Below are 63,383 nucleotides of genomic sequence, written 5' to 3'. Positions count from 1 at the left end.
CATCGCCTTAGCTGGAACTATAATCTTCTTATCCTTGGCTTCCCAAGAAACACCTGCAGCAGCAACTAAGTCAGATACCAATGCTGGAAATGGAAAATTACCCCGGTCGTGAACTTGACTCATCGCTTACTTGACAAGAAGCGGAATATTCACCGGCTTCTCCGTGAGAACACACCAAACAAGCAAGGCGAGGTCTGCCGTGAGGGACGACTTGTGGGTGCTAGGTAGCACATAATGAGATAGGATCTGGGCCCAAGCTCTAGCTTCCACAGTGAGGAAGCGAGCGTCAATGGACTTTGGCCTCATCCGCAGTCGACCATGAATCCAAGATGCCTCTGGTTCAGCAATAACTCGGAGAATCGAGTCCCAATTGAATCCATACTTCTCTCACTGACGTAAGACTTCTTGGTAGCCATCCATATCACTTGGCATTGGTAGAACATTAAGCACTTGCTGAATAGCCTCTTCTGAAACTGAGACTTGCTTCCGGCGCATGTACACCGATTAAAGAGAGGGAAGATGGTAGTTGGTGTAGAATTCTTCCACCCAAGGAGGTTGATTTCCCTTGGTTTCCGTAAAAAAACTCCCATCCTCGCTATTCAATGCGGGGCAAAATATAAGGAGTGACCTTGTCCGGCGGAGCGAGTAGATGCTCAGGATGATAGTTCCTTACAGCTATGTAGGGAAACATAAGTTCACAGAAGCGGTTGGGAACCTTGAAGAATCTTTGCCGGTTTGCCCTTGTCATTCTCATCAAGAGGAGCGGGTGTCTTCCCTTTCTTAGAAAGGGGTTTGTCTCCTAATGAAGAGCGCGCCTTAGAGTTTGACTTTTGTGGTGCCCTTTTTGCGGCTGGTTTCCTTGGAGCTTTCTCCTTGCCTTTCTTGGTGGCCATCCTAAAAAGGAGGAGAAGGAAGGAAAACATTAAACCCAAGAATCAATTTAGCGAAAACATGCAAGTGACTTGTGGTGCCCATGGTGAATGTAAAAGCAAGGGTCATAACACTTGGCATGGGATGTAAGAGGAAGTAAAGCATGCAATGGCATGAGAAGAGTGGTCTCAAGCATCCATAATAAAGAGCAAGTCATGTTCAATTGATATCTAATTGGCAAGTATCAACTTTAAGCACACAAATTAGACTCAATGCATTTAAGAGAAAGCAAGTGAATGAGGAGGAAGAACCAATTGAAAAGTATATGGCCAAGTAGAGCCAAAATGGTATATGTGCATTTCCTCGAACACTTGGCGTGCAATAATTAAGCAATGAGCAATTATGAGATACTAAACCAATTCAAAGCCTAAAATAGAACATCAATCATCACATAAACATCACACAATGGCAAAGGTTAGAGAAAGAATGACAAAAGATCTATTAATGCAAATTAAGCTCAAATTCAACATCCATCGAGAAATAAGGAAAAAGGAAAAATAAGCAAATAAAGAGCAAGAAACATCATCATGCAAGTAATAGAGAAACTAAGTAAAGAATAAGGAGCATCTAATTAGAAGAAACAATGCAAGAAAAATGGAAGTAAAGAAATGGAAGAAGCAAAACCTTGATGAGTATGAAGGAACAAGGTTGAATCTTCTTTTGTGAAGATGAGAGAGAAAATAGGAGAAGTGTAGTGCTACCGGAAAAGAGTGGTTGTCACCGGTGAGTGGCCGGAGACAGTGATGGTGGATTGTGGAGGAAGAAGAAGAGAAGGGAAGTGATGGATGAAAGAAAAAGAAACTAAGGAAGAGAAAGGGTTGAGAGAAAGAAAAACAGGGCAGGGCGCGAAGGTATTAAACTGACTCGCGCAACCGGCGCGCGCGCAAGGTGCGCTGGCGGGTCGGTTAGGGTGCTAGCAGACGGCGCGTGTACGTCAGTGGCGCGTGCGAGAGAGGTTATGCCTCAGGCACAAAAGTGGCACAAAGTTGGCTCAAGTCTCTGGTTTTTGTACCAAAGTGAATCAGTGAAGCAGGCGCGCGAACGCGCACTTGCGCGGACGCGTGCTTGAGGTGTTTCGCAACTGACGCGGACGCGTATTACGCGCGGATGCATGGGTTTTGGCACAAGGTTGGCCCAATTATGGCACAACTCTCTGGTTTTGTACCAGAGAGTCCACATATCTCCATCGGCGCGTGCGTGCACCGTGCACTGGCGCGTCAATGGTTGAATTGCCAGGGTGTGCGCAGGTGGCCTGTACGCGGACGCGTGGGTGCCTGGCGCGAGTTGGGCATGAAGTGGGCATAACTCTCGGTTTTTGGCCCAAAAGTGGAATTTCGCTACCGGCGCGCGCGTACTGTGCGCTGGCGCGTCGGTGCTCTTCTTCAAAGAAAAATTTTGTTTTCTTTATCCTTTTCACATCCTAACTACATGAACATCCTATCTATCCAACAAAAGTAACAAAGCTAGCATTCCTATGCACTCTATCAATCATCAAAAGATCACAAAATTCATAAGAAACTAAGAATACAAATAAGATGGTGTAAACAAGGAAGATCTTACCACGGTGGGGTGCCTCCCACGAAGCACTTTTCTTTAACGTCCTTAAGTTGGATGGTCCTTTTCTTAAGCTTCCTCTCTCCTTGGTGCATCCTCCAATATGTACACCTCTGGCTCTCTTGGGGGCTTGCAACCATGATACTTCTTCACTCTATGTCCATTCACCTTGAAAGTTGCTTCACTCTTGGGATCAAACAATTCCATCACTCCGTAGGGCTTCATCTCCTTCACCTTGAAAGGTCCTTCCCATCTAGAGCGGAGCTTTCCAGGCATAAATCGGAGCCTTGAGTTGCAGAGGAGGACCTCATCACCTTCTTGAAAGTCCTTCTTCCGGATGTGATGGTCATGGAATGCTTTGGTCTTTTCCTTGTAGATTCGGGCATTCTCATATGACTCGTTCCTCAAACATTCAAGCTCCTCTAGTTATAGCTTCCTAGCTTCACCCGCCTTGACTAGATCCATGTTGCACTGCTTTACCGCCCAATAGGCTCGATGCTCAATCTCCACTGGAAGGTGGCATGCCTTACCATAGACGATCCAGAAAGGACTCATCCCTATCGGAGTCTTGTAGGCCGTTATATACACCCATAATGCATCTCCTAACTGGAGGCTCCAATCCTTTCTTTGCAGATTGACCACTTTCTCCAAGATTCTCTTGATTTCCCGGTTGGACACTTCCGCTTGTCCATTTGTTTGCAGATGATAAGCAGTGGCAACCTTATGCGACACTCCATAGCGCTTGAGCAATACTTCTACCTTCCTGTTACAAAAGTGGGATCCTTGGTTGCTTACGATTGCTCGTGGCGACCCATAACGGCATACAATGTGATTCCTTATGAAAGAAACAATGGCATTGGCGTCATCAAGGCGGGTAGGTATGGCCTCTACCCACTTTGACACGTAGTCAAGCACTAACAGAATATACAGATACCCACTAGAGTTGGAAAACGGTCCCATAAAGTCAATGGCCCATACATCAAATATCTCACAGAACAACATAGGTTGCTGAGGCATTTCATCCCTTTGGATGCGTTTTCTGACTTCTGACACTGATGGCAAGACACACATAACTGGTTAGCATCCTTGAATAAGGTTGGCCACCAGAATCCACAATCCAACACTTTTTTAGCGGTCCTTTGTGGGCCAAAGTGGCCACCACATTCGGACGAATGACAAGCTTCAAGAATTGGTTGGAATTCGGATTTCGGGACGCATCTTCAAATTACTTGGTCCATGCCCCTCTTCCACAAGTGAGGGTCATCCCAAATATAGTATTTGGAATCACTCCTCAACTTGTCCCTTTGGTTTTTCGAAAAGTTGGGAGGGAAGATTCTTGCAACCAAGTAGTTCGCCATTGGGGCAAACTAAGGAAAGCTATCCGACACAGCATGCAAACTATTCAATGGGAATGAGTCATTGATCGGAAATGGATCAGTTTTTGAATTCTCAATGCGGCTTAAATGATCCGCAACCATGTTTTGAGATCCACTCCGGTCCCTAATCTCAATGTCAAATTCTTGCAAAAGCAAGATCCAACGTATGAGTATAGGTTTTGACTCATTCTTTGTCAATAAGTACTTTAAAGCTGCATGATCCGTGTATACCACTATCTTTGAACCTAGCAAATAAGATCTGAACTTATCTAAAGCATGAACAATAGCTAGAAGTTCTTTTTCAGTAGTGGTATAGTTGGATTGTGCTGCATCTAGTGTCTTAGAAGAGTAAGCAATGACATAAGGGAGTTTACCATCGCGCTGTGCAAGCGCGGCACCCACAACATGGTTTGACGCATCGCACATTATCTCAAATGGCAACGTCCAGTTGGGCCTCGCACACTTGGTACCGTGGTAAGAACTCTCCTTAGCTCTTCAAAAGCTTTTACACATTCACTGTCAAACTCAAAATCCACATCTTTTTGGAGTAGGCGCGACAATGGCAAAGCAATCTTGCTGAAGTCCTTGATAAAGCGCCTATAGAATCCTGCATGTCCCAAAAACGAGCGGACCTCCCTCACGGATGAGGGGTGAGGCAAAGTAGTAATAACATCGACCTTGGCCGGGTCCACAGAAATGCCTTCATGAGATACTACATGTCCTAACACTATACCTTGTTGTACCATAAAGTGACATTTTTCAAAATTTAAGACAAGGTTAGTGTCAACACATCTAGCTAGGACCTTGGCCAAGCTCTCTAAACAAAAATCAAATGAAGTACCATAAACGCTGAAGTCGTCCATAAAAACTTCCAGGCAATTCTCCATTAGATCGGAGAAGACACTCGTCATGCATCGCTGAAAAGTGGCGGGTGCGTTACATAGTCCAAATGGCATCCTTTTATAGGCAAAGGTGCCAAATGGATAAGTAAACGTGGTCTTCTCCTGATCTTCAGGAGCAATATGTATCTGAAAATAGCCAGTAAATCCATCAAGAAAACAGTAGTGAGATTTACCTGCCAAGCGGTCTAGCATCTGATCGATGAAGGGTAAGGGGTAATGGTCTTTTTGTGTGGCGGCGTTCAATCTTCTGTAGTCAATACATACTCGCCACGCATTTTGGACTCTTTTAGTGACCAATTCACCGTCGTCCTTCTTGACCGTTGTGATGCCCGACTTCTTGGGAACAACTTGAACCGGGCTCACCCAGTCACTGTCGGAAATTATGTATATGATATCCGCATCCAGTAATCGGGTGATCTCTTTCTTCACTACATCAAGGATGGTTGGGTTGAGCCTCCTTTGCGGTTGCCTAACCGGCTTGGCTCCATCTTGGAGAAATATCCTATGCATGCACTTGCGGGGGTCAATTCCCACAATATCCGCTAGGCTCCATCCTATTGCTTTCTTGTACTTTTTTAGAACATCTAGGAGCTTTCCCTCTTCTTCACTTGAGAGCTCACTAGCAATAATGACCGGAAACCTTTGGTTGTCCTCTAAGAAAGCATATTTCAAATGGGATGGAAGGGGCTTCAGTTCACTTTTTATCTCAAGATGAGGTTCCTTTTCATCAAGCTCATGGGATTCATTCTTGACAACTTCCTCATGTTCATCTTCTTGATCATCTGTCTCCTCAACAATGGGGTAGCACAACTTGTCATGGTCTTCTTCTTGCACTTCTGCTACCACTTCATCAATTACATCACATCGGAGCATGGAATATTTTTCGGGAGGATGTTTCATGGCTTCCTCTAAATTGAACTTGATAGTCTTGTCCCCAACCCCAAAAGAATATACACCGGTGAAGGCATCTAACTTGAATTTGGAGGTTTTGAGGAAGGGTCTACCAAGTAGGATGTAGGATGAGCTTCTACTTTCTGCTGGAGGCATTTCAAGGATGTAAAAGTCAACCAGAAAAACCAAATCCTTAATTGCCACGAGTACATCTTCCGCTATCCCCATCACTGTGATCACACTTTTATCAGCTAAGGCAAACCTCGCCGCCGACTTCTTCAATGGAGCTAAATTCAACCGCACATAAATAGAAAGCGGCATGATGCTAACACAGGCTCCCAAGTCACACATACAATCATGAAAGGTGTATCCGCCAATACAACGAGACACTAAGCATGGTCCAGGATCACCACATTTTCTTGGAATAGGTTCCATCAAGGAAGAAATTGAACTACCCAAGGATAATGTCTCCAATTCTCCTATCCTATCCTTGTGTGTACACAAGTCTTTCAAAAATTTTGCATACTTTGGAATTTGTTGAATAGCATCAAGGAGTGGTATGGTTACCTCAACCTTTTTGAACACTTGAAGCATGTTCAAATCAAACTCCGATGTTTTCTTTGCCTTCTTCACCATGGAAGGAAATGGAATAGGAACGGACTCATCCACTATGGCTTTCCTCTTGGGTTCCTTGAGGTTTACTCCTTCTTCCTCATGCCTTTTGTCTACCACCTCTTCTTCATGTGGAGCTTCAACAACTACCTCTTCCTCATGAATTTCTCCCATGACCCTTGGAGGTATCTCTTCTAATGTAGTCCCCGACCATAGAGTGATGGCGTTGAGACCGCCTCTTGGATTTGGTTGGGGTTGGGATGGAAGGTTAGAAGAACTTGAGGGTTGGTCAGTGTTGTTATTGGGGTTTAGTAGTTGGTTTGACATATTCATCGTTGAAAGCAAGTTGGTGAGGTTAGCCAATTGGGTACTCAAGGCATCAAATTGAGCCTTGTTGCTCTCATCTCGTTTTTCCATAGCGGCTCTAAGCTCTTCAACTTGATTGTTGGAAGATGAAAGAGTTTGGTTTTGGTTTTGTTGTCTATGGTGTGGTGCTTGGTACTTGGTGTAGTTGTTTTGGTTTTGGTTGGAGTGGCTTTGGTTGGCTTGGTAGTTGGTGTTATTGTGGTGGTATTGGAATGAAGATTGGTTGTTGTTGTGATGAGAAGGAGAGTTGTTCCATCTTTAGTTTTGATTGCTTCCTTGTGCATTATCCCTCCACCCTTGATGTTGATTACCACCTTGATGGTAATTATTTTGACCTTGAGAAGGGTAGGGTGGACGGTTGTTGTAATTCACATTGGCTACCACAAGGGCATGTTCCTCTTGAATTTGATGGCATTGGTCGGTGTAATGTGTGGTGCTTGAGCACAAACCACAAATTCTAGGAGGGCCTTCAAGTTGAGCAACCGGAGGTGGGGCTTGGACGGCTTTGATGGAGTAGTATTCCTTTTGATCCCTTTGGATTTGTGTAAGGATGGTGGTCATATCCCCAAGTGCTTTGGTTAGACTTGATTCAGAAGGGGATGGTTCTACTACACCCTTGAGAGGATTACTTCTCACTCTTGTGTGTTGTGTAGATTCGGCAACATCCTTTATCAAATTCCAAGCTTCTCCCTCCGTCTTGTTTTTTGAAAAGGAACTACCACTAGAAGCGGTGAGCAATTTTCTATCCTCCGTACAAAGACCTCCGGTAAAGTAGCTAATGAGAAAGTTAGTGGGCATTCCGTGGTGTGGACATGACTCCAATAACCTCTTAAACCGAGACCAATACTCGTACAAACTCTCTTGGTCTCTTTGCATTATGCCCGAAATCTCTTTCCGGATGTAGTCGGTCTTCTCCGATGGAAAAAATTTATCAAGAAACTCTCTTCTCAAGAAATCCCAATTAGTCACAATCTCATCCGATAGCGAATAGAACCATGTTTTTGCTTGCGCTTCAAGAGAGAATGGGAAGGCAAAAACTATGATAGCTACCTCATCGGCTCCATACCTTCGAGCCGTAGAACAAGCAACTTGAAAATCCTTTAAATGTCGGATGGGGTCTTGACCCGGCAACCCATGATACTTAGGAAGTAGATGTATCAAGCTACTCTTCAACTCAAAGTTCGGATCAAGGTTAGGATACCTTGCTTGCAACGGTTGAAGTATGATATCCGGAGCTCCTTGCTCATGCAAAGTGATCGAGCGTTGCTCCGCCATGTGTGGCTCACCTGTAGGATGCAAAGATGTATTAGTAGTGCCAACAGAAGAATAGGAAGTAACGGACTCTAAGTCACTCTCGGTAACGTCTAGTGATTCGGTATTTTCCTCAAGAGAGACCGAAGTACTAGGTGTGTAATTCAACCGCCGTCTAGCTTGCCGAGTGTGTAACAAAGTTCTTTTGATCTCGGGATCAAAATTGGCTAAGCTAGAGTTCGGTTGAGACCGAGTCATCAAACTTGAAAGTCATAGCACAAATGTAAAAGAAATCTAAACTATGGCTAAGTATTGAAAGAAGTAAACTATCTACAATATTAACATATTCACATAACCAATATCAAGGCATATGTTGCAACCATTCCCCGGCAACGGCGCCAAAAATTTGACACGAGCCCCAAGGGTGTATTGGTAAAGATTTTTTTCCAATAAGGTCGCGTTGCAAGTATAGCTCTACCAACAACAATCCTCGGGGTCAAATTTAGAAGAGGGATCTGGTTGTCACAAGTTCAACCCCAATAGAAATAACCGAAGTATTCAAACCTCGGGTCATCTTACAAGGAATGGGCAAACATGTGCTTCAACATTGGTTAGAAATCCAGGGTTGTGAGTTATGAGCATGAAAATAAATGGGAATCTTAACAAGCAAGTAATCTTAAAATGCAACAACTAGTTCAATTAACTAAGCAAAACATGAGCAACTTCAATGAATAAACAACATTCTACTTAATTCTATTATAACCCAAACAAGTAACTACAACTAAAGCAATTGGTTGAGGAAATTGAATTTCAAATATGAATAATAAAAGCAACTCTTGGCTAGGCTTGGGAATTGGGGCCACCATCCTTGTCTAACAATTATATCTTGACAATTATGAGGAACCAAGCTCATTAAGTCTACTCTCAAAGTCTTAAGTATGTGATATCTACTCCTAGACTTGAAGTACGTCAAATGGCTTTGATCACATCAACCCTACCTACTAATTAGATTAGTAGTGGGTTGGCGTCAATGAGTATCAAATTGACCACCTAGGGCTCCCAAATCATCAAATCCATTAGACCCAATGACTCAAGTTTACCCAATTTCCTTGACCTAGGCCAAGAGTAAAGAAGATTACTCCATAATCAAAGTAAATAATTCATCAAACACTTGGTAAGCATTAACAAAAGACATGTTCAAAATAGCAATTAAATTGAAATCTACAAGTACCCACTAACAATTATCAACACATGATCATCCAAACAACAAAGCTAAACATAGAAATCATCAATGTAACATCAACAAGTCAAGATTCACAACATTCATAAAATGAGTATAAAATGACAATTGACAAGAATTCATAAACTATCACAAGATATAAGCAAAATTGTAACAAGGAATTCAAATTGAACAATTAAAACTAGTAATTAACAAGATCCAATTCACAAATCAACAAGGGAAGATCAAATTAAAATTAGATCTAGAGAGGAACAAGGGTTTCTCCCTCTAGAATAACACAAGAACCAAAAACTAACTAAAAAATATGTCCTAGTGTAAAATGAGTGATCCCCCCCTTTCTCCCTAGCATCATTGGGTCTTTTCCATGCAGAAACAACTTGAAATTGGGCTTAATGAGCCTCAGAAATCGCTAGGCACGATTTCCTTTAATGAGGTCACGTGCAGCTTTCCACGCGTGCGCGTAGTGCGTGCGTGCGCGCCGATTGCTTTTGTGATCCACGCGTGTGCGCCAAGTGCACGTGCGCGTCGATAGAGATTTTCTGATCTGCGCGGATGCGTCCATTCTTGCGCGCCGCTTCCAGCCAATCCCATCCACGCGTGCGCATGGAGTGCGCGAGCGCGCCGATGCTGCTTTTCCCAAGATTTCAATTCTTCATGTTCCTCCCTTTTTGTACATGCTTTCTCCCTCTCTTCTAAGTCATTCCTACCCTATAATTCCTGAAATTACTCAACAAATACATCACGGCATCGAATGGCAATAGAAGAGAATTAAAATATGGCAATTTTAAGGCAAAATAAGCATGTTTTCCATCATGGAGCAATATTGAAAAGTGAACACAAAATCATGCATTTCTTGTGAATAAGTGTGAGAAATGTTGATAAAATCTCCCAAAATAAGCACAAGATAAACCACAAAATCGGGGTTTATCACTATGCTTTAGAAACAGCAGCATATTTTCTAAATAAAGTACCCACTAAAGCAGTTTCTTCAACACCATATGAGATATGGAAAGGACGAAAACCAAATCTCAAGCACATTAGAGTTTGGGGATGTCCAGCATATGTTAAGAAATTGCAAAGTAATAAACTTGATGTTAGGTCCGATAAATGTAGATTCATTGGTTACCCTAAAGAAACAATAGGTTATTATTTCTATCACCCTTCTTATCACAAAGTGTTTGTGGCAAGTGGTGGAACCTTTTTAGAAAAGAAATTTCTTTCTGAAGGAAGACAAGGTGAAGAAATACAACTTGATGAAGTTCAAGAAACCAATGAAATAGTACAAGCTCAAGAATATGAAATTCAAGTTGAGCAACCAACTTTGGATGTACTCAAACTAACACCAAATTTATCATCTTCAAGAGTTGAGGATAACGAACTAATAGTAGTTCAAAGAGAGATTAATGAACCAATCCTTGAACTACCTTTGGAACCGGTTCAGCAACCTCCAAATTTGGTACAAGAACTACCTCTTCGACGGTCCACAAGAGAACATCGTCCACCACTAAGGTTAAACCTAATGGTGCAAGATGATGTGGAAAATGGGATCGATTATGATGATAATGATCCTAAGACTTATGAAGAGGCAATGCAAAGTTCCGAAAGTCTAAAATGGCAGAGTGCCATGGAATCCGAAATAGAGTCTATGAGGATCAACAATGTTTGGACTTTGGTTGAACCCTCAAAAGACATAAAACCTATTGGTTGCAAATGGGTTTACAAGAAAAAGATTGGAGCAGATGGTAAGGTAGAGACCTATAAAGCCCGTCTAGTTGCCAAGGGATACCGTCAAAAGGAGGGAATAGATTATGAAGAAACATTTTCTCCTGTGGCAATGCTCAAATCTATTCGGATTCTACTTGCTATAGCAGCATACTATGATTATGAAATATGGCAAATGGATGTGAAAATAGCTTTTCTTAATGGAGAACTCAAAGAGGAAGTGTACGTGACACAACCTGAAGGTTTCACACTTCAGACTGATCATAGTAAAGTTTGTAAGCTGCAACGCGTCATTTATGGGCTAAAGCAAGCTTCTAGAAGTTGGAACATTTGCTTTAATAAGACAATCGAAAAGTTTGATTTTATCCGGTGTGAAGAGGATCCTTGCATATACAAAAAGTTTAGTGGGAGTACAATCATTTTCTTAGTACTCTATGTTGATGACATATTACTAATAGGAAATAATGTACCAACATTACAAAATACCAAAACTTGGCTATCTCAACAATTCTCCATGAAGGATTTGGGAGAAGTAGCCTATATTCTAGGAATAAAGATCTATAGAGATAGATCTAAAAGGTTGCTCGGACTCTCACAATCTATGTACATTGATACCATATTGAAAATGTATAACATGAAAAACTCCAAAAAGGGCTATTTACCAATAGGCACTGGAATTACTCTCAGTAGAAAGGATTGTCCTAAAAATTATGAAGAGAGAGTACGCATGAGTAGAATACCATATGCTAGTGCAGTGGGAGCTATCATGTATACCATGACATGTACACGTCCTGATGTCGCATATGCGCTAGGAGTAGCCAGTCGATATCAGGCAAATCCTGGTAAGGAACATTGGAAGGTGGTTAAATCCATTCTTAAAGATTTAAGAAGAACCAAAGACCAATTCCTTATCTATGGAGATTCTGAACTTATACCAAAAGGGTTCATTGACGCAAGTTTTGCCTCAGACAAAGATGATAGCAAATCTACTTCAGGTTATGTTTTCACCTTAAACGGTGGTGCAGTAAGTTGGAAAAGTTCCAAACAAGCTACTGTAGCTGATTCAACAATTGAAGCTGAGTACATAGCAGCAAGTGAGGCTGCTAAAGAAGCTGTGTGGATGAAGAAGTTCATAAACGAGCTTGGTGTGGTGCCTTCAATTAAAGAACCACTTCCATTACTGTGCGACAATAATGGAGCCATTGCACAAGCAAAAGCGACAAGATCACATAAAAAATCTAAGCATATCTTGAGAAGGTATCATTTGATAAAAGAGATCGTTGAACGTGAAGACATTGAAATTCAAAAGGTTGCTGGGAAGGATAATGCAGCAGACCCATTCACTAAGGCACTTGGATCAAAAGAGTTTGATAAGCACATGTGGGAATTGGGATTGAAATATATGACTGATTGGCTCTAGTCCAAGTGGGAGATTTTGTTGGAAATACATGTATGCCCTAGATCCAATCTGTCATTGGCTCTAGTGCAAGTGGGAGATTATTGGAGATAAGTGTGTATGTCCAACAAAATACTATCGTGAATTATTATTATTATTATTATTCCTTTTTATAAGAATAAACTTTTATAATTTATGATAGTGTCCTTAATTAAAATTAGAAACGAATAATTACGATAGGGATCGTAATAATGAGATATACGTTTTTTGAGTACTTTTAATTTAAATTGTTCTTAATCGTAGAATCACTAAAAATGGGACATTAGTGATTCGGATAGATTAATATATATATATATATATATATATATATAATAGTCTTCATTGGATGAAGATTAATAGATCTCATTTATTAAATTATATATTTAAATGGTATATATAGAGATATAACCATTGAACTGACTCACTCTAAGAATTCTTAATGGTTATAGTTACCGTATATTTGTCAATAGGATATTTCTTATGATGAACATAATATTAGAATTTTCCTTTGACCTGCGACTATCATAGTAATTGACAATGTATTTGTTATACTTTGATTCCGGACACTTAACACCCTACGGGTATTAGTTGAATGGACATTGGGTATGATTTAAATACTTGTAGAATTAATGATTAGTCAAAATGGAATGCATCAACTATGGTAATGAGTTTGAGCTCTACGATTATAATGAATGAAATAAACAATGCCTTGGCCAAGGGGTTTGAATGAATTAAGAAATGGGTTTCTTAAGTCATTCATAATTCATTATAATAATGGTAACAAGTTAGAGTTTGACAATCAAACTGTACTCTAAAAGGTAGCCAAGAGTTGAAAAGATGGAAGGAGTTGTATTTTTTGTTCATCTTGAGTTCTTAGTAAAAATATTATTACTTCATACTATCGGGTCGTCAAGGAGCGTTGCTAGACGCCAACCTTGATTAGTAAATTTAGTATGACTAATTTACTACCCGCTTAGTATTGAACCTATGGGGTCACACACTAACGAGTGTTCTAATCCTTGGTAAATAATCATTTAATTATTATTTTGATTAGATCAAATAAATAATTATATTAATTCAAATAGAATATTATTATATTCTTTGCTAGCACCATAAATATAATAATATGATAATTGAGAATATTAAATAATTAATTATTTATTCTATGATGAGTTTTAAATATGGATAAGATCCCAACTGATTCTGTTTCAAATTAAGTTGTAATTTGATTCACAAATCAGTCATCAATCTCATACTATATATATGTGTATATGATAAAAGAAAGAACACACAAGTTTTTCTTTTACCTCCACATACACAAATATTCCAATTCTTAGTGAAGAATTGCTGGTGCAAGGAGTTGCAAGAAATTTCTTAGTTAAATCCATTAGTCAAAGAGTTGACAACAAGGATCAATCTCGGTGTAGATACGTATAGTACCTTCGTACTATCGAAGGAGAAAGTTTTCTTTCACTAGGGTACTCAGGTATTGGCATCTAACCCATCTTATTTCAACAAATATTTTAAGCACAAAATAGATCAATAGAATTACTTTATTACTTTCGCTGCGTGTTATGAACACTTGTAATCCTCCAGTAGTATATATTGAGAAGAAAGAAAAACCAGTAAAAATGAGTAAAAAGATAATTTAGAAAAAGAATTGTGAATGAATGAGTTTGTTTATTTGGTGCGATTGATAAATTGTAAATTCCTAAATTAGGTTGTATACTTGATATGCTTTAACTATTTGTTTTTTCTAGTTGTGTATTACTCGAGTCTTGTGTATACTAGTATGTGTGTAAAATGGTGTCTACATTGCATATCGTGTTTTTTTGTTATTTTTTAAAGCTTTAAATTTTGAGTCGCATTCAGTAAAAATATATTATATACACATAGTTACATATTATGTGTTCCAAATCATAGATATACATTTAAAAATAATCCCTTTAATGATTATTTAAAAGACACACTCTTTTAAGAAAAGAAAGAGCAATAGTGAAATTCATAACTGATAACTGAGAATGATGCGAAATTCTTAAATTATCATAATAAAAAAATATAATTAGATTGTGAGGAAGTATATATTGCACTGCAAGAAACAACAAATTAAAGGTTAATAGCTTGATATGATATATATAATGATATTCATCACTTTAATTATATGAAATAAATAGAAAAGATAAAAAGAAATATGTATCGTAGAATCTGGTATTTTAGTGGCTATTTTAGTGGCTATGATAAAAAGAAGTAGTTTATGCTTATCTAAGTAAGTAACGGCCTCCTCGAATCTCTCCAACTATCTCTATCTTCTCTGAAAGATAGATCCTAACAAACTCCCAAGATAAAGGAAATGGTTATTTATTAATAAAAATAGAACTACTCTAACAAAGATAGTTATCTACTCTACTATAAATACACTGACACCCCTCAGGTATAACACATGTTCTAATCTACTAAAAACCTGCCTAAAGCCCTTGCTAACTTAAGCATCGGAGTCTCTTGCAGGTACCACCCCCCACCTTCTCACGAAGAATTCGGACAGGCGGCACCTCGGCACTAACAAGTCAGATGCTTCCATCCAAAGGAGTTTGGACCTCACGTTCAGGCCAAAATCAATGTTTCAGGTAACCCTCAGAATATTGGCACCGTTGCCAAGGACTTGGAATTCACCTTCTGATAATGGTAGACCACCAGTATGAAGACGGTCACACGGCATCTGAATCTGAAGCTAAGCCCCAACCAGAGGGCAACGCCATTATACTACCTTCACTACACTAGATGCATGGTCCTAATGGGGAAGGGCCATCAGCAAACCCCCAGCCAAGGCGGATTCATTCGAAAATTCGTCACCGTGAAGAGGAAGAGTCCCCACAAATGGCCGAGATACTGGGCCTATTTCATGGCCGGTGAGAACAGCTGGAGTATGAGGCTGAGCGACAACGAGAAATGGAACGAGAGCTGCGGAGAGAGGTAAGACGACGAAAGGAGCTAGAAGAAAAGCTCATGAAGTTAGAAGCCGACCTTCGCAATTGAAGTAACCGAACAGATTGGGAAGACAGCTCCTTAGGTGAGGAAGACCCGTTCATATAAGAGATCATGCGAGCTAAAGTTTCCAGAAACTTCAAAACACCCGACATGAATCTCTATGACGGGACGATCGACCCAAGGCACCATCTCAGCATCTTCAAAACCAGGATGTACCTGGCTGACACCTCTGACGCTACCCATTGCCAAGCCTTCCCAACAACCCTGAGCAAAGTGGCAATGAAGTGGTTTGATAACTTGTCTCCCAGGTTGGTAACTACCTTTGACGACTTGGTAAGGAAGTTTCTAACCAGATTCTCCATCCAGAAGGATAAAACAAAGCACGCCCCGAGCCTGCTAGGAGTCAAGCAAGAGGTCAAGAAAACTGTTCGAGTCTACATGGAAAGGTTCAACAAGGCATGTTTGGAGATTCAGAATCTTCCTACTGAAGCTGTAATCATGGGATTGGTCAATGGCCTTAGAGAAGGGCCATTTTCCCAGTCAATATCTAAACGACATCCATCTTCTCTGAATGAAGTCCAAGAAAGGGCAGAGAAATGCATTAACATGGAAGAGAATTTCTAACTAAGGGAACCTTTTCCACGACCTAGCCTGCCCTATCCAACTGGGGAAAAAGAAAAAGAATCCAAAAACAAAGAAGACAAAAACTCAGAAAAGCCCCGAAAGTATCACAACTACACCCCTCTAAGAGTTTCTCAAGTAGATGTTTACAGAGAGATATATCACACAGAGAAGCTCCCACCTCATCGCCCAATTAAACACAAGAAGGCAGGAAGTTGGATTGAACACTGTGAGTAACATAAGCTCTATGGAAATTCCACCAACGAATGCTACGATTTGAAGAATGTCATAGAAAAGTTGGTCAGCGAAGGCCAACTAGATGGATACCTGGTAGACAGATCGGGCAACCCGAGAAAGAGAAGGAGGGATGAAGAGGAAGGACGACAAGAGCGTCCACCTCATACCCCCAGAATGACACATACATATGATCAATGGGGGGTTTTTAGGAGGAGGAATGTCAAAATCATCACGGAAAAAGAATCTAAAAGAGGTCTACTAAGTCGAGAAGGAAACTAGAATACCCGACTTACCTACCATCTTGTTCACTAAAGAAGACGCCCAAGGGATAACATCTGGACATGACGATCCCGTGGTGATAACAATAATCCTTGCAAACGCCCACCTCCATAGGACTCTGATAGATCAGGGAAGATCGACGGACATCCTATTCAAACCCACTTTCGACAAGCTCAGGTTGGAAGAAAAGGACTTAAAGGCCTACCCAGACAACCTATTCGGACTGGGGGACATGCCAATCTGACCGCTGGGGTACATCTTCTTATACACCACTTTTGGAAAGGGTGTAAGGTCGAAAATGCTAAGTATTGATTACATAGTGGTTGATGTAAATTCGGCGTACAATGCCTTAATAGGTTGGATGACCTTGAACTGACTTGCGGCTGTCGTCTCAACACCTTACCTCTGTATGAAGTTCTCTATAGTGGAAGGGATTGCCACTATTAAGGGAGATTAAGTTAGCATGAAAATACTACAATGAAAGCCTTACTTTAAAAGGCAGTCCTGGGAGCAAAGAGGTCAATACGATTGAACTGGGTGGAGTCCGAACTCGAGAAAAATTACGCCTCCAACCTGGGGGCAAGGTAGAGGAAGTACAAATCGGAGATTACCCCAACAAAACAACGAATGTCGGAGCTAACCTGGAGGAAAGTCTAAAGGAACAGATCGTCGCACTACTGAGAAAAAACTCCGACCTCTTCGCCTGGAAGGCCTCCAATACGCTTGGCATAGATCCCGACCTAATGTCCCATAAACTCGCAGTGTATCCGGGCTCCCAACCTGTTCAACAAAAGCGTCGGAAGCTTGGACCAGAAAGGACACAGGTCATGGAGGAACAAGTGCAAGCCTTGTTAGAGGCAGGATTCATAAGGGAAGTAAAATACCTATTATGGCTAGCTAACGTGATTTTGGTAAAGAAACAAAATGGAAAGTGGAGAATGTGTGTCGATTACACCAACCTCAATAAAGCTTGTTCCAAAGATCCTTATTCTCTCCTAAGCATCAACGCCCTAGTCGACTCAGCATCAGGATATCGATACCTATCTTTTATGGACGCCTACTTGGGGTACAACCAAATCTCGATGTACAAGCAAGATCAAGAGAAGACCTTATTCATAACTCCAAAAGCTAACTATTGCTACATAGTAATGCCTTTTGGATTAAAGAACACAGGAGCTACATACCAACTTCTAATGAACAAAGTTTTTTCCTCTCACTTGGGAAAACTAATGGACATGTACGTAGATGACATGCTCATCAAAATCAAAGAAAATACAACCTTGTTGTCCGATCTCTCCGAGGTGTTCTCCATAATAAGAAAGCATGAAATGAGGTTAAACCCCTCAAAATGCACCTTTGTCGTAGAAGCTGGAAAGTTCTTAGGGTTCATGGTAACCCAAAGAGGTATAGAAGCCAACCCAGACAAGTGCCAGGCTATACTCAATATGAAGAGCACGACTTGTGTCAAAGAGGTTCAACAATTAAATGGAAGGTTAGCAGCCCTCTCCAGATTCCTAGCCGGATCAGCTCTGAAATCACTTCCCTTATATTCAATCCTAAGAAAAGGGAAGCAATTCGAGTGGACCCCCAAAATACGAACGAACCTTTTAGGACTTCAAAGCATTTCTGGGCAGCCCCAATACTTACCCGACCTATCAAAGGGGAAGAACTCATGCTATACATGGCAGTAGGAAGCCGAGCTATAGCTTCAGTCCTGATCCGAGAAAATGAACAGGGGAAGCAACCTATCTATTTTGTCAGCAAAGCCCTACAAGGGACAGAATTGAACTATCAAAAGATAGAAAAGTTTGCTTATGCCCTTATCCTCACATCTTGAAGACTCTGACCTTACTTTCAGGCTCACACTATCAAAGTTCGTACTAATTAGCCAATGAAGCACATTTTAGAAAAGTCGGACTTGGCAGGACGGATGCTACAATGGGTCATGAAACTGTCCGGGTTTGACCTAAAGTATGAAGCTCAAACAGTAATTAAGTCACAATACCTTGCTGACTTTGTCGCTGAGTACACGGAAAGGCCAGGAGACCTAACTACATGGAGCTTATACATAGATGGGTCATCAAACAAAGCCGGAAGTGGGGCAGGTGTCATTTTAGAAAGCGACGAAGGAACCCGGATAGATCTCTCCTTAAGATTCGAGTTCCTTGCTTCCAATAACCAAGAAGAATATGAGGCATTACTCGCTGGCTTAAAACTGGCTAAACAAGTGAGGGCTAAGAAATTTGTAGTGTTAAGTGATTCGCAAGTAATAACTTTGCAAACCAACGACACTTATCAAGCCAAAGACCCTACTATGAAGAAGTACTTGGATGAAGCCCAAGAATAACTGACACAGTTTTTTGAAGGAAAAGTTCGACATATAGCCCGAGAATCAAATGCCCGAGGGGAGAATGATGAGTGGATATTTTATACCCATTTTAGTATCATTTTCTTAGTATTTTTAGCTACATTTTATAAAGTTTTAGTAGGTTTTAGTGCAAAATTCACCTTTTGGATGCTACTTTGAGTTTTTGTGTTTTTATTATGATTTCAGGTGATTTTTGGGTGAAAATGGCAAGTTTTAGCAAAGTCTGATTCAAAGGCAAAGAAAGGATAGCAGATGTTGTCAAATCCTAACCTCCGTGCATTCCAACGAGCATATCTTGAGCTACAAAGGTCCAATTGACGCGCTCTCAACGGCGTTGGAAAGCTAACTTCCAGAGCTTTCTAGAAATATAAATAGTCTATACATTTCTTTTGGAATCACTCCCCAAAATGGGCATTGAACGCCCACCTCTGGAGTTCAACGCCCAAGAAGGACCAGCCTCCAAGTTGAATGCCCAAGACTGGAGTTCAACGCCCAAAGAGGAGCAAGCCCAGTGTTGAACACCCAAAACTAGAGTTCAATGCCACCCAGGGAGCAAGGAAACAACACGCTCACCCCCTAATGGGCGTTCAACGCCCAGAAGCCCAAGTTGAACGCCAGGCATACGAAGCACATGACCAAAGCGGGCCCAAAGTGGATTTTAGCACTTCTTAGCTTGTTCTATTTTCTTTTTGTAATTTTTAATTAAAAATAATATCTTTTATGTTTAGTCTTAGAGTTTTTATTATAAATAAGTGACTTCCTTTCTCCTGACGGTTATGGCTCCCAAGAGGGGAGAAGCACATACACATTATATTGCACCTTCTTAAAGCATGAGCAACTAACCTCCTGAGTTAAGGATAGGAGCTCTGCTCATTACTATGGATTAATATCATTACTTTTCTACTTTAATACATGTTTGATTCTATATGATGTATTTTCGTTCTTTATCTTTATGAATCTGGGGTGGAACAAGAGTATGACCCCTTATTCTACATAAGCTCTTGCGAAGCCTTAGTCGGATAGTATTGAGCTACAGTTTGAGAGTACATGGTGCACGAAATTGTGATCATCAACAATGGCACCAAAGACTTGGAGCTCTCAAACGTGAATCACACTTTGTCACAATTCCGCACAACTAACCAGCAAGTGCACTGGGTCGTCCAAGTAATAAACCTTACGTGAGTAAGGGTCGATCCCACGGAGATTGTTGGCTTGAAGCAAGCTATGGTCATCTTGTAAATCTCAGTCAGGCGGATTCAAATAGTTATGGAGTTTAAGGTGATGAAAATAAACATAAAATAAAGATAGAGATACTTATGTAATTCATTGGTGGATTTCAGATAAGCGTATGAAGATGCTTTGTTCCCCTTGAACCTCTGCTTTCCTATTGCCTTCTTCCAATCATTCATACTCCTTTCCATGGCAAGCTTTATGTTGGGCATCACCGTTGTCAATGGCTACATCCCATCCTCTCAGTGAAAATGGTCCTGATGCTCTGTCACAACATCGGCTAATCAGCTGTCGGTTCTCGATCATGTCAGAATAGGATCCATTGATCCTTTTGCGTCTGTCACACGCCCCACAATCGCGAGTTTGAAGCTCGTCACAGTCATCCCTTCCCAGATCCTACTCAGAATACCACAGACAAGGTTTAGACGTTCCGGATCTCAGGAATGGCTGCCATTAATTCTAGCCTATACCACGAAGGTTCCAATCTTAGATTAGAAACCCAAGAGATACGTATTCAAGCCATTGCAAGTAGAACAGAAGTGGTTGTTAGGCACATGTTCATAGGTGAGAATGATGATGAGTGTCACGGATCATCACATTCATCAAGTTGAAGAATGAATGAATATCTTGGAGAAGAAATAGACTTGAGTTGAATAGAAAAACAATAGTACTTTGTATTAATTCATGAAGAACAGCAGAGCTCCACACCTTAATCTATGGTGTGTAGAAACTCCACCGTTGAGAATACATAAGAACAAGGGTCAGGCATGGCCGTGAGGCCAGCCTCCCAAACATGAAAAGAACTATGAAAGTATGAGTAAAGATCTGAAAAGTGTATAAAGTGTAATAGCAAAAGGTGCTATTTATAGAGAACTAGTAGCCTAGGGTTGCAGAAATCAGTAATTAATGCAGAAATCTTCTTCTGAGCCCACTTGGTGTGTGCTTGGGCTGAGCATTGAAGCATTTTTGTGTAGAGACTTTTTTTGGAGTTAAACGCCAGCTTTTATGCCAATTTGGGCGTTTAACTCCAGCTTTTGTGCCAGTTTTGGAGTTAAACGCCAGAATTCTTGAGCTGTCTTGGAACGCCTGTTTGGGCCATCATATCTTGGGAAAAGTATGGACTATTATACATTGATGGAAAGCCCAAGATGTCTACTTTCCAACGCAATTGAAAGCGCGCCAATTGGGTTTTTGTAGCTCCAGAAAATCTACTTTGAGTGCAGGGAGGTCAGAATCCAACAGCATCTGCAGTCCTTTTTCAGCCTCTGAATCAGATTTTTGCTCAGGTCCCTCAATTTCAGCCAGAAAATACCTAAAATCATAGAAAAACATATGAACTCATAGTAAAGTCTAGAAGAGTCATTTTTATTTAAAAACTAATAAAAACATAATAAAAACTAACAAAAAAAATACTAAAAACATACTAAAAATAATGCCAAAAAGCGTATAAATTATCCGCTCATCACAACACCAAACTTAAATTGTTGCTTGTCCCCAGGCAACTGAAAATCAAATAGGATAAAAAGAAGAGAATATACAATGAATTCCAAAAATATCTATGAAGATCAGTATTAATTAGATGGGCGGGGCTTTTAGCTTTTTGCTTCTGAACTGTTTTGGCATCTCACTTTATCCCTTGAAGTTCAGAATGATTGGCATCTATAGGAACTCAGAATCCAGATAGTGTTATTGATTCTCCTATTTAAGTATGTTGATTCTTGAACACAGCTACTTTATGTGTCTTGGCCGTGGCCCTAAGCACTTTGTTTTCCAGTATTACCACCGGATACATAAATGCCACAGACACATAACTGGGTGAACCTTTTCAGATTGTGACTCAGCTTTGCTAGAGTCCCCAATTAGAGGTGTCCAGGGTTCTTAAGCACACTTTTCTTTTTGCTTTGGACCTCGACTTTAACCGCTCAGTCTCAAGTTTTCACTTGACACCTTCACGCCACAAGCACATGGTTAGGGACAGCTTGGTTTAGCCGCTTAGGCCAGGATTTTATTCCTATGGGCCCTCCTATCCACTGATGCTCAAAGCCTTGGATTCTTTTTATCACCCTTGCCTTTTGGTTTAAAGGGGTATTGGCTTTTTTTGCTTGCTTTTCTTTTTCTTTCTTTTTTTTTTGCAAGCTTTTCACTGCTTTTTCTTGCTTCAAGAATCAATTTTATGATTTTTCAGATCATCAGATAACATTTCTCCTTTTCCTTTCATTCTTTCAGGAGCCAATAATTTTAACATTCATAAACAATCAAATTCAAAAATATGCACTGTTCAAGCATTCATTCAGAAAAACAATAGTATTGCCACCACATCAAAATAATTAAACTGTTTTAAAATTTGAAATTCATGCACTTCTTTTTCTTTTTCAATTAAAAACATTTTTCATTTAAGAAAGGTGATGGATTCATTTTCATAGCTTTAAGGCATAGACACTAGGACACTAATGATCATGTAATAAAGACACAAACATAAATAACATAAGCATAAAAATTCGAAAAACAGGAAAATAAAGAACAAGAAAATTAAAGAACGGGTCCACCTTAATGATGGCGGCTTGTTCTTCCTCTTGAAGATCTTATGGAGTGCTTGAGCTCCTCAATGTCTCTTCCTTGCCTTTGTTGCTCCTCTCTCATGGTTCTTTGGTCTTCTCTAATTTCAGGGAGGAGGATGGAATGCTCTTGGTGCTCCACCCTTAGTTGTCCCATGTTGGAACTTAATTCTCCTAGGGAGTTGTTGATTTGCTCCCAATAGTTTTGTGGAGGAAGATGCACCCCTTGAGGCATCTCATGGATTTCATGATGAGGAATTTCCTCATGCTCTTGATGAGGTTCTCTTGTTTTCTCCATCCTTTTCTTAGTGATGGGTTTGTCCTCATCAATGAGAATGTCTCCCTTTATGTCAATTCCAACCGAATTGCAAAGGTGACAAATGAGATGAGGGAAGGCTAACCTTGCCAAAGGAGAGGACTTGTCCGCCACCTTGTAGAGTTCTTGGGATATATCCTCATGAACTTCCACTTTCTCTCCAATCATGATGCTATATATCATGATAGCCCGGTCTATAGTAGCTTCGGACCGGTTGCTAGTGGGAATAATTGAGCGTTGGATGAACTCCAACCATCCCCTAGCCACGGGCTTGAGGTCATGCCTTCTTAGTTGAACCGGCTTCCCTTTTGAATCTCTCTTCCATTGAGCGCCCTCTTCACATATGTCCATGAGGACTTGGTTCAACCTTTGATCAAAGTTGACCCTTCTAGTGTAGGGGTGTGCATCTCCTTGCATTATGGGCAAGTTGAATGCCAACCTTACATTTTCCGGACTAAAATCCAAGTATTTCCCTCGGACCATTGTAAGCCAATTCTTGGGGTCCAGGTTCACACTTTGATCATGGTTCTTGGTGATCCATGCATTGGCATAGAACTCTTGAACCATTAAGATCCAGACTTGTTGAATGGGGTTGGTGAGAACTTTCCAACCTCTTCTTCGGATCTCATGTCAGATCTCCGGATACTCATTCTTTTTGAGTTTGAAAGGGACCTCGGGGATCACTTTCTTCTTGTCCACAACTTCATAAAAGTGGTCTTGATGCACCCTTGAGAGGAATCTCTCCATCTCCCATGACTCGGAGGTGGAAGCTTTTGCCTTCCCTTTCCTCTTTCTAGAGGTTTCTCCGGCCTTTGGTGCCATAAATGGTTATGGAAAAACAAAAAGTTTTAGCTTTTACCACACCAAACTTAGAAGGTTGCTCGTCCTCGAGCAAAAGAAGAAAGAAGAGAGTAGAAGAAGAAGAAATAGAGGAGATGGAGTGGGCTTTGTGTTTTGGCCAAGGGGGAGAAGTGGTGTTTAGGTTGTGTGAAAATAAAGGAGTGAAGATGGGTTTATATAGAGGTGAGAGGGGGGAGAGTGGTTCGGCTATAGAGGGTGAGTTTGGGTGGGAAAGTGGTTTGAATTTGAATGGTGAGGTAGGTGGGGTTTTATGAAGGATGGATGTGAGTGGTGAAGAGAATGGTAGGATTTGATAGGTGAGGGATTTTTGGGGAAGAGGTATTGAGGTGATTGGTGAATGGGTGAAGAAGAGAGAGAGTGGTGGGGTAGGTGGGGATCCTGTGGGGTCCACAGATCCTGAGGTGTCATGGATATCTCATCCCTGCACCAAGTGGCGTGCAAAACGCCCCTTGCTGCCAATCCTGGCGTTAAACGCCAGGCTGCTGCCCATTTCTGGCGTTTAACGCCAGCTTCTTGCCTTTCTGGCGTTAAACGCCAGTCTGGTGCCCTTTTCTGGCGTTAAACGCCCAGAATGGTGCCAGACTGGGCGTTTAACGCCCATTCTGCTACCTTTACTGGCGTTTAAACGGTAGTAACTGTCTCCTCCAGGGTGTTCTATTTTTCATTCTATTTTTCACTTTGTTTTTTGCTTTTTGAATTGTTTTTGTGACTTCACATGATCATCAACCTATAGAAAACATAAAATAACAAAAGAAAATAGAAATTTAACGTAGATAAAAAAATTAGGTTGCCTCCCAACAAGCGCTTCTTTAATGGCAATAGCTTGACAGTGGCTCTCATGGAGCCTCACAGATGTTCAGAGCAATGTTGGAACCTCCCAACAACAAACTTAGAGTTTGAATGTGGGGGTTCAACACCAAACTTAGAGTTTGGTTGTGGCCTCCCAACACCAAACTTAGAGTTTGACTGTGGGGGCTCTGTTTGACTCTGTATTGAGAGAAGCTCTTCGTGCTTCCTCTCCATGGTGACAGAGGGATATCCTTGAGTTTTAAACACAAGGGAGTCTCCATTCACTTGAATGATCAATTCTCCTCTGTCAACATCAATCACAGCTTTTGCTGTGGCTAGGAAGGGTCTGCCAAGGATGATGGATTCATCCATACACTTCCCAGTCTCTAGGACTATGAAATCAGCAGGGATGTAATAGTCTTCAACCTTTACCAAGACATCCTCTACAAGTCCATAAGCTTGTTTCTTTGAATTGTCTGCCATCTCCAGTGAGATTCTTGCAGCTTGTACCTCAATAATCCCTAGCTTCTCCATTACAGAGAGAGGCATAAGGTTTATGCTTGACCCTAGGTCACATAGAGCCTTCTCAAAGGTCATGGTGCCTATGGTACAAGGGATTGAGAACTTTCCAGGGTCCTGTCTCTTTTGAGGTAATCTCTGCCTAGTCAAGTCATCCAGTTCTTTGATGAGCAATGGAGGTTCATTCTCCCAAGTCTCATTACCAAATAACTTGGAATTTAGCTTCATGATTGCTCCAAGGTACTTAGCAACTTGCTCTTCAGTAACATCTTCATCCTCTTCAGAGGAAGAATACTCATCAGAGCTCATGAATGGCAAAAGTAAATTTAATGGAATCTCTATGGTCTCAGTGTGAGCCTCAGATTCCCATGGTTCATCATTAGGGAACTCCATGGAGGTCAGTGGGCGTCCATTGAGGTCTTCCTCAGTGAGAATCACTGCCTCTTCCTCCTCTCCATGTTCGGCCATGTGAGACATGTTTATGGCCTTGCACTCTCTCTTTGGATTCTCTTTTGTATTGCTTGGGAGAGTGCTAGGAAGGAGTTCAGTAATTTTCTTACTCAGCTGACCCAATTGCGCCTCCAAATTTCTAATGGAGGACCTTGTTTCATTCATGAAACTTTGAGTGGTTTTGATTAAATCAGAGACAATGGTTGCTAAGTCAGAGTGGATCTGCTTAGAGTTCTCTGTTTGTTGCTGAGAAGATGAAGAAAAAGGCTTGCCATTGCTAAACCTATTTCTTCCACCATTATTGTTGTTGAAACCTTGTTGAGGTCTCTGTTGATCCTTCCATGAGAGATTTGGATGATTTCTCCATGAAGGATTATAGGTGTTTCCATAGGGTTCTCCCATGTAATTCACCTCTTTCATTGCTGGGTTCTCAGGATCATAAGCTTCTTCTTCAGAGGAAGCTTCCTTAGTACTGCATGTTGCTGCTTGCATTTCAGACAGACTCTGAGAAATCATATTGACTTGTTGGGTCAATATTTTATTCTGAGCCAATATGGCATTCAGAGTATCAATCTCAAGGACTCTTTTCTTCTGAGTTGTCCCATTATTCACAGGATTCCTTTCAGAGGTGTACATGAATTGGTTATTTGCAACCATTTCAATAAGTTCTTGAGCTTCTGCAGGCATCTTCTTCAGATGAAGAGATCCTCCAGCAGAGCTATCCAATGACATCTTGGATAGTTCAGACAGACCATCATAGAAGATTCCTATGATGCTCCATTCTGAAAGCATGTCAGAAGGGCACCTTCTGATCAATTGCTTGTATCTCTCCTAAGCTTCATAGAGGGATTCTCCATCCTTCTGTCTAAAGGTTTGGACTTCCACTCTAAGCTTGCTCAATTTTTGAGGTGGAAAGAACTTTGCCAAGAAAGGATTGACTAGCTTTTCCCAAGAGTTCAGGATTTTCTTAGGTTGTGAATCCAACCATGTTCTAGCTCTGTCTCTTACAGCAAAAGGAAAGAGCATGAGTCTGTAGACTTCAGGGTCAACCCCATTGGTCTTGACAGTGTCACAGATTTGCAAGAACTTAGCTAAGAACTGATGAGGATCTTCCAATGGAAGTCTATGAAACTTGCAATTCTGTTGCATTAGAGAAACTAATTGAGGCTTAAGCTTAAAGTTGTTTGCTCCAATGGCAGGGATAGAGATGCTTCTTCCATAGAAATCAGGAGTAGGTGCAGTAAAGTCACCAAGCACATTCCTTACATTGTTGGCATTGTTGTTGTTCTCGGCTGCCATGGTTTCTTCTTCTTTGAAGAGTTCTGTTAGGTTCTCTAAAGAGAATTGTTCTTTAACTTCTCTTAGCTTTCTCTTCAAGGTCCTTTCAGGTTCAGGATCAGCTTGAACAAGTATGCCTTTATCTTTGTTCCTGCTCATATGAAAGAGAAGAGAACAAGAAAGTAGAGAATCCTCTATGTCACAATATAGAGATTCCTTGAGGTGTCAGAGGAAAAGAAGAATAGAAGGAGGAGGTGGAGAAGAGGGAATTCGAACTTATTAAGAGGGATAGAGTTCGAATTGCACCTTGATGAGGAGTCTTAGTCCTTTAAATAGAAGGATGTGAAAAGAGGGGAAGAATTTTCGAAAATTAATTAAAAGATTTTAAAAAGAAATTTGAAAATTTGATTGAGATTTTCGAAAACTAAGATTGGGAAAGAAATAAAGTGATTTTTTGAAAAAGATTTTGAAATTAGAAAAAGATATGATTGAAAAAAAATTAGTTTTGAAAAAGATGTGATTGAAAAGATATGTTTGAAAAGATATGATTGAAAATCAATTTAGAAAAAGAAAGTTTTTAAAATTAAAGTTGATTACTTGACTAACAAGAAATTAAAAGATATGATTCTAAAATTCAAAATTTGATCCTTTCTTAATAGGCAAGTAATAACTTGAAAATTTTGAAGCAAATCTTTAATTATAGCAAGGATTTTTGAAAATAGTAAAAATAAATATAAAATGGAAAGAAATTAATTTTGAAAGAGATATGATTGAAAAGATATGATTTGAAAAAGATTTGATTTTGAAGAAATATGAAAACTTGAAAAAATTGTGAATTAAAAACAAAATCTTCCCTCTAGTGTCATCCTGGTGTTAAATGCCCAGAATGGTGCCCATTCTGGCATTTAACGCCCAAATCTCTACCTTTTTGGGCGTTAAACGCCCAGCCAGGGTACCTGGCTGGTGTTTAAACGCCAGTTTTTCTTCTTCACTGGGCGTTTTGAACGCCCAGCTTTTTCTGTTTGATTCCTCTGCTGAATGTTCTGAATCTTCAATTCTCTGCATTATTGACTTGAGAAGACATAGTTTAAAAATATTTTTTTGAATTTTTGATGATGAGAAATAATAAAAAATGCAACTAAGATCAAATAAACAATGCATGCAAGACACCAAACTTAAAAGTTTGTATACTAAGGACTATGACAATGTAAAAATGTATATGAAAAACAACAAAACACACTAAACAAGAGAATTTAAAGATCAGAGCAAGAAAATCATCAAGAACAACTTGAAGATTAATGAAGACACATGCATGTAATTTTCGAAAAATGCAAGAAAAATAGAAACATGCAATTGACACCAAACTTAAAAATTGATACTAGACTCAAATAAGAACATAAAATATTTTTTATTTTTATGGTTTTATAAAATTTTTTGGTGATTTTCGAAACTTGAGTGGAAAAGAAAATAGAAGGGATTCAAAATTTTTAATAAGAATTCCAGGAATCATTGCAATGCTAGTCTAAGACTCCGGTCCAGGAATCAGACATGGCTTACTAGCCAGCCAAGCTTTCAATGAAAGCTCCGGTCCAAAACACTAGACATGGCCAATGGCCAGCCAAGCTTTAGCAGATCATTGCTAACAACAGCAAAATTGATAGAAATCAACAAGCTCTTGTGATGATAAGTTGAAACCTTGGTCCAAAAGATTAGACATGGCTTCTCAGCCAGCCAGACTTCAACAAATCATCATGAAACTCTAGAATTCATTCTTAAAAATTCTGAAAAGCACCTAATCTAAGCAACAAGATGAACCGTCAGTTGTCCAAACTCGAACAATCCCCGGCAACGGCGCCAAAAACTTGGTGTTGTTGCCGGAAATAAATGCGAAATTATTGTTCGTTCATTCGTTACTTCCCCGGCAACGGCGCCAAAAACTTGGTGCACGAAATTGTGATCATCAGCAATGGCGCCAAAGACTTGGAGCTCTCAAACGTGAGTCACACTTTGTCACAATTCCGCACAACTAACCAGCAAGTGCACTTGGTCATCCAAGTAATAAACCTTACGTGAGTAAGGGTCGATCCCACGGAGATTGTCGGCTTGAAGCCAGCTATGGTCATCTTGTAAATCTCAGTCAGGCGGATTCAAATGGTTATGGAGTTTAAGGTGATGAAAATAAACATAAAATAAAGATAGAGATACTTATGTAATTCATTGGTGGATTTCAGATAAACGTATGAAGATGCTTTGTTCCCCTTGAACCTCTGCTTTCCTATTGCCTTCTTCCAATCATTCATACTCCTTTCCATGGCAAGATTTATGTTGGGCATCACCGTTGTCAATGGCTACATCCCGTCCTCTCAGTGAAAATGGTCCTGATGCTCTGTCACAACATCGGCTAATCAGCTGTCGGTTCTCGATCATGTCGGAATAGGATCCATTGATCCTTTTGCGTCTGTCACACGCCCCACAATCGCGAGTTTGAAGCTCGTCACAGTCATCCCTTCCCAGATCCTACTCAGAATACCACAGACAAGGTTTAGACGTTCCGGATCTCAGGAATGGCTGCCATTAATTCTAGCCTATACCACGAAGGTTCCAATCTTAGATTAGAAACCCAAGAGATATGCATTCAAGCCATTGCTAGTAAAACAGAAGTGGTTGTCAGGCACATGTTCATAGGTGAGAATGATGATGAGTGTCACGGATCATCACATTCATCAAGTTGAAGAATGAATGAATATCTTGGAGAAGAAATAGACTTGAGTTGAATAGAAAAACAATAGTACTTTGTATTAATTCATGAAGAACAGCAGAGCTCCACACCTTAATCTATGGTGTGTAGAAACTCCACCGTTGAGAATACATAAGAACAAGGGTCAGGCATGGCCGTGAGGCCAGCCTCCCAAACGTGAAAAGAACTATGAAAGTATGAGTAAAGATCTGAAAAGTGTATAAAGTGTAATAGCAAAAGGTGCTATTTATAGAGAACTAGTAGCCTAGGGTTGCAGAAATCAGTAATTAATGCAGAAATCTTCTTCCGGGCCCACTTGGTGTGTGCTTGGGCTGATCATTGAAACATTTTTGTGTAGAGACTTTTCTTGGAGTTAAACGCCAGCTTTTGTGCTAGTTTGGGCGTTTAACTCCAGCTTTTGTGCCAGTTTTGGAGTTAAACGCCAGAATTCTTGAGCTGTCTTGGAACGCCTGTTTGGGCCATCAAATATCGAGCAAAGTATATACTATTATATATTGCTGGAAAGACCAGGATGTCTACTTTCCAACGCAATTGAGAGCGCGCCAATTAGGTTTCTGTAGCTCCAGAAAATCCACTTTGAGTGCAGGGAGGTCAGAATCCAACAGCATCTGCAGTCCTTTTTCAGCCTCTGAATCAGATTTTTGCTCAGGTCCCTCAATTTCAGCTAGAAAATACCTGAAATTATAGAAAAATATACAAACTCATAGTAAAGTCCAGAAGTGTGATTTTTATTTAAAAACTAATAAAAACATAATAAAAACTAACAAAAAAATACTAAAAACATACTAAAAACAATGCCAAAAGGCGTATAAATTATCCGCTCATCAGTACATCACAGGTTCCAAGAGAGTATCTGGGCTAATTGGGATACGTGACATAAAATCTTGTTAGTCATGGGTAATTGAGGCCTCTGTGGCGTTAAGGCTAGAATTCAGAGCATCAGTCTCCGATCCGGAAGATCTGACCTTGTCTATGGCGTTTTGAGTAGGATCACTAGAGACTGAATTGCGTAAGCTTCACCCTCGTTCAGATTGGATGACTATTAGCACCGGCATTTGATCTGGATCAGAGGATACTAATGATCACTAGCCCCGGCTTTAATCACTTACAGCCTTGCCATTGAATGAATCACTCATTTTTAAAGTAGTCAGTAAGAAGTATTAATCCAGAAGAACAAGCATCTCTAAGGCCTTAACTGATTTTCCATCATTGTTTCTATATCCGTTCTTTATTATTTTCTTTATTGTTTTGTTTATGCGCCTACAACAACAATAATTATCTTTCTATTCGTCTGACTAAGTTCTGCAAGATAACAACAGCTTGCTCAATCCAACAATCCTCGTGGGATCGACCCTCTCTCACTGAGGTATTACTTGGACGACCCGGTGCACTTGCCGGTTCAGTTGTGTGAGTTCTAATTTTGCGCACCAAATTTTTGGCACCGTTGCTGGGGATTGTTCGTGATTGACAAACTATCGGTTGTCTTGCTCCTTAGATCAGGTACTTTTTATTAGTTTTCTTTTGTTTGTGTTTCTTGTTAAAATTTTCAAACTTGTTTTGTTTCTTTTCGAAAAATTTCTTTTTTCAAAATCTTTAGCCATATTTTTCTTTTGTTTAAGTCTTGGTAAAATTTTAAGTTTGGTGTCCTTTTGATTTTTGTTGATTTTTCTTTTCTTGATTTTTCGAAAATTGTTCTTGGTTTCCTTCCTTTTTGTTCGAAATTTTTGTGTTATTGTCTTTTATTTGTTTTCAAAATTTTTAAGTTTGGTGTCTTGTAGTGTTTTTCTCTCTCCACTTTTTGAAATTAGTGCTAGTTTGATTTCAAAATTTTTAAAATTTGGTGTCTTTTGGTGTTTTTCTTTTAAAATTTAATTTTGTTTATCTTTCTCTTTTTAATTTTCGAATCTTCTTGTTATCTTATTTTGATTTAATTTTAAATTTTAAGTTTGGTGTCTTCTTTTTCTTTTTCTTCTTAAATTCAAAACTTTTTAAAACTTTTTCTTTTTAAATTTTGAATTTGTAGATTAATTTTTGCATCTTTATCTTATTTCGATTTAATTTCAAATTTTAAAAGTTTGGTGTTATCTTTTTTTTTCTTTTTGAATTTCAAAAATTTAAAACTCTTTCCTTTGAATTTTCGAAAATTTCTTAATCTTTATCTTATCTTGATTCAAAATTTTAAGTTTGGTGTCCAGTCAATAATCTTTTTGTTTAATTTAATTTTCTTCAAATCTTATTTTGATTATCTCTCCTAATTTTTGTATCTTTCTCTTTGATTTTAAAATCTTTATATCTTATTTTATCTTTCTTTTAATTTCAAATTTTAAAAGTTTAGTATTTTGTTAGTATCTCTTTCTTTCAAATTTAAATTTCAAAATATTGTTTTGACTTTTTCTTCTTTAATTTTTGGAAACTTCATTTTTAGTTTCAAATCTTTTTAATTGGTTGTTTGTTTTATCTTGTTTCAATTTTAAAATTTGGTGTTTCTTTAGTCTTTCTTTCTTTCAAAAATTAAATTTTAAAATCTCTTCTTATCTTATCTTGTTTCTTTCTCTTGATTCTTTCTTTCTAATTTGAATTTCAAAATCTCCATTTGACCTTTTCTTTCTAATTTTCGAAAATTTTCAAATCAAATCTTCCATCTTTATTTTCAAATATTCTTAGTTAATTGGTTGCTTTATCTTGTTTTATTTTTAAGTTTGGTGTCTCTTTAATTTTTTTTTTGAATTTTGAAAAATTCTAAACCCCTTTCTTTCTAATTTTTTTAAATTTTTTCTCGAAATTGTTAATTATTTTTTTATTTATTTTTGAATTAGTATTTTTTATTTATTTATTTTCAAAATTTAATTAAAAAATATATATTTTTGTTTTTGCTCTTTCTTCCTTGTTCTTTTCTATTTAACACCTGGTGCATTTAATTTTGTTTGGTGTTTTGTGCTAAGGAAGAATCATGGAAAAGGATCACATGGGTTACTACTCACACTCAAAGAGTGATTCAACTTACTATGGACGGAGGAATTATCCGGATTTTTGTTGGCAAGATCAAGAGCAAAGAGATGTCAATGTTCTATATTCCATCTATCAAGAACCTCCATCTCTTTATCCTTCATCTTCTTGTTCATATCAAGAACCATCATCTTTTGATCTTGCCTGTCAAGAACTGGAGCAATTAATAGAGAAAATTTTGCAAAAATTTCTATCCTCATCCCCTACTTACGCATACCAAGAACCATGCTCTTCCTACTCATATCAAGAGCCATAATCTCATTGTTCATATCAAGAATCATCATCTCTTTATCAAGAACTATCAACTTTAGAGCTTACCATAAAAGAATTAGAGGAGGCCGCTCAAATTTGCATACATGATATGAGAATGAATGTCAAGAATGTAGAGGGGCATGTAGGGGTGATTACTAAGTATTGGGAAGAGGAACAAGAAAACTCCCTCACAAAAAAAGCAACGCAAATTCCTACAAAAGAATGTGAGGGAATCATTTAAAGGAGTCCATACCCCAGTGAAATAGAGAACTCTCCACCCTTACACAAGAAAAAAGTAGAAGATGTACGAACAAAGGAGGTTGTAAGGGAGGAAAACAATTATGGGAATATACACTCCAATGAAGCAAAGAGCTACATAGAGGGTGAGTTCCTTGAACCACTAATTCAAGAGGTTCTTAATGTAGGGTGCACTCCATCCATCACACAACACCCAAATCCTGAATCCAGAGTGGTAGAGATAATTAAGGAATGCACCGAAAAGGGGATTGTGACCAAGGAACAACAAAGGATATCCATGAAAAGGAAAGGGTCAGCAAGAAGGAATCCAACCCCGACTTTAATCACTTATAGCATTGCCATTGAATGAATCGCTCATTGTTAAAGTAGTCAGTAAGAAGTATTAATCCAGAAGAACAAGCATCTCCAAGGCCTTAACTGATTTCCCATCATTGTTTATATATCAGTTCTTTATTATTTTCTTTATTGTTTTGTTTATGCGCCTACAACAATAACAATTATCTTTCTATTCACCTGACTGAGTTCTGCAAGATAACCACAGCTTGCTCAATCCAACAATCCTCGTGGGATTGACCCTCACTCACCTGAGGTATTACTTGGATGACCCAGTGCACTTGTCAGTTCAGTTGTGCGAGTTCTAATTTCGCGCACCAAGTTTTTGGCACCATTACCCGGAATTGTTCGTGATTGACAAACTACCGATTATTTTGCTCCTTAGATCAGGTTCTTTTTATTAGAGGTATTAACCATATCCAACCAAAATTTAGGATGGATGGCTTCTATAGTCAACCACCTCAGGTTTGATGTCCTCCCCGAAAATGAAAAAGAAGCTAAAAATCTTATTAAAGAAGCACAAAACTACACATTGGTCCACAATATTCTATACAAAAGAGGGATCTCAACACCCCTCTTAAAGTGTGTCCCGACCTCCAATACAAAGGAAGTCTTAGAGGACGTACACAGTGGCATATGTGAAAATCACTTGGGAGCTCGGTCACTAGCGAAAAAGGTGATTCGGGCTGGCTTTTTCTAGCCGACCTTACAAAGGAAAGCAACCGAGTTTGTTAAGAAATGCTTACCTTGTCAGAAGCATGCCAACTTCCATGTTGCACTACCCGAAGAGCTCATCAGTATTACCTCGCCATGGCCATTTGCTAAATGGGGCCTCGATCTGCTCGGACCATTTTTGCAAGCTCCAGGACAAGTCAAATACCTTATAGCAGGGAATGCCTATTTCACCAAATGGATCAAGGCAGAACCCTTACCAACCATCACCGCCCAGAGAAGTTGAAAATTCTTATATAAGAACATTGTCACAAGGTTTGGAGTTCCACATTCCATCACCACGGACAATGGGACTCAATTCACTGACTCAACCTCTAGGAACCTGGTGGTCGACCTAAAAATAAAACACCAGTTCACATCGGCAGAGCATCCCCAAGCCAATGGATAGGTTGAAGCCATCAATAAAATCATGCTAGCCGAGTTAAAGCACCAACTACAAGACGCAAAAGGAGCTTGGGCCGATGAGCTCTCTCAACTCTTGTGGGCATATCGGAGCACCCCGCACTCAACAACGGGGGAGTCACCTTTCCGACTTGCTTACGGAATGGAAGCAAAGATCTCCATAAAGATAGCTGAAGAATCACATTGAGAGAGCTAACATCCAGGCAGAGAAAGAAGAGCTCGACCTCCTCCCCAAAGTTTGAGAAAGAGCTCGGATTAGGGAGGAAGCTCTAAAGCAAAGGATGGGACTAAGATACAACCAAAAGCTGATCAAAATGAGCTTCGCCACCAACGACCTCATCCTGATCCGAAATGACATCGGAGTACAAAATTCAGGAGAAGGAAAGCTGGCTGCTAATTGGAAGGGACCTTATAAAATAGTTGAGGTCCTCGGCAAAGGTTACTATAAAGTGTCTGACCTCCAAGGGCAGGAACTCCCGAGGTCTTGGCACGCTTGTAACCTAAAGAAGTACTACAGCTAAGTAGCAAACTTCGCATATTAGTGTACTTTTTTTCCCGACTATAAGGGTGTTTTAACGAGGCATTATCACGAGGACTGGGGTACCCAAGCCTCTAGTACGCAGATTTGTAAAGGAATTTCTTAATCATTAATAAAAAATTCCTATTTCTTTCTTCAAAAGTTTTCTATTCAGAACATAATAATTTAAGCTCAACAAATCGTAAAAATCATTGTCCAGCCTCAAATAGGTCGGTAAGATGAAGTGATGAGGTACAAGTTAATGCAAGAAGTTATATAAACAACGCGTACAAAGCGACCTCAATGAGATTGGATAAAAAACGAGTTGTAAAAATATCTTAATAAAGGCCGACTACTCGAAGTCGGAACTATGGAAGGAAACTAATAACTCATAACAAAGTTGTTGAGACCTAAACGTCAAGCAAGCTATATTCAACTACAGTGAAAATAAAATAGAAGGCTTCTTCGAAACATAAAAGAATAGCTTTGAACATTACTTCATGAAAAATTGTGGAAACAACTAAAATAAAAGGTAAAAGTGTTCAGAAAAACTACCAACTTTTACAAAAATCAAATGTCAACCCACAGATCGGGTCATTCCATACATCAAAAAACAAAAAGGAACCTAAGGCTTTTCGCCAAAAAGGGGGATTGAGCTCTTTGCCTGTGGCAGCATCTTTCCCCGAGATAGGAGGACTCGAGGGGAGCATAGAAACAGGCACGGCCAAGATAACGACAAAAAGAGAAGGAGAGGCCTCCACTTTGACGACCTCGGGCGAAACCTCGGCCTGAACCTTAGGAGCAGGGGAAACTTGACCAGTCTAAACCTTTAGATCAGGTACAGGTCCCTTGTTTTCATCCTCAGGAGCAGGCACGATCTTCCTGTCAACAACCACGTTATCTGTGCTAAAGAAGGACAGATCTAGGTCAGGGGTGAGGACTTGAACTTGAGCTTTCAAATTTTCAAACATCTCGTTCATCCCCCCGACCACATGCTCCTGAAGGTCGGCATGCTCCTCAGGGGCAGTCTTCAACTCCTCCCGGGTATCAATCAACTCTCCGTAAGTCCGAGAATAACTCTCTTTGGCCTTCTTCTTTATTTCCTCTGCCAATAACGTTACGGCCTCAGCTTTCACCACCCGAGAATGGGCCTCCTCCAATGCAGTCTTCAACATGGCATACCCCTCCTCCAACTCTGACTTTAACCTATTCACTCTCTCTACCTCAGGTCGGATAGAGTCAAGGAATGCCTGAGTAGCGTGAACAGCGGTCTTTTTCAGCACCTTAGCCAGAGCAGTATTCAACCCCACCATACGGATACAGTTATGAGTCATATGGTGAAGGTGATTTTAGATAGCCACATCGTCCAGGGATATCTGACTATGGGGTAGGACGTTCCTTTCACTCTAAGCAAACCCGTCAAAATCATTGTCGTTTTGGCTCCCCCAAGGCCTTCTGTTTCTTGGGGGGAGGTCCTCGAGGCGACAGTGTACCCGAACTCTCCAAAGTCAGGTCGGGAGTAACCAGGCAAATAGCCGGAGTGGGAATAACCTTCCTCAGAGTAGCAGCACTAGAACCCGTCTTCTTAGGAGAAGGTCGGGAGGAGGCGCCCTCGGTCTCCTGACTCTGAAGGCTCCGAGCTACCATTGTCTTCTTTGTTTGACAAAGATACCTCATAGACGAAGTCTTGGAAGACACAGTCTCTACAAAAGAAGAAAACTCGTTAGAATAGCAAAATATAGCTTGAGAAACTATAAAAAGTTAGAGGTCGGGAAAATAACCTAACTCGGACCGAAGCTGACCAAGATCCTTTAAAAACCTCTTTGTGTCCAAGTGAGGAGCTCGGCCCCATCACTCTTACAACATGTCCACGAAGGCCTTTTCAACCTCATCTAAACTATCCTTGGAATATTTAGTTATTATGGGGTGTTCTTGCGAGAAAAGGGGAAAGGAAGGCTCGTCACTCTCATCCAAAAAGAAAGGTCGGGCCCCCTCCATGGCCCAAACTTTAAAGAAATGGTTTTTGAAGTTGTGAAAGGACTCATTAAAGATAGAGAACTCTTTCCTACCCTGGACGGCGTAAAAAGAAAGCCAAGAGGCTTTCCTCTTCAACGTCCCGGGTTTGGTCAAAACAAACAAATAGAGGAAGAGCTCAGTAGAAGGTTGGACACCCAGTTCCCGACATGGGAGCTGAAATTTTTTTAGAAAGGCTCAAGAGTTTGGATGAAGCTGGGAAGGGGCTACATTGCAAGACCAGAGAATATCTATCTTAAAGTTGGTAAAGGGAAGACATATGCCTAGCTTAGTAAAAAAGCAGTCTTAAGCATAAAAGAAAGGGCGCTCCGATCTGTCTAAAGGAGGAAAACAAACTCTCTCCTCAGGGTCGAGCGCTATCAACTCATAATTTCTCTCATCCTTCCTATTCTCACAAATCCTACGATATCTACGATAGGCCTCACAATACTCTCTATCTACTACGGGAACACAAGACAGGACGTTGGTATCTACCCAGGTTAAGAGATTAGAAGGAACCTTAGTCGACATTTTCAAAACTACAGCATGAGATATAAAGGCTACACCTACAGATGCAAGGTAAAAAGATCGTTACTAAGAGAAGTCGGACCTCATCCAAAAGAAGTCGGGCAACACCAGTGAAATCAAAGAAAGCCATTTTTAAAATGTTTTCAAAAAAGAAACCAAAAGGTGTCCCTCCTATGCAAACATCGTCACATCGCAGCGACACCATTGAGGACAAGACAGATACAAATAGGCAACAAAATGGTACCACAAAAATAAGAAAATCCAAAAATTAAAACAAGTAAAGGAGTAATATAAATAAGCCATCAAAGGGAGTCCTTTAGACCCAAGCACTCTACACCAGCCTTAAAAAGAAAACAAAAAGACTTTTTTTTCTGCAAAAGAAACAAAACAACAGTTAGAGCAACTCTAAGAGTCAACAAACACAAGCACATCAACATCAACACCATTATTCATAGCAGGCTCATGGAAACAGAATGCAAGATTATCAAGGAAAAGGTAAAAGAAACAACCTTGATGAAGGTTTCAAAAAAAAGGAAGGGCACGTCAAACAGCAGTGAAAACGTGAACGTTCCTCTCCGCACCAGCAAGGCAAGACCTTCAGAAAACCCAAGATGGAGAAATCTTGGAAGTAGGAGTAATCGAAAGCAGGAAAGGAAGAGGAACGTTCTTCGCAAAGAAATGAGGAAATGGAAAGGTTTTTCAGAAATGTGAAAAGGAAAAGAAGAATGCAAAGGCTTTTATAAGAGACAAAGGGCAAACAGCCCCTTAACTCCTCTTTAAAACGTGCGCGGATCCTAAAGAGAAACTACCGCGCAACATTTGCTCCCCATTAAAAAGGAAACGTTTAAAATTTTCAAAACACGTCGAGTACATGACCTCTAGAAAGGCGGGACACCCGAAGTCTAAGCAGAAGCCATGAAATTGGTTGAGCCCGACCTACAGAAAGCTCAGGACTCAAACAGGGACACTGTTCATACCCTGACCCAAAACACAAAAGCCAGGCCCAATAAGGATGAAAGGCACACCTAAGAGGGTGGCCTCTACCGCATATCCAACCTCTTTAAAGTGGTCGGACATGATGAAAAGGGGCAGCTTATGCTTATCTAAGTAAGTAACGGCCTCCCCGAATCTCTTCAACTATCTCTATCTTCCTTGAAAGATAGATCCTAACAAACTCCCAAGATAAAGGGAATGGTTATCCATCAATAAAGATGAAACTACTCCAATAAAGGTGGTTATCTACTCTACTATAAATATGCTAATACCCCTCAGGTATAACACACGTTCTAATCTACTAAAAACATGTCTAAAGCCCTTACTAACTTAAGCATCGGAGTCTCTTGCAGGTACCACCTCTAACCTTCTCACGAGAAACTCGGATAGGCGACACCTCGGCACTAACAAGTCAGACGCTGCTATCCAAAAGGATCTGGACCTTACGTTCAGACCCAAATCAATGTTTCAGTTAACCCTCAGAATAGTAAGATTAATTCTCGGCCACTTGACCTTCCTCTTTATGCGTAGTTATAATTAATTATAAGGATGCCAATCCTAATATATATTCTCTCTTGGATTTTTATTCTATGCTACAATATTTTGCATACATGTATGTTCTTAAAGAAATCGACAATAATTCAAATTTTATTTATAGAACCCCATTATTGTTGCTGTCAATTATGTTGTTCAACATAAAAGAATTAAAAAAATGTTAGATAAAGGTTAGAAGCACGAAACCATGGGTTATTTCAAATTGAAATATGAAGATTTAAGATAACAATGATTTCATGCACACACATTATTATTATTATTATTATTATTATTATTATTATTATTATTATTATTATTATTATTATTATTATCATCAAGTAGTCATTGATCCTATGTATATGTGTCTAATATTGTCCAAAGTCAATAATTCCTCAAATCTACTAAATTATCATGTACTTAGATCCTTAAACAAACAATGCCTCTCTTCCAAACACCTCATTCTTCCTTCTTTTTTTATTTTTCACTACATTGTGTTATATTTTTTATGCATTCTGTCTAGAATTTTATGCTTATTAAATCTTGTTTCCGTATTTTTCAATCTAAAACACAGTACTTGTGAAATCGGATCTTAATTTTTGTTAAATACGCAAATCTTAGATGATAATGGATAATCGTAGTTCAAATAAGCTAATCAGTGTGAATTGGTTATTTCTTCTCCATTGAACGTAATTAAGAAAATATGAATACCTTCTTTAATAATTCTGACAAATTAGTGTGAACTACCAGAGTATTAGCTTCCATTACTTATATTGTTGTATGCTCCATATTTGTGTGTTATTTCTATATATTTTTGTTTTTTGTTCTTGATTTTGGTTATTTATAATGATCTTAGTTTTTGTTACTTGAGTTGTTCCATGATTAGATTGTTTGTTTTGTTTCAATATTTTGTTTTTATATCTATGAATTTATGTGCTATGCTAACAGAAATATGTGTTATGCTAAAATATTATTGTGCTGCAATGAACCAAAACTTGATTTTCATGTGATTTTTATTGTGGCTATTTCAAGATCAATTTTTGTATGATATTAATGAGTAGTATGTACCAACGATTGGGATGATTTTTAACACTCTTAAAAAAATTAGAAATTTCTATAAAGATTATGCTAAATATGTTCATTTTTTTCTACCAAAATAAGAAACTAAATAGGAAGAAAAATGAAATAAAAAAGCCAACTCATTACATGTAGAAGGATGGGAATAGGAAATTTGATATACACCTGTTGTCAAGACAAATTCGACATCTGTTGTAAGGCGTTCTATAAGAATCCATGTGTATATAGTAAATGATACTAATTTTTGGGTTATTTCAAAAGTTGTTCTAACTCATTCACATCCATGTTGTCTTGATCAAGCTAAAATACTTAAACAATACAGAGAGCTTAGCTTACATATTCGTTGGACAATCGAGAATAATGATGAAGCTGGTATTAGACCAAGTAAAGCATATCAAGCACTTGTTACATTGGTTGATGGTCATTATGAATTAATTTTTATCGAAAAGGCGATTAGAAATTATATTACTAGGGAGGTTCATAATGTTTCTGAAGTAGATGATGCAAAAGAATTAGAAAAATACTTTTTGAGAATGAAAGAACAAAATTAGAATTTCTTTTATGAGCTTAAACTTGATATTGATAAGTCAATTAAAACTGTATTTTTTGCTGATGTAAGAAGAAATATTGTATTTGAGTATTTTAGTGATGTGATGTTATTTGATACCACTTATAATATGGATAGGTATTTGATATTAAGCCTAATTTCTGCACTGAGTGTAACACCCTAACCTTCAGCACGTCATGATCGCACCAAAAGCAAGGCGTTACTGACCTGTTTTCCTTATTTACTATTTAATATTGAGCCTTTAATTCGATACTGCGTTTCAATTTTTAAGAAAATGTCGGAAAATATTGTTTCTCATTAATCAACATCAACAAGTACTAACAACAAGTATAACTTCAAAATACACAACATCGTCAATAATTACTACATTAAATCATTAAACCAATCACCAACTACAACCATGATTCAACTCAATTCCAACAATTATTCACACAAAGCAACCATAAACCATTTGCAGTTACTCATTTAATTTTATTAGCATTCATAACTTAAAACATTTATTTTTCAAAACAAATCCCCTACCTCAATTAGTCAAACATGCAGAATTTAAATGCGACAAACCCTCTTACTCTAAATTCACAGCAACAGCAGCTTAGAAATAGCAGTAGCAATAGCAGTAACATTATCAATAATCATAGCTATAGGGGCTGAAACGAAATAAAATGAAAACAGGGTAACAAATGAAATAGCAGCAGAGCAAGAATGGAAACAGATCAAATTAGAGGAAGGGATCTAGACCATATCAGAGGTACTTCAACGGCATCCCCTTTGTTATTGAAATCGCAACGGTGACTATGGCAACAGTGGTGGCGGCTGAACAGCCCTCTGTCTCTCGGCACAAGCCTCACACAACTCCTTTCCTTATTCTCAAGTCCCCTCTCTCCTTTCGCACATGCAACAGATGATGGCGACTGTAGGAGTAGTGGCAGTGCTAGAGCCTTCGGTGGTGGCGACGGGGTCACGGCGTGGCGGCGTTGACAGAGCCCTGGCGATGGCGTCAGGCTCCTTTCCTCAGCGGCATCCTCCCCTTTCTCGGCCCTGACTCGCATCTCCGGCGTCGCAGCAGTGGGCTCCTCTCCTCGGCCACGGGCTCGCGTTCCTCTCTCGCGTTTCTACTCTCGATGGTGACGTGGTGCGGTGACGGGCGATGGCGAGCTAGACGCGACGGCACAGCAGCAGCTTCCCCCTCCTTCCTCCTCTTCTTTTGAAAGCTCTCTTCCTCTGTTTCCCTTTTCTCAGACTTCCCCTCTCTTTCTTTTTTCTTTCCACTGTTAGTGTATGTGTGTGTCTTGTGTAGGTGTGGGTAAAAGGGAAAGGGAAATAGTAATGGTGAGTGAGTGGTATGGAGAAAGTGAATGTGGCTCATTGAGGGGTAAACAACTGGGGGCTACGTGTGTGTGAGTTGAGTAAGAGGTTAGGGTTAATGAAATTAGGATTTTTAATTGAGAATTTAGGGTTAGGATAGAGTATTAATTTAAAACTAAATTTAACCTAATATAATTAACTTCAAATCTACTATTTAATTTTTAAATTACAAATTATTTGTAATTAAACACTTTAATTTAAAATTATAGATAAATAAATAAATTTTCTTTTAGTTCATATTATTAGTCAAAACTTTAAATTATATCAAACTTTCATTATTTAATTTTAAAAACTCGGGTTGTTATACTGAGTATCTGAATTTTTATGTTATGTGTGTAAAATTTTGTGCCAAACTAAGATTTTTTATTTCTAAATTTTTAGGTATGATTTTTCTTTTGCTTTCTTTGTTGGTGTGAATTATCGTGATCATTCTGTACTTCTTGGATGTGTTTTGAAGAAAAATTAAGATACTGATTCATTTAAGTGGTTATTTGAATGTTGATCTCGTTGTATGGGTGAAAAAGTCCCAATAGACATCATTATTGATCAATGTGCATCAATACCAAGTGCTATTGAGGTTTGCATACCAATTATAATTCATAGGTGGTGTATTTGAAATATTTTGAAGAAGGTTCCATAGATATTAAATGGTTATAAGAGAGATATTGAAATTTAAGAGAAGAATCATATTGTTTGGAGCTCTCTTTCAAAAGAATCATTTGAAAATAGTTAGAGTGATTTTCTAATTAAGTATGATGTAAGTGGGAATAAGTGGCTGACAGGTAATATGATAATGGTTTTGAATGAGAAGTACACAAAGGAATGAAAGCATGTATTTTTTTTAACAAGTTTATTACATGGAAGAGCTCATTGATTCAGTTTATGAAGCAATATGATAATGGTCTTGGCAATAAAGAGCAAAAAGAAAAAACAGTTGATGCTACAAGTTTTAATAGTATTATATCATGTGTAACGAAATCATCTATAGAAGCTCATAGAAGCTCGATTTTAACATATCTATACTCATTCAAAATTCAAAGAAGTGCAAGCACAATTTAAAAAAAATGTGAATTATATTGCAAGATTGAAGCATCATTTTCTAGACATTAAGGCATATAAAGTCTTAGAACAAGTTCTAAACTCTATGTTTAATAGTTTTGAAGTTACATCCGATATGTTATCAAGTGAAATAAGATACCAATGCTTATTATTTGAATCAAGAGGCATATTATGCCGTTATTCTTTGTGTGTGCTAAGTTTTAAGCAAGTAGATAAAGTAAAATCAAAATATATACTGAAATGTTAGAGTAAGAATTGAAAGAGAAAGCATAGAGATCTCAAGAGCAGCCATTATTGGAGCCAAGACATAAGAGATTTGGTAAGATTATGTTTCATTCACACAATGTTTATGAATTCATGTCAGAGTGTCTGGAGTTGATTGTTATTTTACATCGTACATTTGATAATACAATGGCTCATATGCAGGAATATAGATCCAAAAAATAAAGAAAAAACTCTTATCACATGAAGATGGTTCTTTGGATAATGTTAATGAACTGCAAAGTCCATCACATGTGAAAAAAAGAGGACATCCTAAAAGTCGGTTGGGATCAAGTATCGGAAAAAAGATTGCAAATTCATTATAAAAAAAAGAAAAAGAAAGTTCTAACTGAGCTAATTTTGATATGCCTTTTTATATTATGATTTGTTTAACGTGTTTGTAATTCTCTCAATTTGATTTTTTTTAGGATTTGAATTTAGTAAATCATGGATCAATGGTGGAGCAATGTTCAAGTCTCTATCATGAACAAAGTATGAACTCTTAATTTTGGAGATTCAATGGGATTAACCATAAATATGTAAACAAAGAGAAAGAAACATATTTGTATTTTTGTAATAGAGGAGATTTTTAAATTTTTTTTCATCATTTTAGTTAGATAGTATGATAGATTTGTTACTTGTGAGATTAAAACAGAAAATGAGCATTAGTTAAATACAGCTCATAATTGTTGTGTTGAGAAGAAACTTATTGTTCTATGCGCTAAAACTTTTGTACTAGTCATAATAGTTTTTGTGCTATATAATGAAGATAACAACAAAAGAAGATATTTATGGCAATTCTCACTTTTTGAGATCAAAAAAAATATTTTGTGTACTATACTAAATAAATTTATACAATAATTTTTAAACAAATTCCCAAAAATTTTAATAAGCAAAAAACACATATTGATTCATTAAGAAGAAAAGAAAAGGCTAACAAAGAAAATTGTGTTCTTGACAATGATACAGTGTATTAATATTCATGTTCTAAATTTATAGATAAAAGTCCTATTTACTAACTAAATCAGCTGATGTTGGTTGACAAAAAATGATTTGCAATGCAACAGAGGGTTTAGATATTCTTGTTTTTTCTGTTTTTTTTAATTGCTTTATCTCTATGTTCATTTAGTTTGTTGAAGAGAACTGTAAGGTGGCATTTGGTTAGGGGGCTGAGACTAAGACTTGGCGACTGAGACTTAGTATTATATTTGGTGGCCAAAGATTGGAACTAAAATTTCAGTATCCATCCCCAAAATGTCAGTCCTCTGTGAAGGGACTTAAATTTTGGGAACGGAGACTGAAACTTTAATAATATTTCTTCTCAAAAATATCTTAATTTGATTTTTCAAATTTCAAATCTATCCTCCAATCTCTATATTTATTTTAAATTATACATAATACATTTCATAACTCAGTTTGGTACATTTTATGCCAAACACAATACAGAGATCTAATTCAATCTCAGTCTCAGTCTCTCAGTCTCAGTCTCCCTTTCAAACGCAACCTAACATTATACTCCTTCCTAAATCTTTGAAGACCATCCTGCACTTGAGAAATGATATGTTTAAATTCTATTAAATTAGAATTAGAAAATCAACTAGATTCAAGATATTTACTTCTTTTTATTTTAACATCATGATTCTTTTATTTGTCAACTTTGTTGGATAAACCAATTCTAGCCACTTTATGACATAGACTGCACAATCATAACTGATAAACAAAAAAAAAAAAAAGAGAATACATAAGAAGGACATAACAAATAACTTATGTTAAAAAAATAAAGTAACTAATAAAAATTTATACTTATTTTTTTGTTCTAGAATGTTCATATATTTTATTAGTTGTTCAATTATTTGTTCTTAGTTTAATAGTTAAGCATATACAAAAAGATATAGGCAAAACATAGAAAATAGGAACTTACAACAAGTTTGTGTTTGTTATCTCTATGGTTGGGTTGCCAACTTAACCTTATCAAGAAGGGATATATAATCTTCTAGCTCACTTCTAAATGAGAAAGGTTTCTTTTTTTTTCTTGTCAATATAATTATTGTTGTATCTCATGAACATGAGATTCTAAAATAGTATGCAATAACACATCAAAAATAAATAACAACACATGAATAATAAGCACCAGCACATAAATAATAGAGTATAACATATAAATAAGAGAACAAAGCACATGAATGATAGAGCACAACATAAAAAATTTTGACTAAATTAGATAAACAAAAGTAGATATTTGTACTTTATAGGAGAAGATACCAGTATGTTTGGGGTATACAATATATTTACTTTACAAACCTTTCAATATTTTTACTGTTCAAGATGAAATACATTGTCTCAACAAATTATGAAAAAAGTAAAAAAAAATATATTTATATAGCACTTAATTTGTTAGACACAACACAGAAATTAAACTAAGAAAAAAAACTAATCCTGATGTATCATTTTAACTAAATATAGATATACAAAAAATATATTTAAATAACATTAAATATATGAAGAAAACACAAAAGAGTCATGCGAATTGATTAATATGATTTAGGGCATATTGATATGAAATGTTCTCTATACCCCACATAGTAGTGGCTTGGATGATTTACCTTAAAAATCTTTTCTACCTGATTATTTTTGAAAGCGGCTTTATTGGTTTCCAAATAGTAGTATTGATCTATTAATTCCAATGTAATTGTGAAAGCTAGCTTTTTCTATGATAGACTCTTAAACTAATCTAGAAAGTCCAGTTTCACCGGTGTTGGTTGCACTGTCTTGGATGGAATAGGAAAGTTAGCAAACTTCAATGCGGCTTCAACCCTAGAATCCATCACCTAATCCACGACCACGGACTTATTAGGCTTGGTTGCTCATTGTTACTCTACTTGTGTTAAAACTGCTTTGTTAGTTGATGACTATGTTGGAATCCCAAGGTCAAATGATGATGGACATGAAAAATTAAAATCCTTAAATGCAATATTGGCAACCATTTGCAAAGCAGCACCATTAGTTTGATCAGGTTTAGGAAAACTATACTAAAATAATAAAATTTAGTTACAAAACAGAATCTTAATATAATTGAACTTACAACGAAGAAATTTTGTTGCTCAACACATAAAATACATTGCACATCACAAAAATTAGTTATTATAGAACATAAATTAGGGAACTCACTTATCAACAGCATTAGTTTGGTCTTTTATTGGCCGCTCGACACTTTTCTCCCTTTGTTCATCAGCAAATGTTACATTTGTATGTGGGAGATCTTGAGAAACACGAGAACTTGTTCACTTTGCCCGAAATATAAATTACGTTAGTTTTGATCAATACATATAAAAGAGACTAAGAAAACCTCACAGCACAGACATTTTTCTACTCAGCACATAAAATACAAAGTATAGTACGAAGAAATAGAGTATATAATTTAGATAGTTAAACAAGTTGCTGCATCATAATGGAGTTGCTCCTCATATATTGTTTGTTTTGCTATTCTAAAATTTGTTCATCTTCCTTTTGCAAGGATTCTTTTTTAGGCTCTTTTTCTTTTGTCTTCTTTTTTTTATAAAAACCTTTTTGATAAAACATAAAACAAATTTGACATAAGAACTAAAGATACATGATAATAGTATATCTAATTTTAAAAAAAATAAATAAAGATTTATATATATGGAAGTTACGGCATTGGAGTATCGACGGAATCATGTTATCCACCATGTGTGCTTGTTTGTATGGGGTTCGAAGGTTCATGATGGATTAACTTATGTCGATCTAAAGAGAAAATTAAAAACAAAATTATAGGTAAGTCAGCACAAAATTTTTTAGAAATAACATAGAAATTTTTAATTAGAAATATTAGAGTTTAAAAGAAAACAAATTTACTCATTTGATACCTCTGTACTTCTTTTATTTTTTACTCATGGTCGTCTTTTTTTTTTGTTTTAATTTATTTGTTTTAGCCTCGTGAGGCTTTATTGCTTTTGTCCTATCACAGCAAAAAAAAACTTTCTTAGAAAACTCAACTACTATATTTAAGACATAGTGAAATCAAGAAAACTGCACAATAACAAAATAATTGAAGACAAAAAAAAATCATAGCATATAAATAATAGACAACAGCATCCAATTAATATATCATAGGATACAAATAAAAGACCTCGACACAATACAAACATATTGCTACACAACACCTAAACTTATAAGCATACCATAGAATAAAGTTTTATAATACATGTTGGGTAAGTCGGTTCTTGAATGGGTCGGAGATGCTCTGAGTGTGTGTGCGGTTGGGGGGACCTGGCTCTGGGAGGCTGGAGCGCGAGTGGATCTCCCTGGCTGGCGCTGGTGAGTGAGGAATGGGGCTTCACGACCTCCCGGGTTGTTGGAGTGAGGAGGGGGGAGCCACTTGCAAAAGGAACTCTGACGCTCAAGTCAGGATCCGTACAAGGTGGTAGGAAAAGTGAGGGTATCGTGACGTACCTCTGGGGAGGGGTAGGACCCTCCCCTTATATATTCTGTACTAGGATGGGTCCCACAGGAGCATACCCTCCTTCCAGGAAGATTCCTTCCCAGATGTCAAGTACCTCGTGGGAGGGGAGGTGATAGGCGGGTTTCCTCCCGGTTCGGACCGTGCAAGTTTGTCGGGTCAGCTGGTCGGGCCGGGGTACTAAACCAGTTGGGCTGGGCCGGAACAGTGCCCCCAATGCGCTAGCTATGGTCGTAAGCACCGTTGCTAGCGCGTTATATTCTCCTTTCTCCTTGGTTGGATCCTCGCGGGGTCGGCTGCTCGTAATTGGGTCGTGCCCCTTACGCGCGAGTAAGTTTCACCGTTTCGGGGGAGTGGGATTCGTCGCCTGGTTTCTCGCGCTGGGCATTTAATGCTCTTAATTTTCGATTTGAACCTTGAGTGAAATGTCCATTTTTCCCTTGCCTTTCACGCTACTCAATCGTCAGTTACATTTCAGTTTTGTGCCTTCCCTTCTCTACGTTTCAAAACACTCTCCTCTTTTCATCACCCTTTCATTTTCTCTACAACTCCTCTCTGATTTGTTAGGCTCAAGCGCTTTGATCCACTCTCGTTCGATCAAAGCTTTGTTTTTACTACCTATTCGTTCATCATTTCCTGGTAAGCCTCATCTTCCCCTTCCTTTTGGTGGATTGACCTTCTATTGCCATTGCTTTTTTACTGCTTGGAATATGTATGGTTGCTTGTTGTTGCTGCTTATTTTTTGTAGCTTTTAGGCCATTCATGTGCGTTGTTTGAATCACTCTACTGTTAGTTAGGCTTTAGAGGGGGTTACCATTTAGATATCTGGTTTTTAGTCTTTGTTTAACTATAGATTTAGCCTTCGCTTAACTGTAGCTAGGCTCATTGTAGTATATAGTGTTGGTTCTGGTTTTTCTGGCTTTCCGACCTCGTAGTCTGACTTTGAGTGGTGCCCCCACTATAGGTATGGCACAACGCCCCATCGCGACAGTTCCTGTCACGAGAGCTCCTGTAGCGAGGGCTCATGTAGGCCGGTACGCCTGGGTGACCTCGGATGTGAAGGATACTCCTTCGCAAATAACTCTGGAGGAGTTTACAGAGTTCTGTCAGACCGACCAGTTGTGCGGTGGGGGTCCCGAGAGGTAGGTAGGCTCATTATAAATAGGACACCTCCTTAACGCCTTCGCAGTCTTGTGGTCGTTAGGGAGCTTGCTGTTCTCCAAGAAGTCAGTAATTGCGTCAATCCATGAGGGAGCGACATCTGCTCAGGTCACATATAGGGCAACTGTCGACTCTTTTACCAATCCTTGGATCAAAGACCGGTTTCCTGTTCCTGGCTTCGTGCTAGCTAGTTTCGATAGGAGGTTGGCTCGAGTATTTCTTTCTCTTGGAACATGCTGCACTACCACCTCATCAAATTCTTCATTCAAATTTTTTACCCTTTCCAAATATTTTTGCAGCAGGGAGTCCCTGGCTTGATATGTCCCATTGATTTGGGACGTGACGACTTAGGAGTCGCTGTTCACCTCCACCCTGGTCGCCACGACGTCTTTTGCTAAGAGCAGGCCACCAATCAGGGCTTCATACTCTACTTGATTGTTAGAGATCAGGAACTCGAACTTGATTGACTACTCATATACCACTCCAGTCAGGCTCTCTAGCATGATCCCTGCTCCCCAGAATGTTTGGTTAGAAGCTCCATCCAGATGGAGTTTCCACCGCGTGTTCGGGACTTCGTGAGGGTCTCCCGTCACTTCCACCAAGAAATCGGCCATCGCCTGGGCCTTGATTACGTGTCTGGCCTCGTACTGCAGATCATACTGAGATAACTCGATTTCCCAAGTCATCATCCTTCCTGCCAGGTCGGGCTTTTGCAACACTTGGTGGATCGCTTGATCCGTTCTGACGATTACTTGGTGTCCCTGGAAGTATTGCCGCAACCTTCGGGATGAGGTCAAGAGCACATATGCCAGCTTTTCTAATTTACTGTATCTTAACTCTGCCCCTTGCAACCCTTTGCTAACAAAGTAGACCGGCTGTTGGATTTTTCCTTCTTCCCGTACCAAGACTGCCGCCAAGGCTTCGTCCGTTACTGCCAAGTACAAGAACAGCATCTCACCATCCCTGGGTTTGCCGAGGACTGGAGGTGCCGAGAGTATGCTCTTGAAGTCGTTGAAAGCCTCCTCACACGCTGGGGTCCACTCAAATACTATTCCTTTTTTCATTAAGTTGAAGAATGGAAAGGCTTTGGCCGCCGACGCGCCAAAAAAACAGGATAGGGCCGTGAGTCTTCTGGCCAGCCTCTGCACGTCTTTAATGCATCCTGGGCTCGTCATTCACAAAATTGCTTCACACTTCTCAGGGTTGGCTTCGACTCCCCTCTGGGTGATCATGAAACCCAAGAACTTTCCAGCCTCCATGGCAAAACCACACTTGAAAGGATTAAGCCTTATATTGTGTCGTCGGAGGGACGCGAACACAGTCTCTAGGTCGCCGATTAGGTCTTCCGATTGGGTGGTCTTTACCAGGATGTCATCCATGTACACTTCTACCGACTTATCGATAAGGTTGCTGAAAACCTTGTTCATTAGCCTTTGATAAGTAGCTCCTGTGTTCTTTAGCCCAAACGGAATTACCCTATAGCAGTATGTGCCACCTGGCATTATGAACGCCATTTTCTCCTTGTCTGGCCGGTGCATCAGTATCTGGTTGTAACCAGAGTATGCGTCCATGAAACTCAGAAAACGATATCCCGCAGCCGCGTCTACTAGAGCATCAATGTTGGGGAGGGGGAAAGAGTCTTTAGGGCACGCCTTGTTGAGGTCCGAGTAGTCAACACACATCCTCCACTTCCCGTTAGCTTTCTTAACCAGGACTACGTTCGGCAGCCAGGTCAAGTTGTCTAGTTCCCGAATGAACCCTGCTTCCAACAAGCTGGCTGTTTGCTTAGCCACCTCGTTGGCTCTCTCCAGGGACATCTTTCTTTGTCTTTGGGCCACGGGCTTGGCCTCTGCCTTCACGGCCAGGTGGTGTGACATGAACTGGGGGTCAATCCCTGGCATGTCGGTTGGTGTCCAGGCAAACAAATTGCCATTTGCTTGAATTATCTCCATCAAAGGCTCTTTTAAGTTGTGGGGGAGGTTTCTGTTCACAAAGGTGAATTTGTCTTCCGAGTCGCCGATCCTAAACTTTTCCAAGTCTCCTTCAGGCTCTGGTCTTGGTTTATCGTCAATCTTAGCGTCCAGATCGGCTAGGAAAACCCCAGATGCCTCCTTTGACTTCTTTCTTAGGGAGAGGCTGGCATTATCGCACGCAACCACCGTTTCCAGATCTCCCCTGATGGATCCCACCGACCCATCGTCGGCTTTAAACTTTAATATTAGTAGCTTGGTACATATTATCGCTCCGAACTCGTTGATTATTTTTCTCCCCAAGATAAGGTTGTAAGCCGTGGAGTCCCTCAAAACAACAAACTCTCCATTAGCGACCTCTTTCCTTGACCTCCCCCTATGGAGACCGGGAGGGAGATTATTCTATCAGGCTTGATAAAATTATCCCCTTAGTCGACCACCCCGTGCTGGTGAGTTTTCAAGTCAGCTTCCCGGAGGCCCAGGGCGTCAAACACGTTTTGGAACATAATGTTTGAATCGGCTTCACTGTCAACGAGAATTCGCTTGACCAAGCCTATTCCCACTCTTGCTGTGATTACCATGGGAGGGTTCTCTGGCATGTCGTGGAACCATCAGTCCTCCGGTCCGAATGATATCGTTGGGACTCTCCTAGGGGAGGGTCCATGAGTAGCTGATGACACGGCCAGGACCTTAGCGTCTTTCCTTGCTGCCGACTTCGATCTCGGTGCAGCGTCCTTCTCGATTACAACATTCACGACGGTGAGCCACGGTCGTTGTCCTCTTCGGGTTCTTTCCTTGGCTTCATGGCACGGCCTCTATCGTCGTCAGATCGGTCACGCTCTTGCCTCCTGGGTTCTCTTATGAACTGCGAGAACTCCGTCAGCTTTCCTTCATGGATCGCCTGTTCCAGAGTGTCCTTCAAGTCGAAGCAATCTTGAGTTTTATGGCCAAAACTCTTGTGGTAGTCACAGTAGAGGTTCTTGTTTCCTCTGGTTCTGTCCTTGAGCTGGTGAGGCTTCGACAAGATGCCTTTGTCGGCTATCTGTTGGTACACCTCGACGATCGAGGCCGTCAAAGGGGTATAGTTAGTGAACTTTCCTACCCGGGAGAATGGCTTGAAGGGTTTAGTTGGCCTTTCGTCTTTGGAGTGCTCCTTAGGCCTTTTCCAGTTCCCGGGCTGACGAGTAAGATGATAGGTAGGCTGCGGTTTGTTGGCTGCCACCACTTAGCTAACCTCCTCATCGTTGATGTACTCTCTCGCCACATTCTAGATTTCCTGCATTGTCTACACGGGTTTGGTGGTGAGGTGTTTCCTAAAGTCTTCATTCAACAGCCCATTTGTCAAGCAAAGGCAGGCCACCGAATCGGTCAGGCCATCAATCTCTAGGCACTCATCGTTGAACCTATCCAGATACTTCCTGGTCGGTTTCCCGCTTCTTTGGGTCACCCCTAGAAGGTTGATCCGGTGTTTGGACTTGGCAATACGCGTGGTAAACTATGCTAGAAAGCCACGGGTTATGTCCGCAAAAGTCGTCACGGACCCCTGAGCGAGCGCGTTGAACCACCGGATTGCCGTTCCCACCAGGGTCACGGGGAAGGCATGGCATCTCACCTCATCCCCCACACCCTCCAGGTTCATCCTCAAAGGCCGTTAGGTGTTCCTAGGGGTATTAGGTTCCGTCGTATCTCATGTTCGTTGGCTTGCCGAAGTGTTTCGGCAGCCGGACCTCGAGAATGGAGTGGTGGAAAGGCGTTGCTCCCATGATTATAGGGTTTCGTCGTCTTCTCGGTCTCTCCCTGCTCTCTTTCTGGTCTTTCTCCTCGGCGTGCCTTGCTAATGGTCGAGTGTAGATTACAGGGTCTTGCCGTCTCCTCGGCACTTCCCTGCTTTCCCTCTGGTCTTCTGACTCCGTACGGGTCATGGGGGATCGGGAACCCGTTGCATGCCTAGCGTGGTGCCTCCGGGGGCTTCTACCTTGGGCTTCCCCTCTCCTCTGAGGAGACCAGGAGCAAGGTTGGCTCGGGTCGGGCTGGTAGCGCTCCCTTGTCGCCAACTCCCTCTCAAGATTTTGCAGCCTATGGCACAGCTCCTGCATTACTCTTCCGCTGTCGCTTCCCGTTCCTCCGAAAGGGCGCCTTTCCCTAGAACGAGAGGGGAGCTCGTCCCCACAGGAGGGGGATCTCGTGCGTTCGCAGGAAGAAACCAAAAAGGCCGCCCTACTGATTCGGTGAGCATTCTCCTTTACGCGTGGCTCACCTCCATCTTGCCCTTCCACCGGGCCTAGCAGGAATTCCATTCAGGCCAAGGTTCCCCACAGAAAGCGCCAATGTTTGGTAAGTCAGTTCCTGAATGGGTCGGAGATGCTATGAGTGTGCGTGCGATTGGAGGGGACCTGGCTCTGGGCGGCCGGAGCGCGAGTAGATCTCCCTAGCTGGCGCTGGTGAGTGAGGAATGGGGCTTCACGACCTCCTGTGTTGTTGGAGTGAGGAGGGGAGAGCCACCAGCAAAAGAGACTCCAACGCTCAAGTCAGGATCCGTACAAGGTGGCAGAAAAAGTGAGGGTATCGTGACGTACCTCTAGGGAGGGGTAGCACCCTCCCCTTATATAATCTGTACTAGGGCGGGTCCCACAGGAGCAGACCCTCCTTCCATAAAGTTTCTTTCCCAGCTATCAAGTGCCTCGTGGGAGGGGAGGTGACAGGCGGGTTTCCTCCCGGTTCGGACCGTACGAGTTCGTCGGGTCGGCCGGTCGGGTCGGGATACTAAACCAGCTGGGCTGTGTCAAAACAATACATAAACTTACTTTTTTTTGTTATGCTTCACCTTTTGTTGTTTGCTTTGTCCTTGTCCTTTTTTTTTGTTTGTTATTTTTCTTGTTCACTTCTAATAATACATTAAAAAATTTTGCATAAGAAAGAGAAGAACTTTTACAATAGAAAAAAAAATTATTGGAAAACAATATGAATCTTACTTAAATTCTAATTCAATTTTGTTTCAATTTTTTAGAATAAGATGTGAAAGGAGGAGCTTTTATTGTATTTTTACTCTTTTTGTCTTTAGACGAACTCTTTTTGAAAACAAAATACAAAAATTCTATCAAACAACACCAAAAAATACTTACTGATGATAGTCATGGAGGGGTTTAGGAGGGATAAATTTCACAGAGAAATTAAAGGCATTGACAGCTCCTCTGGGGAGATGGAACAAGGACAACTTTAGGGGCATGGATAAGAAAATTCTGCAGCTTGAGGAAGAGATAAAGAAGCTGGATGATAAAGTCAGTAGCGAAGTGCATGATGGAACACTGGAGGCAAGAAGGAAAGCGTTGGTGACCTGCTATGAGAGATGGTATGTCAGAAAAGAGTTGCACTGGAAACAAATGTCACGATCTCGGCATGCGAAGGATATGGACAAAAACACCAAGTACTTCCACCAGATAGCTTCTGCTAGAAGGAGGAATAACAGGATTGATGCTTTGATGATTAATGGGAGGTTGGTTAGGAACTCAGCTAGAATAAAGATTGCTATCAGAGAGTTTTATAAACAGTTGTATTATCAAGAGGAGTCTCCTAAGGTGGGCTTCAGGGATGGATTGGTGACAAGGATATCTGAAGAGGAGTCTGTGGAGCTAGAGGCTTCGCCATCAGCTGAAGAGTATAGAGAGGCAGTGTGGGACTGTGAATCGTCTAAAGCACCAGGTAGTGATGGGTACAACATGAACTTTATTAAGAGGTGCTGGGATGAGATCAGGTCTGAGTTTACGGCAACTGTGGTTGCTTTCTTTCAGACAGTCAAGTTACCTAAGGACGCTAATATCACTTGGGTGGCTTTGGCTCCTAAATTTGTTGGGGCCAAGGAAATTAAGGACCTGCGCCTGATTAGCATGGTTGGTTGTGTGTATAAGGTGATCTCTAAGGTGCTGGTCAGGAGGATGAGAGCAGTGATGCCAGGGCTGGTTGGAGAGACTCAGAGTGCATTTGTCAAAGGTCGCAAAATACATGAGGGGACACTCATTGCGTGTGAAACATTGCATTGGCTCAAATTAAGAAAAAAGGAGGCAGCAATCATCAAGCTAGACTTTCAGAAGGCATATGATAGAGTTAAGTGGAGCTTTGTGGACATCGTCCTGCAGAAAAGGGGGTTTGGAAGCCGATGGAGGGCTTGGGTTATGGAGTGTGTGGGCACAGCATCTATGTCAGTGTTGATAAATGGTTCACTAACAAAGCCGTTTATGATGGAAAGAGGTTTGCGACAAGGCGACCCACTATCTCCTTTCCTTTTTGTACTTGTGGTTGACGTTCTACATAGAATGATCGGCGAGGCAGTTAGAAATGGCCGTATTTCTCCTTTGATGGTTGGGGGAGACAACATAGAATTATCGCATCTTCAGTTCGCAGATAACACTATTTTGTTTTGTCCGCCTGAGGAGGAGACTATCAAAAACTACAAAATGACTGCTACGCTGCTTTGAGCTGATATCAGGGTTGAGCATTAATTTTGACAAATTCAGTCAATCAATTGTGACCAACAATGGGTGTTTCGTATGTGCAGCTTGTTGGAGTGCAAGGAAGCTACACTACCAGTCAGATACCTTGGAATTCCTCTAGGTGCTAATCCGATGTTGGTGAAGACTTGGAAGCCAATAATAGATAAGGTGGAAGAGAAACTAAGCTTATGGAAGTCAAAAGTGCTAAACAAAGCGAGAAAGCTGGTGCTTATCAAAGCTGTTTTAAATAGCTTACTAGTATATTACTTAAGTTTGTATAAGATGCCAAAGGCGGTTGCTGAAAAATTGATCTCATTACAGAGAAAATTCTTGTAGAGTAAGGAGGATGGTAGTAATGGCATAGCTCTGGTTAGCTGGGAAGTGGTTTATGCTCCAAAAAAGCTAGGTGGTTTAGGTGTTGGAGATGCGATGATCTGGAATACAGCACTCTTGTTTAAATGGTGGTGGAGGTTTTCAAAAGATGAATGTCCATTGTGGAAGAAAGTGGTCTGCTCTATTTATAATCTGAATCCTAATAAGCTACTATCCACTCAGACATTACCTATTAGAGGAGGACCATGGAAGGATATATATGTCAACTACAGATCAAGGAGCAACATGTAAGAGATAAGATGATCACTGGTCTCACCATGGAGGTTGGTGATGGTAGAAGAACCCGATTCTGGGAGGACGTTTGGCTATGTTGTGGTGCTCTGAAGGATAGGTTCCCAAGGCTCTTCTCAGTTTCACTCCAAAAAGGATCAGTCATTGGGAATTGTGGGTTCTGGGATGGGATATAGTGGATTTGGAACTTCCATTGGAGGCGTGAGCTGTTCCAATGGGAGTTGGAAATTGTAAATCAGTTGCACGATGCTTTGAGGCCGATTAAACTAGCGGCGGATAGAGATGATAGGCTTGTGTGGAAGTTTAATAGACAAGGTGTTTTTACTACTAACTCATTTGTGCAGGTGTTGCAGGAGGAAATACTACCGGAGGATATAACAAGTTATAGCTTCACCAAGACTATTTGGAAGGGCTTAGTTCCTCTAAGAGTGGAGCTGTTTGCTTGGTTTACCTTGATTGGTAGGGTGCATATAAAAGAGAGATTGTGTCGACTTGGGATAATTACTCAGGAGGATAATATATGTGTTCTATGTAAAAAGGATGTTGAGAATGTACATCACTTATTCCTTGGATGTGAATTTACTTGGCAGGTTTGGTGTGCATGATTATTTCATCTTGGCAGGAAGTGGTCCTTTCCTGGTACTGTAAAGGAGCATTTTCAATGTTGGACAGGCACAACCAGTAGAAAGGAGGAGTCCAGAAATTGGTTCATTTGCTACTTTGCGATTGTCTGGAACGTCTGGCTGGAAAGGAACAGGAGGATATTTCAGAATAAAGAAAAAGGCGTAGACGACATTATTGACATGTCATTTCTTAGCTACCAGGAGTGGAAGTATAAAGATCCCTTGTGTTGTTGATGGCTATGCCGAAGATGACATGGGGTTGTGTTGTGCTATAAGCTGCCAGTTAGTTTCTGTTTGTGTTAGTCTTTTTGATTCAGTTTCTTGCTCCACCTTAGTGTTGAGCTCCTTTGTTTCAAAAAAAAAAGTCATAGAGCTTACCCAATTTGTAATATTGTGATTGGGATTGCAGCATATGGAGTTTTTAAGCAGTCATTATCCAGATCGTAGTGTCTAACTAGCTCCATTTGAAGCATGTGACTCAAGTTCAATGCTTGGATGTTGCTTAATGTGCCAACCCTATTTCATCCACAATATCTCTCTTTTCTTCGGGGATTGCCTTGAAAATCTTCGCAATGTATTGCGAAAAATATCTAATATCATGAATTTTCTACAATGATTCATATAATCATGTTAGTTAATATTTTCTGTATGAAGTTGAATCTTAGATTATATATATATGGGAAAGTCTAAGGAGTCAGCAACTTTTTAAAAAGTTGGCTAGCATTTAATCATCAAAAGAAAATTGAATGATCCTACACCATTGGATTTAATCTCACACCATTAAAAACACTATTAATGGCCAATTGATAGTTACAAAACACAAAAATTGTTGTCCCTAACACTCCTCTGTGTATATATATATACTTAAAATATTTTTTTAGTTTCTTTCTCTTTCTTATCTTTTTTGCATGATCACCTTTCTCGATAAGAGTTTTTCTCATATGCAAATATTTAAATTATGAGATTAGAAATGTTTGTTCATAGCAATGAAATAATAGACACCAACATACAAACAATGGACTAAAGCATAGAATTAATAGACCTCAGCATGGACATACTGAATCAAAGTATATAAACAATCAAACACCACATATAAACAAACCTCAGCACATAAATAAAGAATTACAATACACAAACAATAAAAATTAATACAAAAAATGAACCACAACACACGAAAAATGAACTTCAGCATACAAAAACTGAAACACGGCACACAAATAATGAACCTTTAAGCATACAAATACAGAATCAAAATACACAAACAAATGAACTTTTTAACACAAAAACAATAGATCACATGCACACAAATTTAGTACTTTCAAGAAATTTACATGTAAATGGTTTTATTTCATTTACATTCTTCATAAGTAATTTTTTTAAAAAAAATATAAAACGTGATTTTTTTTTTTGAAAGCAAACAGCTCAACACAATAGTAGTGGAGCAACCATATCCATCAACAAACAAAAACATAGAAAACATACAAACTTAACAAGAACCACAACAACACGAAAACGATCCCCATGTCATCTCCGGCATAGCCATCAACAACTAAAGGAATCCCCACCGCTCCACTTGTTAGCACTATTCGAAGACATGTTGACTATTTCTTCAACTCCTTTGCTTGTGTGCTGAAAGATCCGCCTATTCCCTTCCAGCCATAGGTTCCATACGATCGTGCAGAAGCACCTCAACCGGTGATTACGCACTTTCATCCTCCTCGGTTCCTCTGTCCAACTAAGAAAATGCCCTTTCATCGATCCCGGAACAGACCATCGTCGGCCAGTAGTACCTCTCCGTTCCTCTTCATGTACTATTTCATTAAAGTCTCCTATAAAACAGCACGGAACCTGACATAACCCCGCTATATAGCTCAACTCCTCCCACACATGAATCTTTTCATCTCTATTATGTGTACTATAGACCAAAACAAACGCACAGTTGAAACTATTTTTTAATATCACTCCTTCAACACACAACCACCTCTCTCCCTTATAGCAATTATTTAATTTAAACACCATCTCATCCCAAATTAACAACAGTCCACTAGACGCCCCCTCAGAACCTACATATTCCCAACCTGGACTACCTTGTCCCCATATTTTTGCAACATCAAAGCTCGTCACTATCTGCCTTTTAGTTTCAATCAAACCTAGAATTTGTAGTCTATGTTTATTCTTTAGGTCCTTCACCATTCTCAACTTCCCATCTCCTCTTAACCCCCTAACATTCCATGAACTAAATATCATTTTAAAGTTGTTTTGCACACCTGTTTTGCATGTTTAGGTCTGCACCGTCTCATTTTCGCTCTCTGCTTTGCCACTTTTTTTACGAGCTATTTTTTCATTCTGTGCTTGAAGAATTGCCATAATATCATCTTCTTCGTTGTATAATATCGCTCCTGACTCGTGTGCCAGCTCCCAGGTCTTTCTATTTTCTAACAGTTGCTCCTCCACATCGGTGTGCTGATTGTCACTTGTTTCCGCATCATTTCCCTTTTCCTCATGGCCCAGTTTGGCCCCTTCAATGCTACACTCATTCATCCTTCCTGTTTTCAAACAGTACTGATCCCTACCAGACATTCGTTCGCTCTATGTATGGTTCCTTGCTCTGTCGCTCTGCTGCCCGTGCCTCCCCTCTATTTTACCAGCCAATATCGCGCCTCCATTCTTTCAAAACTCAGAGGTTTTGTCACTTCGATCTCCCCCTCTCCCTGTTGTTCTGAATTGCCACACACACCGAGGTCTGCCGCAGCCACACGCACCTCTTTCCCGCCACTGACGTCGCTCCCAGCGTCTTCAACAGCATCAGTCGCGCTGGGTTGGGGCCAGACTTCTCCATCGCAAAGCAGCTGTGCCCCCAAGTTCACGTCGCGACCATCTCCATCGCGGCCTTCCCCATCGATCGCGTCGTTCCCTCCAGCGAATAGGGATCTACCATGAGCGATGCGTCCATCCCCCAGGTTCATGCTGCAGCCATCTCCACTGCAACCTTCCCCATCAATCACGCCCTTCCTTCCAGCGAAAAGGGATCCACGATGAGCACTGCGTCCATCTCCCACGTTCCCGCCGCGACCATCTCCTCTGCTGCTGGTGCACGAAATCGCAATCACACTTTTACAAATATGCACAACTAACCAGCAAGTGCACTGGGTCATCCAAGTAATACCTTACGTGAGTAAGGGTCGATCCCACAGAGATTGTCGGCTTGAAGCAAGCTATGGTTATCTTGTAATTCTTAGTCAGGATATCAGTAATGATTCTTAGTTTTAATTTCAAAAAGTAAAAGAACATGAAATAAATACTTGTTATGCAGTAATGGAGAATAGGTTGAGGTTTTGGAGATGCTCTGTCTTCTGAATCTCTGCTTTCCTACTGTCTTCTTCTTCACGCACGCAAGGCTCCTTCCATGGCAATCTGTATGTTGGTGGATCACCGTTGTCAATGGCTACCATCTATTCTCTCAGTGAAAATGGTCCAAATGCACTGTTACCGCATGGCTAATCATCTGTCGGTTCTCACTCATGTTGGAATAGGATCTATTGATCCTTTTGCGTCTGTTACTAAGCCCAGCACTCGCGAGTTTGAAGCTCGTCACGGTCATCCCATCCCAGATCCTACTTGGAATATCACAGACAAGGTTTAGACTTTCCATATCTCAAGAATGGCCGCCAATAATTCTAGCTTATACCACGAAGGTTCTAATCTTAGAGTAGAAACCCAAGAGATACGCACTCAAGCTATTGCAGATAGAACGGAGGTGGTTATCAGGCACACGTTCATAGGTGAGAATGATGATGAGTGTCACAGATCATCACATTCATCAGGTTAAAGTGCGACTGAATATCTTAGAATAGAAACAAGCGTGATAGAATGAAAAACAGTAGTAATTACATTAATTCATCGAAACACAGCAGAGCTCCTCACCCCCAACCATGGGGTTTAGAGACTCATGCCGTAGAAAATACAAGTTTTGATGTAAAATGTCATGCCGTCCATAGTAAGTCTCTAAAAGTAGTTTTTATACTAAACTAGTGACCTAGGTTTACAGAAAATGAGTAAACTAAGATAGATAGTGCAGAAATCCACTTCCGGGGCCCACTTGGTGTGTGTTTGGGCTGAGCATTGAAGCTTTCACATACATAGGCTGCTCCTGGCATTTAACTCCAGCTTTTGTGCCAGTTTGGGCATTTAACTCCAACTTTTATGCCAGTTCTGGTGTTTAACGCCAGAATAGGGTAGAGACTTGGCGTTAAACACCAGTTTGCGTGATCTCAACTCGGGCAAAGTATGGACTATTATATATTACTGGAAAGCCCAGGATGTCTACTTTCCAACGCAATTAAGAGCGTACCAATTGGGCTTTTGTAGCTCCAAAAAATCCATTTCGAGTACAGGGAGGTTAGAATCCAACAGCATCTGCAGTCCTTTTTCAGCCTCTGAATCAGATTTTTGCTCATGTCCCTCAATTTCAGCCAGAAAATACCTGAAATCACAGAAAAAAACATAAACTCATAGTAAAGTCCAGAAATATGATTTTTGCATAAAAACTAATAAAAATATACTAAAAAGTAGCTAGATCCTACTAAAAACTATATGAAAATACCCCAAAAAGCGTATAAAATATCCGCTCATCACAATACCAAACTTAAACTGTTGCTTGTCCTCAAGCAACTAGATAAATAAAATAGGATAGAAAGAAAATCAAGAGGCAATAACATCTCAGAGTTTTATATGAAGCTCAAATTCTCATTAAATGAGTGGGACTAGTAGCTTTTTGCTTCTGAACAGTTTTGGCACCTCAATTTATCCTTTGAAGTTCAAAATGATTGGCATCTATAGGAACTCAGAATTCAGATAGTGTTATTGATTCTCTTAGTTTAGTATGTTGATCCTTGAACACAGCTACTTTATGAGTCTTGGCCGTGGTCCTAAGCACTTTGTTTTCCAGTATTACCACCGGATACATAAATGCCACAGACACATAACTGGGTGAACCTTTTCAAATTGTGACTCAGCTTTACTGAAGTCCCCAGTTAGAGGTGTCCAGAGCTCTTAAGCACACTCTTTTTTTGCTTTGGACCACGACTTTAACCGCTCAGTCTCAAGTTTTCACTTGACACCTTCACGCCACAAGCACATGGTTAGGGACAGCTTGGTTTAGCCGCTTAGGCCAGGATTTTATTCCTTTAGGCCCTCCTATCTATTAATGCTCAAAGCCTTGGATCCTTTTTACCCTTGCCTTTTGGTTTAAAGGGCTATTGGCTTTTTCTGCTTGCTTTTTCTCTTTCTTTATTTTTTTTTATTTTTTTCGCCTTTTTTTCGCAAGCTTTGTATTCACTGCTTTTTCTTGCTTCAAGAATCAATTTTATGATTTTTCAGATTATCAATAATATTTCTCCTTTTTCATTATTCTTTCAAGAGCCAACAAATTTAACATTCATAAACTTCACTATCAAAATTTATGCACTGTTCAAGCATTCATTCAGAAGACAAAAAGTATTGCCACCACATATAAATAATTTGAATTTTTCTTATTAAGAACTCAAAAATAAAACTGCCTCCTTATTCTAAAAAAATTTGCTATTTTATTCATGTTTAATGATGATGAGAAAAATAAATTATAATTTACTTGGAGATAATAAAAAAAATAAAAAATAAAGATACTAATTACTATTATTCATGTGACTCCTAAGGTAGATCTCTAATAGCAAAAGTTATCACAGAGTTAAGATTAGGACTCAACAACCTTTATTTTGGGAGATGGATGCTCCTTCAATCTGTGGGGTGTCTGGCCCTTCAAGAGACAGCTTCTGGCGCTTCAGCTCCTGTAGCTCACGCCCTTGCTTCTCTTGTTCCTTCAGTAGTTTGCAGAGCATGCTATTTTGAATTTGCTGTTCTTCTTTCAGTTGATCCATAGCTTCTTGCAGCTTGGAGACAGATGCTTCTAGACGGGTCCAGTAGTCAATCTGAGGGATTTCTGAGAGGAACTCCTGTGCCCTCCTTTTGATGGAGTTATCTTGCACTTGTTGTCCTTCCATTGACTTTTTGGTGATTGGGTGCTCGACTGAGATATACTCATCCACTCCCATATTTACCCCAGCATCTTTAAATAGCAGAGAGATTAGGCATGGGTAAGCCAATTTGGCGTCAGTAGAGTTCTTGTTTGCAATTGTATAAAGCTCACAAGAAATCAGATGATGAATCTCCACTTCGTTTCCCAGCATAATGCAGTGGATCATCACTGCTCTTTTGACAGTGACTTCAGAGCGGTTACTGGTGGGCAGTATAGAACGCCCAATGAAGTCCAGCCAGCCCCTAGCAATTGGTTTGAGATCTCCTCTCTTGAGTTGATTTGGGACACCCTTTGTGTTGGTTATCCACTTGGTTCCAGGGATGCATATGTCCTCTAGAACTTGGTCCAAGCGCTTATCTAATCTCACCATTCTCCTATTAAAGGATTCTAGATCATCTTGTAGTTGAGGCAGCTTAAAGACCTCTCTTATTTTGTCCAGGTAGAAGTAAATAATCTTCCCTCTGACCATGGTTCGAAAGGTATAGAAGGCGGTTCCAGTCATTCTCTGCTTATCTGTTTGCCACAGATTTGAGTAGAATTCTTGAACC

The 63,383-nt window shown here is 39.8% G+C and overlaps 1 protein-coding gene and 1 non-coding gene across 2 annotated transcripts; both read left to right on the top strand.

Moving 5' to 3' along the window:
• The first annotated feature begins 18,331 nt into the window (after positions 1 to 18,331).
• LOC140176178 (uncharacterized) lies at positions 18,332 to 18,748 on the top strand. Its single transcript, XM_072206070.1, has one exon. The coding sequence runs from the start codon at positions 18,332 to 18,334 to the stop codon at positions 18,746 to 18,748; it is 417 nt and encodes a 138-aa protein (XP_072062171.1).
• A 7,527-nt stretch (positions 18,749 to 26,275) lies between these two features.
• Positions 26,276 to 26,383, top strand: LOC112724270 (small nucleolar RNA R71). Its single transcript, XR_003163441.1, has one exon. It is a non-coding gene; the product is annotated as a small nucleolar RNA R71 (small nucleolar RNA).
• Positions 26,384 to 63,383: the final 37,000 nt, after the last annotated feature.

Source organism: Arachis hypogaea, chromosome 11 (genome assembly GCF_003086295.3).
Source record: "Arachis hypogaea cultivar Tifrunner chromosome 11, arahy.Tifrunner.gnm2.J5K5, whole genome shotgun sequence".
Classification (NCBI taxonomy): domain Eukaryota; kingdom Viridiplantae; phylum Streptophyta; class Magnoliopsida; order Fabales; family Fabaceae; genus Arachis; species Arachis hypogaea.
This window is presented reverse-complemented; position numbering and strand designations above follow the sequence as displayed.

What these genes read in the sequence shown, in the direction of transcription:
- LOC140176178 (XM_072206070.1), top strand. Translation starts at nt 18,332, where the DNA reads ATGCTACAATGGGTCATGAAACTGTCCGGGTTTGACCTAAAGTATGAA.